The sequence below is a fragment of the Panthera tigris genome, chromosome X (genome assembly GCF_018350195.1).
Source record: "Panthera tigris isolate Pti1 chromosome X, P.tigris_Pti1_mat1.1, whole genome shotgun sequence".
NCBI classification, from domain to species: domain Eukaryota; kingdom Metazoa; phylum Chordata; class Mammalia; order Carnivora; family Felidae; genus Panthera; species Panthera tigris.
Genome location: NC_056677.1, coordinates 23,180,120 through 23,241,067, shown reverse-complemented (window position 1 = coordinate 23,241,067; position 60,948 = coordinate 23,180,120). Strand labels below are relative to the sequence as shown.

Below are 60,948 nucleotides of genomic sequence, written 5' to 3'. Positions count from 1 at the left end.
GAGACTGAAGCTATGCATTCACAAGCCAAGGAACACCAAAGAACACCATTAAGCGAGCATAAATTTGGATCTCTCACACAGTGATGTTGAAAAGGAAAAATGGTGCAGCCATTTTGGAAACAATGGCAGTTTTTTTATAAACATTGTCTTGTTATATGATCCAGAAATTGTGCTCCTAGATATTTTTCCAACTGACTTGAAAACATCTCAACACAAATAACTGCACATAAATGCTTATAGTGGCATTATTCATAATCACCAAAAACCAAGATGTCTTTTTTAAAATTTTTTAAACGTTTATTATTGAGAGACAGAGAGAGACAGAGCACAAGAATGGAAGGGACAGAGAGAGAGGGAAACACAGAATCTGAAGCAGGCTCCAGGCTCTGAGCTGTCAGCACAGAGCCTGACGCAGGGCTTGAACTCACAAACCACGAGATCATGACCTGAGTCGAAGTTGGACGCTTAACCGACTGAGTCACCCAGGCGCCCCTACCAAGACGTCTTTAATAGGTGAGTGAACAATCTGTGGTACATACAAACAATGGAATACTATTCAACAATAAAAAGTAATAAATTATCGATTTATGATATAACCTGGATGACTCTTTTTTTAATTTGTTTAAAAAATTGTATTTATTTTTGAGAGGGAGAGAGAGAGTGTGTGAGTGGGGGAGACACACACACACACACACACACACACACACACACACACGGAATCTGAAGCAGGCTCCAGGCTCTGAGCCATCAGCACAGAACCTGATGTGGGGCTCAAACCAGCAAACTGTGAGATCGTGACCTGAGCTGAAGTCAGAAGCTTAACCAACTGAGCGACTCGGGTGTCCCTAACATGGATGACTCTTAAATGCATGTTGCTAAGCAAAAGAAGCCAGTCCACAAATGTTACATACTGTTTGGTTCCATTTATATGGCATGATAGAAAAGACACAACTAAAGAGACGACAGCTTTGTTCGTTGGTTTTTCTTTTTGTTTTTGTTTTGCAGGGGGGGAGGGAGTGGTTGAATAATTGGAGCACAGGGGATTTTTTAGGATGGTGAAACTATCCTCTGTAATACTCTAATAACACTATGCATTTTTCAAACCTCATAGAACATGAGATCACAAAGAGTGAACCTTAATGTATGCAAATGAAAATCAGTTCAGAGACCTGGGTGTCCCAGGATGATATGCAGACTGTGACCAAATAATTCTAGCGGTATTACAAATGTGTGAAATAATATCAGTGAAGAGGATGAAGGAAAAGAGGTGCTGACCTAAGTGACTTTGAAAATGAGTGGATAATTTATGACTAAAGAAAAAGGAACTGTATTCCAGTTAGTAAAGTTTCTCAGAAAGGTATGGGCTAATAATCTGAAATCAATATACATGTTTACTGGGATTGAATAAATAAGTATATGAATGGTGGATAGTTGGAGCCAATTTTCTCATGGAGATAAGCAAAGGGGGAAGGCTGGAATGAATAATGTGATGCAAGGTTAGAGTTAGAGAAATCAGTATGACTCATGTTTAGTTTGGTATAGATACAGATGGAGAAATATAGAAATTATAGATACATGTGCATACATGGGGTAGTATACAGACATTTTCCTAGCTTTGTCTTCTAAGGGGGCTTATTAGATTCTACTAAGATTCTAGTAGTAATGGAATAATTTAAGCAGGAAAATAAATAACCTAATACTGGGTTATGACCTAAGTATAAAATAAATATCCATGAACCCATACTGCTGTACATAACTGACTGAATCAATAAATAAGTCAGGGATAATAGAGTACTGTATTGAAAGAAGGGGGGAAGAGTAACTTTACAGGAGAGAAACTTGACAAATACTACCTTAGGTAGCTGATCAAGGTGATATCATCAGTTACATCATGTTTATAATATGTGCCCTTGATGGAATGCAATGAAAATAGCCCCTTAAGTCCTGAGAATTTACTCCCAAGAGGAAATTTCCCCCAAGAACCCATAGTGCCAGTCTAATCATGAAAAAAACACCAAACACATCCCAGTTGAGGGACACTATTAAATACCTTCCCCAAACTGTCAAGGTCATAAAAAATAAGGAAAGTGAGAATCTGTCACGACCTAGAAGGGCCTAGGAGAAATGATGCTCAAATGCAATGTGATATCATGGATAGGATCTTCGGCCAGAGAAAGGATGTTAGGGAAAAAATAAAGGAAATCTGAAAGAAGTATAGACTTTAATTAATCATAATGTGTAGATGGTGGTTCATTATCTGTGCCAAATGTATCATGTTAATATATGATATTTACAATAGGGGAGAGTGAGTGCTAGGTGTAAGGGAACTCTCTATACCATCTTAGCAACTTTTCTGTAAATATAGAACTATTTTAATTCGTAAGCTTATTTTATTTTATTTTTTGCAAGCTTACTTTAAAATAAATGATTTTAAATAAACATGAACACTGTAATTTTGATGTACTTACCTAGGGTCTATCAGTGTCCAATTCTCCCATTCAGCCACCCTGTCTGGGGCCTACCAGTACTGACCACAGGGATGGGGCTCTGTGGAGATCCCTCTGTTCTGCTGTGGGTGGTTCCCTTAGACTTCACTTGAAGTTCTTGCCTTCACTTTTGTTAGGGCCTGAGCACCTTCCCTCTGCTGGCCTGAGGTCAGTACCCTGGTCTGATACTCTCAGCAGCCAGAACCCACAGGGAAAATTTAGCAGGGTGAAATCAGATAGTCCCTGCCTGGGTCTACTGGGGCTGAAAGCCCTTGGTACTCTGTGGGATACCCTTTAATCTGGGGTGGGTGGTCCCCTCAAGCATCACTCAGGGTCTTTACCTTACCTCCTGGCAGGGCCTGGGCTCCTCTTCCATCTGCTGACTGGACTTCTCCGCACTCATAACAAAATCTTCACTACTCTGAGACACCAGAGGCACAGGTGCAGGGAAGTCAATTACTGAGATCCCTGCATAGGGCCTGCCGGGCTGACAGCAGGGTTGGGGTTCTAAGCTGGTCCCTCTGGTTTGCAGGAAGAAATATCCTCAGTCCTCAGTCAGATTTCTAAACTTGACTTGTAGATGGACCGGGGACTCACCCTTCTGCTGAGTTGGCCAGCCTTAGATCAAAGCCAAATCCCCACCCCCTCCTATATTTCCACCCCAAATCCCAATCTCAAGAGGATGCAGTGAAATAGTGCCTGCACTTAACAACCATGCCCGGTGCTCCCAAGGCAGACAGCCAGCAGAGGCAAGGCTCTACGTGAGGCAATCTGTTCTCTGGTAGACAATTCCTCTAGGCTTTCCTCCTGCTTCTCACCGTCACTTCTGTTCAGGTCTGAGACGCTTCTGCTGGCCTGAGATTGACACTCTGGTCCAATGACATCACCTTTCATTCAAAAAGTAATAGTATTTGCTGCAGACCATGTGAAAATGTTGAGTATAGCTGATAGAATTTTATTTTTTTTAATTCAATCAAGCCAGAGTTACTACAATTATAAAGAGCTTTGAACACCACATCATCGTCACCTCCAGTCAATTTAACAAGGAACTGCACTATCTAAAATGATTCTCTCCTTCCATTCTGTAAAAGGTTTACACGCCTGGGGTCAGTCTTCTACCCCAGCAGGTATATGGTGGCAACCTACACCAGCAAATAGAGCCATAGGACATTTATGCTATGGCTGCGAAGAACTCAGGAAACAGAGGAGGTGGTCTAAGTTGAGTTAGCATCTAGATCATTTTTTAATGATCTAGCCCCAACTTTAGTGCTGGAAGGGCACTATACACAGAAGAAATAGCCTTCCCCAACAGGCATCAAGACAGCTCTTAGCCCTGGTACACTGGCAAGGTGCACAGAACCATGAAAGTAGTGAAGAGATATAGGCTTCCCAAAATTCATTAATATTATCACTGGGTGATGCATGGGAGCTCGCTATATTCTGCCTGAATATAGGCAAGGGGATATATGCACTGGGGGGGGGATTCTAAAGTAGGGAGGGGTATCAGGCATGCTTCTGGTCCTTTATCCAATACATCTGCCCACTCAGATTGCTGTGCAACTTTAGACTGATAATAATGATTCATAGATATTCCAAGCCTTTTCCTAGAAGTTGTCTAGGACCCTCCAAGATTCCACATGCTCTCTCCTTCTGGTCCCTTTTCCCTTATATGCTGAGCTGTAAATTCACAACCCAGACTGCCCTCCTGGCCTGGGCTATCTGGGCTTCATTTAGTATGTGGTCTCTCTCACGGACTCTAGAAATTTCTTCGCTCTCCAGACCTCCTGATACTCCTCACTAGCTGACAGCATCCTATCTAGAATATTTCCTGAGACTCAGTCATTCTGATCAAATCCTTGCTTCTTACAGTAAATGGAAAAAAATCTTATTGACACAGAATTTTAAAACACTCCCCCATAGATATCCTGGTACTCAAGATACCTTGCAAATATCATGCTTGCTACCGATGAGGAATTAATTAATGAAGAATTCATTTCTGAACAGCATAATTCGAAAACATGGAAATACCAAATAAAATAACAGTGAGAATAAGTTTGACACAAAAGATTGATCAGCATTTAAAATTGATCAATTTAAAATGCTTGTGAGAGTTCAGGATATTTACATACATTACTATGTGAGAACATAAATTGGTACAGCTTTGTTGAAACAGAATATAGCAATACTCATACAAATTTGCAGTCACCACACTACTTCCACTTTAACCCAATGTTCACTTCTATGTCTTTCCTGTAAGAAAACATCCATGTTTACCTAATAATTTATATTTAATAATGTTGGTATCAGTTCTATTAGTTATAGCAACAAATGGGAAAAAAAACACGTGTCCATCAGGATGAGAATGGTTAAATTACTTATGGTACATCTGCACTTTTTAGAATTCTTGGCAGTAGTTAAGAGTGAGGTGGACCTATATTGCTCTCACAGAAAGATCCTGCATTCATTTTGTTAGGGATAAGGGCAAGAGGCAAGACAATATGTGTATCATTATCCAAGTACATTAAAAAAAAAAACAAATTATATTTTTCTAGGACATCTATGTAAGAAAAAGCCCAGACTATATTTTAATATAATATATATATTTTAAAATTGTGGTTACTTCTGAGGAGGGCTGAATTTTGGGGTATGGAGTAAGGAATGAGATTTTTGATTTATCCATGTTTTTAGAATTTCTTTAGCATCAAGGATATGTGCCCTATTTCTTTTATAATTAGTATATTTAAGAAAGGCTCCCAACAGAAAAAGTGGCTGTGTATTATCCAGATGAAGTAACTGCTATCTGATGTAATGGAAGAAGCCTGAAATATGAATGAGTTAACACTGTGAAAGTTTCTTCCTCATGCACATAAAATCTGACAAAGGTAGGCAATACCTCTGCTGTCCGGTGACCCCAGGATCCAGGCTGCTCCCATCATGTGTCCCCACATCTCAGCAGAAGCTCTGCGTGTTTGCTGTTCATTTAATAGAAAGCATGGAGGTAGCTTACTGACTCAAATGTGTTGGTCTGCAGATGACAAACACTGCTTCTGTTCAGGGGCAAGGATAGTCACAAAACCTGTTCTAATACAAGTGCATTTGATGATATAGTATAGCTTATGAGCCCAGGAAAGAGGGCAAGACAGCTGTGAAAGAGCACTTACAGTCTCTCTATAAATAGTTACAGAGCAGGTTATCAGTAATGTACAACACTTAGAATTTGTATGACAAAAGCCCTCTTCCTTCTTGGAGAAGTTTCGGAGAAGGCCGGAATTGCCTTGCAACACTCCAAATTTTTCTAAGTGTTACTGTGTGACAGGTGTTCAAATATAGTAGCACACCCGTTTTCTAAAGAACACTGGAAATCTCAGCAGGGAGGCGTCACCTTTCCTCATGCTATAAGGACCTTCCTGTACTGACCTTTTCAATAACCTCTGTAATCTCAATACACTGACACTTTGCTTCTTCCTTTTGCTACATGGTCAAAAATCACAACTTTTGAGTTTCTGCTATGCACCACGTGATAAACACAACTGAAAACTTGCACACGTATCTTAGGGCACACTGAAAACCAGGATTTTTCCCTGCAGCAGATACAGACAAGAGTCAGGAAAATGGTGGTCAGTTAGCTTTTCTTTTCTTATCAAAGCTGGCACATCTTCTGGGAAGACCTTTTCTACTGAATAGTTGTTGACTGAATAATTGTTCCACTAAGATATCCATATCTTATCCCTGGAACCTGTGAATATGGTATGTTACACTTTGCAGATGTAATAAGGTTATGAAAATGACTTTAAAAATAAAGCTGTTACACTGGATTATCAGAGTGGGCCCAATCTAATGACATGAGGCCTTATAAGCAGAGAACTGTTTCTGGGTGGATACGAAAGAGATACGGCACAGTTGGGGGAGGGGCAGTTAGATTCCAAGCGTAGAAGAACGCAAGGTTTTATTGCTGATTCAGAATATATGGGCTCAGGGGTACCTGGGTGGTTCAGTTGGTTGAGCATCCGACTCGTGATTTCAGCTCAGGTCATGATCCCAGAGTCCTAACATCGAGACCTGTGTCAGGCTCCATGCTGAGTTTGGAGCCTACTTAAGATTCTCTGTTCCTCTTCCCCTCTCTACCCTGCTCCCATGCTCTTCCTCTCTAAAATAAAAATAAATAAAGTTTTAAAAATAAAGTTTAAAAAATATATATGGGCTCAGATGCAAGGATTGGAGACAGGCCTGGAGAAACTATGTCAGCTCCAGCTGACAGTCAGCAGGAACACAGGGCCTCAGTCTTATTACCACAAAGAACTGGATTGTGCCAACTGCCTGAATGATCTTGGAAAGATACTCTTCCCAGAACTCATGATGAGAGACCTGCCAGCTGAAAGTTTGACTTGGGCCTTGTGAAACCCGGAGGAGAGAATTCAACAGAAGCAACTTGGATTTCTCACCCACAGACATGTGAGATAATAACCGTGTGCTGTTGTAATCTGCTAAATTTGTGGTAATTTGTTATGGCAGTTGTGGAATACTAGTCCAGCCTCTTGGAAGGAGTACAGGGTCTGTTAGAATTCAGCCTTTGCTGATGGTTGCTACACAGTGACTTCCCCCAATCCTTCCTCATCTACTGCTTAGGGAGGGAGGCTTTGGTTCTCATGACTTAGTTAAGCTCACTCATCAGTGTATGGATTCAGTGGCCAGTCTCCGATAAGTCACCAGATTTCTCATCTGCTTTATAAAATCTCCTCTCTTATTTCAGGGCTATCTTTCAAGAATCTGTAGATTCTGTGCCAAATCAGATTCTACCTCAGGAGCTGATTTGGAAAACACTTTTAAGAGTGTGCTGGCAGCTCCCAGATCAGATGAGCAAACATGAAACATCACTGCCAAAGTAAACGACCACATATACTGGGCTGTTGTTAGCAGAGGGGTTCCATGGTCAGGGATGACACAGACAGGAGTTGTCTGCAGTGAATCGGAATGCTCTAAGGCAGGGAAAAGAAAGGTGATTCTGGGTTGTTGTACCCTCTCCCCCCCCCCCCCGCCCCAGAGCGGAGTGCAGTCTTATGAAAGGATTCAGGGGAGAACTGGACAGCAGGTCAGGATCCAGATTTGGACACCAGGGCACATTGGGGAAAGCCCAGGGCAAGAGTCATAACTGGGAGCGCGCTGGTTCTCATCCTGTGTACTAGCGCTGGGCAGAGTCAGCTTTAAAAGAACCCTGGGGCTAGGGGCAGGTGCACCTTATGCAAATGCAGCCCAGAGATACTCCCCACGTAATGTTTAATTCTCATTTCACCTTATTAATCCATCTGAATTTAATACATTGGCTGCATCTTGCTTCCTTTTACTTTCTGGGACACACTGAAAAGTAGGGAGCAGAGAAATGAAGTAAGAGACACAGGTCCACCTCAGGCAGGGAGAAGCCAAACAGTGTATGTTCTAGAAGAAATCAGATCAGGGCCCTTAGTCCCAGCCTTGTCACTTACAAGCCAGGTGAACTCAGGAAAATTTCAGTTACGTAAGCTTTCATCTGTGAACTGAGTTGTATAAGCAGTCCTCTTGTTTTTGGCTTACATATATCTTGTAAGTAGGAATGGTAGGATATATCTAACTTAAGGAAGACTCGGGCATAGTGTCTGGCATGTATTATATTTTGATAAATTTTAGTTATTACTGCTACTATCATTTTCACCCTAAAACCTACCACCTTCCCTTCTGAGATTTTTTTTTAGTCCAGGAAATTTCAGTGAATTCATAGCCCTCTAGGACATGGCACAAGAAAACAGCCAATATGATGCTAAGCAAGTTAAACTAAGTTGCTTGCTGTATAACTTTTTTGAAGCTATGTTATTTATTGTTGTTGTGGGAAAATCTTGCTCAGTTTTATGCATATCAAACCTCCTGGAATTTGTATTAAAATCTGTTTCCATCTCTCCCTTCCCTCTGGACTTCCATCTGAAACACTTTTATTTGCAATTATTTCACCCCGATCACAAATATAATTCTAGCTTAGAGTTTACCAAATTACATTTCAGATAACTTAATTAAAATGCCCATTTAGGGCACCTGGGTGGATCAGTAGTTAAGCATCTGACTTCGACTCAGGTCATGATCTCACAGTTCGTGAGTTTGAGTCCCTCATAGGGTGAGCTCGTGCCCTGCTTTGTGAGCACAAACCCCGCTTCAGGTGAGCACGAGCCCCAAATCTGGTGAGCATGAGCCCTGCTGCTCTCTCTCTCTCTCTCTCTGTCTGTCTCTCTCTGTCTCTGTCTCTGTCTCTGTCTCTCTCTCCCTCCCTCCCTCTCTCTCTCTGCCCCTTGCTCACTTGTGTCCTCTCTCTCTCTCCCAAAAAAAAAAAAAAAAATGCTCATTTAGTGGATGGGCTTTGCCTCTTCCATCCCAGGGCAAAGATCGCCAGCACAGCAACTTCTGAGCATTCTACCTCCTGTGAGTATCACAGCCACTCTTTTAATATGACATACACAAATTGCCTATTCTGTGCACTGTGTTCTTCTGCACAGGGACAAGACCATAGCACCTCTTCTATTCCTGGCCCAGGTGAAGATTTCTCTCTGCTTTATCTATGATCTTTAAGTATTAAAAACGCTTTTCTATTCCAGGCTTCGGTCTCATTGTGAGACACATCATTTGAGGTTTTGGACCCTGCTCAGCACTCAGACAAACTCGTCTGACCCACCACGCAGCTTAGTTCAAAGTACCTCACCCTGAAGGACTTTCAGTTTCCCAAGGTCTCAAACCCCCTTGCCACAGGGCTTTTACACCTGACTGCTCACACCTAAAACCTCCGTGTCCTCACACCATCTTTTGATTTGTGTTTTTTGTCATAGGGAGTATCTTACAATATTCCTTGTATCATAGCTGCTCTGAGACTACAGAATTCTGTGGGCAGGGATAGTTTTTGTTCATGTTAGCATTTCCAGTACTAACATGGAGCTTTGCAAAGAGTAGATGCTCAATTATTGTTGGAGAAAAGAAAATGGGCCACTGAGAAACAGGTACCATTTATTACAACATAGGGCACCTAGATGGCTCAGTAGGTTAAGCGTCTGACTTTGACTCAGGTCATGATCTTGCAGTTCATGGATTTGAGCCCCACGTCAGGCTCTATGCTGACAGCTCAGGGCCTGGAGCCTGCTTCGGATTCCGTCTCCCTCTCTCTGCCCCTCCCCCCTCACATTCTGTCTCTCTCTCTCAAAAGTAAATACATATTTAAAAAATTTAAAGAATTTATTGCAATATAATTATTTATCCTTCATTCTTGAATAAACTAAATATATCCAGTTGTGTGTATATGTGTGGGTGTGTGTATATATATGTATGTATATAGTTACAAAACAAGACTAAAAGTGATAAATGAAACTAAGAATTTATCATTTTTTATCTATCTCTCCATTTCTGGACCTCAAGTATTACACTACTGAGTTTTTCACACTTCCAAGGAAATGCCTCATCTACTGCCACGTTATCTTGTTCCAGATTACTAAATAAGATGGAAGTTTTCCAATTTTACAAAATAATAAAACTCTTACTCTTGAGTCTCATCCACACCAATAAATATTTGAGCAATATCATTCATAAATTTGGATTATGAAGCTACTTAAGCCTTCTATTAAAAGGAACAATATTTTAAAAAATTATCCAGGTTACCACATAGAACAGAAACACAAATACATTGTACACTGTGTTTTCTCCAGCCCCACCCTGATCCTCTACTCCTTAAATATAGACTTCTCTTTTTAACAACAAAGTAAAGAATCTGCCTCAGACTTTATTAGGGGTGGGAGGAGCTGCTGGCATGGCCTTGGTGCACACACTGGTTTTGGCCCTGGAGCGGGCACTGGTCGTGGCCTTGGAATGTGCACTGGTCACGGCCCTGGCACGTGCACTGGCCATGGCAGCGGTATGAGCCCTGGCTGCGGCTCGGGCTCGGGCTCGCTCTTCCTCATCTCTCAAAGCCTCTTCATACCAGGCTGGGAAAGCACTGGGGACGGTATCGTGAACTTTGGCTAGAAACTCCAGGACTCTCATCTTGCTGGTCTCGGCGTGGGCTCTGGGGCCCCACAGGAACTCATAGCGCGGAGGGTCGCTGTTGGGCACCTGCCGGTACTCCAGGTACTTTTCTTTCACAAAATCCTTGGTGATGAGCTTCCTGGGCTCCCCAAAGATGAAGTGCTGCCTCCCCTCGTATAACCCCATCACGTTCAATGTTTGCCAGACTTGTTCCTCCATGGCACGGTTGCGATTTGTGAAGATCACACCCAGAATAGTCATCAGCAAGCCTGTCTTGGGCACACCACCGTAATCACTCAGTACTGCATCGTAACTTGGTTCCAGTTTGTTCACAAGGACATAGATGTGCCGGTTGGGATCTGCTTCCTTCAAGTCAAGACCAAAAACCAGCTCCAAGTGGTCAGAGGCTCTCTTAAGGATCTTATGGAACTGGTTCCTATACATTTGGATTACATTTCTCAGCATTCCCGCCTTGGTAATGAGCTCTTTCTTTTGATATTTGCACAGCAGATAGTGCACCAGCAAAACCACCTTCTCATCTAGCAGGTCTCTCTGAAAGGGCACAGCGGTGGGCTGGGCCTGAGAGGATCTTGGCCTTTCCTCCCCTCGGTTGTTGGCAGCTTCATTCAATTTTGTGTATGAAACAGGCACAGGAGTAGTGGTGGTGGCTGTGGCTCTCTGACGCTCCTGGGGAGCACGATATGACCCAGCAGTAGGTGAGCTGTTGAAATGAGGACAGCAAAGGGAGGGGAAAACTTCTCCCACTGCTGTAGTGGCCTGAGCACTCACCAAATCCTGGGGCTTTTCTGGAGCCTGGCGGCGTTTCTCACGGGCACGGAGCTTACTCTTCTGACCCCGGGGCATGATGACTTTTGATAAGAGCAGGAGACAAATGGGCAGATGACTCAGTGATCTGAAAGGGAAAGAATGACATTGTTGGGCCACTTCAACAAAGAAATACAGCCTTGGCTTTATTGAAGGCTAACTCTGCAGGTTTCCTTAAGGGTGCTGCTCGAGGAACCCACAAGGCTCCTATTCTTTGATGGCCTCTGCCCTGAGGACCCTGTGGACCTTAGCTCCTACCTACAGATCTATCTGGAGCTCACTGGGGCTTAGAGCAGTTGCTCTGAGTTAGGGAGCATTTCAGTTCACATTAAGGGTCATCACTTCACTTTGGGCAGGACCTGGGGTCCCCATGCTCTGCTTTTCAGAGGCTGACCCCTCGTCTCAAAGCCCTCAATCACTCTGAGACCTCAGAGGAGGAACTGAGGGGAACTTCATCTTACTATGTCTGCCTGGGAATGAACAGGGAAGAAAGCACAGGCAGAGCTCTGAGGAATCCTTTCCATTCTAGAGTAATTAGGGCTCTCCTCACTCAAGCTGGAAAAGCGTTGATCCTTCCAGTAATGACAGTGATGCTGCCCGCTCAACCAGATTTCATCTTCCTGACTGCCCAAGGGTGTGAGGGGGTGCCTCAGCCTCACATCGTTGCCAAGGCCTCCCAGGGCTGACCTCATTGGTGGGGCTTTGTGAGGTACCCTTTGTTGACAGTGGGTTTATCCTTTATACCTCATTCAGTGTCTTCACTACACTGTGGCAGGGCCTGGGGGCTCCTCCCTCCCCTAACCTAACACCTACCTCCTCCTAGTCTGAAGTATTCACTGACGCTGAAACACCAAATACAGATGTCAGGATGCCTTACGTCAATCCAACCTAGCCTGCAGCCTCTGGAATAGAAAGTATGGGCAAGACTCCACAAAGCCCCTATGTTCTGGAGTGGGTGGTTCCCTCAGATGTCATTCAGAGTTCTTGCCTTTACTCCCTTTAGAGCCTCAGACTGTTCCCTCTGCTGATTTGAAGGTGACAGACTTTTCTGATTACCTCACCTACCTCATTCCCCTCCGGGGAACTTTAGAAGGTAGTCGGATGTCCATATGTCAAATGCTTCCTGGCTAGGTTCTATCAAGGCAAATAGCAGGGACAGAACTGACTGGGAACCCCTCTAATCTAGAGTGGCTGATCCCCTCACACCTAACTAACGGTTTTCCCTTAATTCCAGGCAGGGCCTGGATCTCCTCCCTTGACTGTTCTGATGCTGCCCAATAACACCAAAGCTAGTGCTGCCCTCAGATACCAGAGGCAGAAGTTAGGGTGCATCACATTCTTAAATCCTCGTGGGACCTCCCAGGTCTGATAGCAGAGGCCTCTGTGAAGCCTCCTTTCTTCTGTTGAGGGGAGTGGCTCCCTCAGATGTCCGAGTCCTTACCTTTACTCCTGTTAGGGCCTGGGACCATTCTTCTGCTGCTCTGAAGCTGACACCCTCACCCCCATCAGTCCCCTTGGGAAATTTAGAAGGTTCTCAGAGTTTGCTACATCAGACCATTGATTCCTGCTTGGGTTCTGTCAGGGCTGATAGTAGGGTCGGGACTCTCTGGGAGGAGCTTCCCCAGTCTGGGATGGGCAGTACCATCACACTTAACTCAGGATCTTTACCTTACTTAATTCCAGGCAGAGCCCACAGCTCCTCCCTCAGTGGACGTGTCACACCACTGCCCTCAGACCAATGCCTTCACTTCCCTGAGACCCCAAGGCGGCTATCAGAGTATACCATTTCTGGCCAACTTTGCCTGGGGTGTCGCAGTGGTGGTGTTCTCTGTCACATAGGGTTTCAAGAAATTTTTAATTAATTAGTTTTACTTCTGACTGATCCTAGGTATCCTCCCCTCCATGTTAGCCCTAAACCGAGGCCCTCCCACGTCACTCTCCAGTTTCTAGAGGATAAAGTGAAAGGGCTTCTGACCTTCATCACAAGCATATCAGGGCCTCCCAGAGCTGACAGCAGAAGCTGGCCACTGTGCTGCCCATCTGTTGAGGTGGGCAATTCTCACAGAAATCAGACTGAGTCCTCACCTTTACTTCTGTTACTACCTGGGACCTCCCTCTCTGTAGCCTTGAGGCCACACCCACCTCCAAATGCCCTCAAGTCCCTGAGTCCCCAGTGGGGAAATTTGGAGGTCACTCCTTAGGCAATCCCTGCACAGAGCTTGCTAGGACTGTAAGCAGGGGTGAGTCTCTGTGGGGTCGACACTCTCCTGGAGTGAGGATTCTGTTAAACTCAATCCAGGACCTTGTCTCAACTCCAGGCAGAGACTGGACTCTTCCTTTTGCTAACCTGACACTGCCCACCACAGATCAAGGTGTTCATTTCCCTGAGACACCAGAGACAGAATTCAGGGGAAGCCATTTCCATCCACCCCTTTCTGGAATTTCCCAAGGCTGACAACAGGGATGGGGCTGTGTGGTGGCATCTTCCATTCTGGGATGGGTTGTTCCCTCTGATCTCATTCAGAGTCCTCACCTTTCCTGCTGTTAGGGTCTGGGATTCCTCTGTCTGCTGGCCTGAGTTTGACAGGCCGATCGACTGTCCTCACTTCAAAATTTTAGATTTTCTATATTTACTACAGATCATGTGATGATTTTGAGAGTGGCTAGCACAGACTTTTTTTTTTTAATTCAATCAAATTTGAGTTATTACACAAAAAATATAGCTTTGGACTCCACAATATATCTGTCACTACCAGTCAATTTAATAAGGAACTACACCAACTACAGTCATTCTCCATCTACCTGTAGGTATTTCCATTGTGGGCCCACCCCACCCCACCCCCCTCCAGTCAGCATCTGGTAGCAACAAAGACCACAAGACACAGCCAGAGTACATCTGCCCTCTGGTGTGCAAAGAAGTCAGGAAGCACGGGAGGTAATCTAAGCTGAGGATAACACCTGGGTTATTTATCAAGACAGGTCTATACACAGCCCTTTCTTCCCAGAGTCACTGGGGTAATGAGCCTCAGCGAACTCCCCCTCCCATTCCCCTCCTTGCAGCTACACACCTCCTTCCAGCACTCACTGGTAATACTTGCCTTTTTTGAAACATTCTGAATCACCAACCAAGCCCAGCCACTTGCAGAGCCTCAATCTCAGTGTCAGGAGGGCCACAGCATAGGGGAAGAATTAGCCTTGTCCATCAGGCTAGTGGTCCGTCAAGACCACTCATGGCTCCGGTACACTGGCAAGGATGCATGGAATGATTAGAGTAGTGAAGAGATGTAGCTCTTCCAGGTTCCATCAGTAACATTACTTGGTGGGTGACACAGGGGCAGCCAGCTATATGCTGCCCGACGGTGGGCAGGGGGCACTCTGGGGTGAGGGGGCTATCGGGCATGCCTCTAGGGTCCCTTCATCCAGCAGATCTACTCACTCACATCACTCTAAAACGTTGGGCTGGCAGTGAAGATACAGATTCCCTAGCCTATCCAGCTATCTGGTACCCTCTACCAGATTCCCCACGTTCTCTCCTTCTGGCACCTCGTCTATTTTTGCTGAAGCCTACGTTCAGGTCCCTGACTACCAGCTGCCCTGGGCTGTCTCATGGATTCTGGAAGTTGCTCTACTTCCTTCACCCCTGGTCCTCTTGATAGTCCTCACTTATTGATGTTTTCCTGTCCAGGCCCATTTCCTGGTACCTGGTCATTCTGACAAATCCTATGTTCTCAAAGGAAAGGGGAAAATCTTTTGGACATAGAATTTTAAACTATGCACCCAGAAGAATCCTAGTACTTAATCTACACTGCAGAAATCCTGCTTTATATGGGTGAGTGATTAAATTAATTTTCTGCTTAATCTGTTTAGGAAATAGGGAAATACAAATTAAAGTAGCAGTGAGATAATATACTTTTGATCAAAAGTTGACCAAAATTTAAAAAGTTGATAAAGTAAAGTGCCAATGAGAGCCTAATTTATTCACATACATAAATATATGAAAAATAATTTGATATAGCATTATTAGAACAGAATATCAATTGGGGCGCCTGGGTGGCTCAGTCGGTTAAGCGTCCCACTTCAGCTCAGGTCAGGATCTCGTGGTTTGTGAGTTCGAGCCCCGCATCGGGCTCTTTGCTGACAGCTCAGAGCCTGGAGCCTGTTTCAGATTCTGTGTCTCGCTCTCTCTCTGCACCTTCCCCACTCATGCTCTGTCTCTCTCTGTCTCTCAGAAATGAATAAACGTTAAAAAAATTTAAAAAAACAGAATATCAAGAAGATTTGTAAAAATTTACTGTCATCAGATTCTTTCCACTTTAATTGCACTGTTCTACATCTCTCCATAACAAAACATCCACATTTTCCCAAGAATTGATGTTCAATGATGTTGATGTCAGTTCTCTTAATCATAGCGACACATGAGAAGCAACTTGTGTATCCTTCAAGAGGCGAATGGTTAAATTAATTTTGGTACATACACACTTTAGAATTCTAGAGAGTGGTTAACAGGGTGAGGTGGATCTGTTTGTGCTCTCTCGGAAAGATCCTGCATTTATTTTATTCAGTGACAAGGGCAAGAAGCAAAATGATATGTACACTGTTATACATGTATTTTTAAAATCCACGGTGTATTTTTCCAATACATGTATGTAAGAATAGTCCTGGAAAAAAATCTTAAAATACTACACACAAGATTTTTTAATGCAGTTACCTCCGGGATGGGATAAAATTTGGAGGAACATAGTAAGGAAGCAGAATTATAATCTGTCCCTATTATTAGAATTTTTTGGCAACATGAATATATGCCCTATTTTCTTTGTAATTAAAATACATAAGAGAACAGAAATAGTATCTGTGTATTATTCAGATAAAGTATTTATGAGATATAATGGGAAAACGTGGTTTAGAATTGCTTCACATGACAACGTTTTATTTCTTAGGTACATAACATCTGATGAGCATTGGCAAGGTGTTTCAATTGTCAGGTGATCCCAGGATCCAGGGTGCTTCCGTCATGAACTTCCCCAGCCCAACACAGGCTCTGTATGTGTGCTGCTCGATAAAACAAAAAGCGTGCAAGTGGCATACTAGTTCTCAGATACCTTTGTCTGGAGGTGAGAGGCATGCTTCTGCTCATATTTCAGTGCCAAGGATAGTCACTTGACCCTTCCTAACTACTAGCAGAGTGTCAAGTAGCCTCCAAGGATAGAGAACAAGACATGAAGTAACTGAGCATCTGCAGACCTTCCCATTAACTGTTACATAATAGGCACTCAGAAAACAGCAACTATTACAATTTGCTATGACATTAGCCCTCTTTATTCCTGGAGGATTTTCTGAGAAGATCAAATGTAGCTGCCGTTCAACAACTTTTTCTAGTGCCCATGTGTGACCAGTGTTTTCAAATACAAGATCACACCAGTTTTCTAAAGGGCACTGGAAATAATCTCAGCAGGAAGATGTCACCCCTTTTCACTGTATAGCCCCTTTCTGCTCTGACCACGGATTATAATAATGTTATAATCTCAATACACTCAGAATTTTCTGATTCCTTTTGCTGCATGGAAAACCTATAATTTGTGAGTCTCTGCTATCCACTACCTGAAGAATGTGGCTGAACACTTGTTCAGGTGTCTTTAAGCACACTGAAAAATTAGGATTTCCCTCTGAGGCAGATAGAGACAAGAGTCAGGATTATGCTGGTGAAGTTTTTTTCTTTTCTTATGAAAACTGGTGTGTCTGCCAGGGAGATATTTGCTGTCTTGGTGGTGGACTGAATGATTGTTCCACAAAGATGCCCATACCCTTATCCCTGCAACTTGTGAATATGTTATGTCACATGGTCAAAGGCACTTTGCATATGCCATTAAAATTAAGGAATGGACCTTCAGAGAGGGAGATTATAATGTATTACCTGAGCAGACTCAATCTAATGACATGAGCCCTTATAAGCAGAGGACTTTTGTTTGGCCAGAGGCAGAACAGAGATGCAGCACAGTGGGAGTAGGAGAGTTTCCACATGAGACAAAGTCAACATGCTGTTTCTGAAGTAGGGGCCCATTTGCAAGGACTGGAGGGAGGCCTTGAGGAGCTATGGCAGCTGCAGCTGACAGTCAGCAAGGAAACGTGGCCTAGGTCTTATCATTACAGAGAACTGAATTCTTCACAGAACTGGATTCCTAAAGCAACCTGTGCAAGTGTGGAATGAGATTCTTCTCAGTATCTCCCCATAAGAACCCTGACTGACAGCTTGATTTGGGCTTTGTGTAACCCTGAAAAAAGAAAACAGCACAGCCAACTCATATGTATTACCTACAGAAAGGTGAGATAATAAATGTGTGTTGTTTTAAGTGCCTTGATTTATGACAATTTGTCGGCAATAGAAAGTTACTACATTCTCCTGGAAGGACACCTGAGTTTTTAGGAATCCAGCTTCTGCTGCTTGTTGCTATATAGTGATTTCTTCACACCTTCATCATCTACCACTTAGGAGGGAGGCTTTGGTTCCTGACCACTTAGTTAAGCTCACTCATCAGTTTATGGATTCAGTGGCCAGTCTCAAATATTTTATCAGATTAAGTTCTTTTGTCTTACTAATCCCATCTGCTTTCTAAAAACTCTTTAGGGGCACCTGGGTGGTTCTGTCGATCAAGCATCTGACTATTGGTTTTGGCTCGGTCTTGCAAGGTCACGGTCTTGCAAGCCCAGCATCGGGTTCTGTCCTGACACCCGGAGCTTGCTTAAGATTCTCTCTGACCCTCCCTTGGTCACGCTGTCCCTGCCTCTCTCAAAAATAAAAATAAATAAATAAATAAACTTAAAAAAATAAATTAAAAAAAAATATTCCCTAACTTCAGGGTTATCTTTCAAGAATCAGTAGATCCTGTGCCAAATCAGACTGCTCAACTGCTCACAAGCTAATTTGGAAAAAAAAACTTTGAGTGAGAGAGAAGCACCAAGAGCAGATGAGCAGTCTAAACTTCACTGCCAAAGTAAACAACCACATGGATGGGATTACTGTTATCACAGAGGGATTCCGTGGTCAGGCATGGGACAGACAGGGGACACCTTCAGGAGTTTGGAATGCACTAAGTTAGGGGAAAGGCACGTGATTCTGGGGCTTCTGTTTCACTGTGAACAGAGTGCAGCCTTATGAAAGGAAGTTGGACAGCTGGTCAGGATAGAGATTTTGACATGAGGGCATACTGGGAAGACCCAGGGAAAGAGTGACATAATTCAGGAAGCGCTGGAACTGGTCCCAAATTCTGGGACCTGGGTGGAGTCAGCTCTCAAGGAACACTGCGGGTAGAAGCAGGAGGAGCCTAGGTAAATTAAGCCCACCAACTCTCCTGAAATTGTTTTTAATTCACATTTTCTTCTTTATTTATTTCAGCTGGGCTTAATACATTGGCCACAGGGTCCTTCATTTCAATTTCCTGAGATATTGTGGAGTAGTGAGAGTAGAAATGAATTAAGAGACAAAACATTTGCTTTATTCAAGGAGTGGAATAGTGAGGGACCCTAAATGAAGTCAGACCAGATGTCTAGTCCCACTTCTGACATTTATGAGCCAGATGAAGTCAGGAAAATTGCAAAGCTCTGTAAGACTTTTCTGTGAAATGAGCTAGAGAGGTCCTATTCTGTAGGACTCCTGGGATGTATATAATGTATGAAAGCACTCGGCACATGTCTAGCATGTATTCTGTTTTTAATAATTTGCAGTTATGACTATTACTTTTTTGACCCAGACTTTACTAAAATCTGCTCTGTGATTTTTTTTAATCCAAGAGGTATCAGAGAATATGCAGCACCCTATGAGACAGCACAACAAATCAGCCAACATGATGCATAGCAAGTAAAGCTAAATTACTTACTATGCGTGCTTTTCAGGATATGTTATTTATTGCATGTTGGGGAGAGTCTTCCCAGTTAGGTGGAACTTAAGAGTTGTTGGGGTCAAGAACCAACTCCCTCCAACTGTCCTTCCATCCAAACCACTTCTCTTTTCATTTATTTCAGTTCCATTCAAAATCTATCCCTCACTTGGAGTTTGCCAAATTACACATAACTTAATAAGATGAACTTGAATGTAGTGGGAGGTTTCTCGAGGCCAGAGCAAAGATTGCTAGCACAGTGGCTTCTAAGCATACCCATGTCATGTGAGTATCACCTCTATTTCTCAGAAACTCCCTGGGGATGATATGCCTAAAACATATCATTTTTGTGTGCTGTGTTGAACCGCACTGGGAAAAGAACCATGGGGAAGGATGCAGGACACCTTACATTCCCCAGGAGATTTCTCTCTGGTTAATTCATGATTTTAAAGTAGCTGCTAAATAGTTTTCCATTCCAGGCTTTACGTCTCTTAACTCTGGACACATCTTCTGGGGGTCTGGCCCCTACCCACCGCCCCCACAGCCTCATCTGACCCACCACCCAGCTTCTTGTAAAACTGACTCACACCAAAGGACTTGCAGTTGCCCAAAGCCCCAGACCCGCTGGCCTCAGGGCACCTTACACTTGACTTCTCACATCTGGATCCTCCCCATGGGAGGATGTGAGAAGTGAAGTGATAAGTGCCCTGAGGCCAGTGGGTGTATCCCATCCTCTGTCCTACAAGACAGCTACTTCTACACTCTCAAATTCTATGGGCACAGTGGGTCTTGATTATCCTGACACTCCCAGTACTAGCACGAAGACTCCCAAAGAGCAGATGCTCACGGAATGTTTGAGAAATAAACGAGACAGTGTGCAAGACGTCTAATTTATTATGCTATAATTAATTCTACATTATTGAATAAACTAAGCACATCTAAGTGTGTATATATATGTGTGTGTGTGTGTGTCTATATTAACTTGAGAGAACAGACCAAACGGTGATAAAGGAATGTAAAAAATTCATCATCTTTTACACTCTCTATTTCTTGATCCCAGCATTTTACTGCTGAGTTCTTTCATGGAAATGCTACGATGTTATGTTCCAAGTAACTAAATAAAATGGAAAATTTCCCAATTTTTTCTATAAAATTGTAAAACTCTTACTCTTAAAACTCATGAACATCAATAAATGAGTGACTTATTCATAAACTCATACTCTGAAGCTACTTAAACTTTCTGTTAAAAGGAGCAACATTTAAACAAATATCCAGGTTCCTACATAGAACACAAACATGTTATATATTCTCTGGTCCCCAGCCCCACCCTGACTTTTCACTAATGAGAACATTAGCTGTTCTCTTCAAACAGATAGTAAATAACCTTCTTCAGCCTTCACTTGGGGTAGGAAAAGCTGCTGGCTATGGCCTTGGCACGTGCACTGGCCATGGCAGCGGTACCAGCCTTGGCTAGAACTCTGGCTCGGGCTCGCTCTTCCTCATCTCTCAAAGCCTCTTCATACCAGCCTGGGAAGGCAGTGGGGACGGTATCATGGGTCTTGGCCACAAACTCAAGGACTTTCATCTTGCTGGTCTCAGCGTAGGCTCTGGGGCCCCACAGGAACTCATAGTGTGGAGGATCGCTGTTGGGCACCTGGCGGTACTCCAGGTACTTTTCTTTCACCCAATCTTTGGTGATGAGCTTCTTGGGATCCCCATAGATGAAATTCTTTATTCCATCATATAACCCCATCATATTCAGCACTTCCCAGACTTCCTCCTCGGTGGCACGGTTGCCCTTTGTGAAGATCACACCCAGGACAGTCATCAACAGGCCTGTCTTGGGCACAGCTCCATTATCATTCACTCTTGCATCACAGCTCTGTTCCAGTTTGTTGATAAGGACGTAGGTGTTCCTGTTGGGATCCATTTCCTTTACATCAAGGCCAAAGACCAGCTCCAAGTGCTCAGAGGCTTTCCTTAGGATCTCATGGAAGTGATTCTTATAAATCTGGATTACATTTCTCAGCATATCTGCCTTAGTAATTGGCTCTTTCACTTGATACTTGTACAGCAGGTAGTATACCAACAGAGCAACTTTCTCTTCTATAGGGCCTCTGCGACATTGCTCAGTGGTATCCCTGGCCTTTGAGGTATTTTGCTTTTCCTCCACTTGATTGCTGGCATCTTCATTAAATTTTGTGTTTGAAGCAGCTGCAGCAGTAGTGCTGGTGGAGCAGACCCCTCCAGGAACTTTAGGACTCCCGGGTGTTCCCGTGGCAGGGGAGCTCCGGGGAGCATCTTTGAAATGAGGAGATGGGGAAGAGGGAGACTCTTCTTCCTCTGGGGCAGTGGTCTGAGCAGGCACCAGACGCTCCGGCCCTTCTCGAGCCTGGCGGCGTTTTTCACGGGCACGAAGCTTACTCTTCTGGCCCCGAGGCATGATTCTGGTCAGGGACAGCAGGCACGAATGTGGAAAAGAGAATAGATGATTCAGTGACCTGGAGAAAAGAGGATGAAATAGTGTGATATCCTTTGGCAGAGAGATACCACCTTGGGCTTTATCAAACAGCCATTTCTTCAGGTTCCTTGAGGGTACTGCTCTAGGATCCCACAAGGCTCCTCTTTTTGGATTAGCCTTTCCTCTGAGGACTCTGGAAGTAGCCAGAGTTCACCTTGGGCTGAAGCTTTCCACCCCTACCTGAGTCTACGGGAGCTGATACAGGGTTTGGCAGGTCCAGGCTCTATGGAGCCTCCCTTGTTGTGGAGTAAGGGACACTTCCATTCACATTCAGCACCATTTCCTTGACTTCTGATAGGACCTGTGGTCCTCTGATTAACCGATTTGATGCTGCCTCTTCATTCCAAAGCCCTCACCTCAACTGACGTCCTGGAGGAGGAACTGAAGGGGCACTATATCTGAGCACATCTGCCCAGGGCCGCCCTAAGACGACAGCAATGGCAAAGCTATGTGGGACCTTCTTTATCCTAGGATAATTAGGGTTCTCACTTTGCATTTAGAGTCCACAACTTGGCTTCTTGCAGGGCCTAGGACTGCTCTCTTGGCTGACCTTAGACCTATCCCCTCAGAGCAAGAATTATACATTTTTGAAAAATTTGAGGAGTTTGGGGAGGACTCAGTCTAACGTATCTTCCCCAGGGACCCCTTTGAGGGATGATATCACATGGAGGGCTCTTTGAAAAGCCTCTGTTCTGTGATGAGTGGTCTGCCCAATGCTCAGGTTCCTTATTATGGCTCCTCTCCTTGACTGCCAGTTATCCTCCCTTCTGCAGACTTTGAGGGCTATAATAATCAGACCAAGGCAGTCATCCACTAGATATCCTAGAATATGCAGTGGGGGGGGGGGTAGGAGTGGGAGGAGACCCAAAATGATAGATATCCCTAGGGTTTTCCAGAGCTGATCACAGAGGAAGGTCCTGACTCTGTGCATCCCCCTCTGTTCTCACTTTGACCCCTAGAAGTAACTAAGTTATCTCCTCTTGTCTCCCTGAGACCACTGAGGATAAAGTGAGAGGCATCTTAGCCTCACAGCCCTGCTAAGGATCCACCAGGGCTTATAGACGGGAAGTATTCTTTGGGGCCCCTTTTGTCTTGAGGGAGGAATTCCCCTCAGTCCTTTTTCAAGGTTATGAACGTCACTCAAAACCACCCCTAGGCCTCCATCTGCTAACCTGAGTCAAATAGCCTTAGACCAAGGCTCTTATGCACACCTCTTCCCGAAACTAACCAAAAGATGAAGCAAGGGGGCACCAGAGCCTTATGGCGGCCACACTAGGAGCCTCCAAGGGCACACAGCAGGGGTGGGGCTCTTTAGAGCTCTGGTTTCTCCTAGAACACAAATAGGGGCGTTCATCAACTCCAGGCAGAGCCTGAGACTCAGTCCTCTGATCGCTTGAGGCACACACTGGAGTCGAATATCCTCACCCCTTGGGGTCTACTAAGGCTGACAGCAGGGGCACGGCTCAGAGGGGGCTCCTCTCTTATGGAGGAGGGGAAGTTCCACTGAGTTCACTCTACGTCCTCCGCTTACTCCTCTGATACTAACACCCTGGTTCGGTGCTATTATTTATCTGAGTTCTCCGAAGGAGAATTCACCCAGCAGTACATCGGGTAATCCCTGCCTGGAACCATCTAGGGCTAACTGCAGTGGCAGGACTGCGGAGTCTTATGTCTGTAGGGACGGAGTGGAGGCGGGGGTTCCTCAAACCTTACTCAATATTCTTATCTTACTGGAGATGAACATGGATTCCCCCCTCCACCGATCCACCGCGACCCTCTCAGAACAGGGGCGCACCTCCCACGGACCCCGGAAACGGAAGTCAGTGTGGGCACATCCGGCTCCTCCTGCCTGGGGCCTCACAAGGGGGGATTGCAGAAGTCGGGCGATAAAGAGTGACTCTGTGGTGCCCTCCCTGTTAAAGTGTCAGTAGTACTCAAAGTCATATCTATGTAGGTTTTCATTTTGGCTCCTGGTGCATTGACTAAAGGCTCCCTGGGAAATATCCCCCTCTCTACCACCCCATCCTTCCCCCCACTCCAACCCCACCCCACCCCACCCCACTCCTCCTCCACCTCCCCCATCCCGCCCCTCCCCCCCTCCACCACCCCACCCCTCCTCCACCCGCCCCTCCTCCTACATCCCTCCCCACCACCTCCCCTCCACTCTGCCCCTCCTCCCACCCCCCTCCCCCACACCCCACCCCTCCCCCCACCCCCACCCCCAAACTCTGGACAGTTTCTCAACTTAAACCCTTGCAGATGGCGGATCAGTGTCCTAAGCAGGGTGTGAGATTGAGAAACTGCAGCACTAGGTAGGAGGGGCCAGAACAGGTTCTGAGATGTCAGAGAAAATGCATAGTGACCATAGGCTCTCTTCACTATTCAAACAGACTTTTGGGAACTTTCTGTTAGAAAAGATCTACTTCCTATAGGAAAGAGGCATATCTGCATAATTTTGTGAGACCCAGGTATTTTTATCTTATCTAATATTGAACAGTGTAGTGAAATTAATTTTACTTTTGGTTCTCATTTATAATACATATATACATGTCCTAATAATTATTGTATTGTATGGCAAGGCTCTTGATTTTACTGTAGTTATCTATACACCAGTTTTTTTTATAGTCATTTATTTACTTAAATAATCAATAGCCTTTTCCTTTGGATTTTGTAAATGATACTCATATTTAAAGCAAATAATTTCTATTCCTTTTTACTATTCCTAACGTTTATTTCTGTATGCTTATTCTCGGGTTATGCATTCTGATCCAGTTTTGAACAGTTAGAGTTGGTAGCATACTGCTATGTGCTGTTCCTTACATTTATGGGAATGCTACAGACATTTCACATTTAAGTTTGTTTCCTATAGACATGAGGAAATGGAAGTTCTCTTCTAACGTTAGTCTGCCAAATGGTAGTATCATGCATTCACGTTGAATTTTTTCAGAAGTTTTTTCTGTACTTCAGTACATGATCAAATGCCCTTTTAAATCTTATCTGTTAATGTAATATTTTAGGCAGTTTTTTCTAACGTTATAGCATCGTTACATTTCTTGGAGTCAGCCTCTTTTTTTTTTTTTTTTTTTCCTTCTCATTCACTGCTATATTGAAACTTAGATGAATTTATTTAGGATCTTTGCTTGTAGGTGAGTGAGCTTGGCTCAAGTGTTCTGTTTTCAAAGTGTCCTCAGCTGGTTTTCTTATCAAGGAGAGCTAGCCTAGGAAAATAAGTTGGAAAATTCCCCATTGTGGGATGCTTTGGATGTGCTTACATGAGATGGCAATTAATTATTTGCTTGTTACTTGGTAGAACTGGTCCCTGACTGCCCTTGTCCTGAAACATTTGAAGGTGACTGAAGCTTTGAGGATGGTTTACGTTTGTATTTCTCAGTAACAGTTTTCTATTCTGTTTGAACCTCTTGAGTAATTAATACTTTTTCTGAATAATATTCTATTATCATTTGGAGTTTGAAATTTAGTGGCTACATACATATTCTATTTGTTGTAGAAATTTTCATCCATACACCGCAGTAAAGAGAATAGCGTGGTAAAACCGATAGACCTGACGTCAGAATCAACAATCATCAATACATGACCTACCTGTTTACATTTATACCCATATCTACCCCCATTTCTGCCACTGAAATAACGAGAAACAAATCCTAGATATCATGCCATTTCATCTTTAAATATTTAAGTATCTATTTCTAAAACACAAGTTTCCTTTGTGAAACAAATGTTCAATACTTAAAAAATTAATATACTCAAATATCCAGTTATTTTTCAAATTTACCTGACTGACATCCTTTTAATGTTTTTCTTTAATTTGGGTCAAAAAAGTCTATTCATTGTCCTTGCTTTTTATGCCCATTAATTTATAGATCCTACACCCTCCCACATATATACATTACCTGTTTTCCGTGTCATTTCTTGTTGAAAAAAATAACCTCATGTTTTTTCCAGTTTCACATGACATGGATTTTTTCTGATTGCAACACTGGTGTCCTTCTCCTTCTGTATTTCTTTAAATCACTAGAAGATTCACCAGATTAAGTGTAACTTTTTACTGTCTCCTTTTTGTTGTTTGGAAAGACATTCATGGTGATATTGTGAATTTTTATTGCAAGGAACCTAATGTTTGTCTCCCTTTGTGTTGATGTTTGCAATCTTTTAAGATTAACATATTTATCCATTAATTAATTAAGGGTTACACGATGTTAATTTTGTATTTCTATCATTTTTTCTGAGTTTATTAGTTGAAATAAATTTTTATGCAAAAACCTATCCTTGCGCACCATTTAGTAATGATATTTATAATGTTCTCTTATAATATTTAAATTCCTTTTGCACCCACATTTTGTACATTATTTAACTAATATCGCTTACTTCTGTTTCTTTTGTTAAGTGATGATACTTATAAAACTGTCAGTTATATCAGTCTTTTCAAAGAACAGTCTTTTGTTTGTTGGCTGTATTGTCTTCTAATTCATCATTTTCTGCACTTTATTATTTCCTACATTCTATTTCTTTAGTATTTCTCTAGTTTCTTGAAATTTTTGCATGTTATAAATATTTTCATTTTTTGTCTACTGAGATTTTAATTTCAATAACTGTATTTTTATTTCTAGGTATTATTTTAGTTCTTTTTCAAATTAGCCTCTTCTTTTTTTTCCAATTTGTTGTTCTTATGATCTCTGTAATTCTTCTTTCTCTTTAATGGACTTTATTTTTTACTGAGATATAATTGACATACAACATTATATTAGTTTTAGGTGTACAACATAATGGTTCCATAGTTGTGTATATTGTGAAATGATCACCACAGTAAGTCTAGTTAACATCCATCACTACCCATAGTTACAGGTTTTTTTCTTGTGATGAGAACTCTTAAGATCTATCCTCTTAGGGGGTGCCTGGGTGGCTCAGCTGGTTAAGGTCTGACTCTTGATTTCGGCTCAGGTCATTATCTGATGCTGGTGAGATTGAGCCCTACATCAGGCTCAGCACCGATGGTGTGGTGCCTGCTTGGGATTCTCTCTCTCCTCTCTCTCTGCCCCTCCTCTCTCTCTCTCTCAAAATAAATAAATAAAGTTTTTAAAAAATAAAAAAAATCTATCCTCTTAGCAACTTTCAAATATACAGTACAATATTATTAACTATAGTCACCATGCTATATGTTACATCCTCAAGACTTACTTATTTTTTAACTAGAGATTTGTACCTTTTGACCACCTTCACCCATTTCACTCACCCTCCACCCTTGCTTCTGGCAACCACTAGTCAGTTCTCTGTATCTATGAGCTCTTTTTTTTTTTTTTTTTTTTAGATTCCACATATAAATGAGAGCATACAGTATTTGTCTTTCTCTGACTTATTTCACTTAGTGTAATGTCCTCAAGGTCCATCTATGTTGTTGCAAATAACAAGATTTTATTCATTTTTTTGGCTGAATAATATTCTACTGTGAATGTGTATATGCATATTTGTGTGTGAGATATGTGTGTGTGTATATCACATCCTTGTCCCTTCATCCACGGAAGGACACTTAGGTTGTTTCCATATGTTGGCTATTGTAAATGATGTTGCAGTGAACATAGGACATATATTTGTTTGAGTTATTGTTTTCATTTTCTTCCAATAAATACCCCGAAGTGGAATTGCTGGACCATATGGTAGTTCTATTTTGAATTTTTCCAGTAACCTCCATACTGTTTTCCATAGTGGCTGCACTATTTTCTTAATAAATCTACTTAAGACTATAAATATTCTTGTGAGTACCCTTGGGCTGTTTCCCACAAGTAATTCTATAGAGTTTTATGTGTAGTGCTGGAATTTTTTACAAGCTGAATGAATAGCTTCTATATTCCTTATCTTAGAATTTTTTGAATACACACACACACAAAAATATTAGTAAGTGCAGAAAATTATTTTTGATAAGGATGTGAAGAAGAGGAGAGAAACAGAATTATTTAGAGGAAGTATCAGAGTCCCAGGGGTGTTTTTGTTTTTGTTTTTTGTTTGTTTGTTTGTTTTGGTTATATGTGACATAAGGGACTTGAATGCATTTCATTGCTTGTGACTGAGTTGAGTTTTTTCTAGGAATGAAAAGAGGGATCCACAGCTAGAAAATCAAAACAATATAATTAGCTAAGTGCAACTGTCAGAGATTATTCAGGAAAACAGAAATTACCCTAATTCTATAACTCAGACAGAATTTAATGGAAATTACTGGTTATTCACATGATGGAGAACCAAACCAAGTAGAGTCAGGCAAACCAATACTTAGCAACTTGAGGAAGTCACTCTCATCTCTAGTGTAGAGGGACAAAGAGAAGAAAGAGAGAATGTTACTAGAGATTGGTAATTGGAGTCAACAGAATCTAAAACCACAGTTAACCAATATGATGGGAGCTAGAGCCATGGGGAAGAAATAGCCATTGAAGGAGAAGCCACCCGATGCAGAGGCAGAAGGAGAAAAACCATGGCTGTTCCTGCCCTCCTGGGTGATAATCTGCTGGTGTCCTTATTGCCTGAACTATGAGAGCATGAATCTCTAAGTAATTACCCTGAATGAAAGAAGCCAGGCTAAAGAGCACATACTGTATGATTCCATTTATATAAGATTCTAGGAAATGAAAATGAAAATATACTGATAAAAAGAATGTCATTCATTCCCTTCCTCTATGTTCATCTGTTCTGTTACTCAAATTCCACGTTTGAGTGAAATCATATGATATGTATTTCTCTGACTTATTTCATTTAGCATAATACCCTCTAGTTCCATCCATGTTGTTGCAAATGGCAAGATTTTGTTCTTTTTCATTGCTGAGTAATATTCCAGTGTACATAAGGAAAGGAAAAAATAAGAGAAAAAAGAGAGGGAGGCAAACCATAAGAAACTCTTAAATGTAGAGAACAAACTGAGGGTTGCTGGAGGGGAGATGGGTGGGGGCAGGGATTAAATGTATGATGGGGTTTAAGAAGGGCACTTTTTGGGATGAGCACTGGGTGTCATATGTAAGAGATGAATCACTGGGTTCTAGTCCTGAAGCCAAGACTACACAATATGTTAACTGACTTGAATTAAAAAAAAAACTCACAAACTACGAGATCATGACCTGAGCTGAAGTCGGACACTTAACTGACTTAGCCACCCAGATGCCCCAATATAGAATTAGTTTTAAACAACAAATAAATACTTCCATTGTCATCTAACTTAGATATAACAGCCATCAACATTTTTGTTTTAATTTTTTACTTATCTGTATTTTTGAGCATACTGCTTAGCAATTTGGGACAAATGGTAACATTGACTCTTCGGAATTTCCAAGTCTAAAAACAGGAATAATGAAAGAGGAAGCATAGACTTCAAGCGTCTTCAAACTAATAGTAATGTGGCAAATGTCCAGAAGTCTCTTTTTCATGTCTACTTCTGTCTGGGTTTTTAGGGCCTAATCCTAAGCATGGAGTCATGCTGGTACTATATCTGAAGGACATTTAACAGCATTCATAGTCTACTGAGCTAGAAAAGTTTCTTAAAAGTTCAAAAATGTATTTTAATTCTAGTCTCCAAGTTTTCCATAATGACATTTGCAGCTGTATTAAAAATGATTGACTAAAGCTGTACCTATTCCTCAGGCTAGTCCTTGTTCTTGGTGAGAGAAATAACTTGGTGAACGTTGTTCAGAGCTGTAGCCCCACCAGCACCAGTATTCTGGTCAACACTGGGGCCAACAAATTAATCATGCTGATGAAATCTAGGGAGAATGTGTTCCCTGCTCTAGCAAGCACACTATTAGTATAGCTAACTATGACATGGAGTTGGTAATAGTGCTGCCACGTGTCTGCAGAACTCATTGGTGCTATCTGCAGCATCACACCTGGATGTAAAATTGCATGTCTTCCCTCCACCACGGGAGTACTTCTTTGAAATGTTTGTGCAATAGTTAAAATTAAAAAGAAAAAAGGGGTGCCTGGATGGCTCAGTCGGTTAAGCAACCAACTCTTGATTTCAGGTCAGGTCATGATCTCAAGGTTCAAGATTTCAAGCCCCACGTCGGGCTCTGCACTGACAGTGTGGAGCCTGTTTGTGATTCTCTCTCTACCTCTCTCTCTGCCCCTCCCCTGCTCGCATGCACTTTCTTTCTCAAAATAAATAAATACACATTAAAAAAAATAAAATAAAAAAGACATGATTTGCAAATGGCAAGATAGAATTGTTGAATCATTATATTATACATCTGTTAGTATATAATATTGTTTGGTAATTACGCTTCCATGAAAACAAATAAAAAAAGAAGACATGAGGAAGGAGATCAGACATGAGCCTATGACAGAAAGCCATGAAAATTTTCAGTAAATACTTCTGTTTCCCCTATATTCTTGTATACACTCCCGTACAAACATTGTATGCAACTATTTTAAATAATTATATAAGATAAATATGCAAATTATGTGTAGAATGAATTTGTTTCTTAGCTTTTTTATTGTTCATGCTGCTTAAATACAGAAGACATTCAGTTGAGTATTTAACAAAGGAGATTATAGTGATGTGGCTTAAATATTCACGTGTTCCTCCATATGTGAGTGAAATATATCCGTGTGTAAAATATATATAAATTTATATCTAACATAAATATATAAATAATATTGAAATATAAATACATCTAAATTTATATTGATATATATATTATGTAAGTATATAACATATACATGTATATATTATTCTTACAGCTCTGACAAAATTTAAAGTAAAAAAATATGAACATAAACAAGTAAAAATAATGTGTATGTGACAATATGTACTTTATTTTTATTATCATTACTTAAACTCAGTGAGTTTGATATTCTGTTAAAAAATGAATGCAGTGCTCCAAGTAGATAAGTGGCTGTAGATTCACTTTGATAAATAACTAATATCAAAAGCATATTCCTTGATGTACTTCCACTCCTTGTCATATTACATATCTCACTTTTTAATGATATATGTGAAGCTATTTAAATGATCTGAATAAGTTCAAACTGGTGATACATATTAAAATTTATCATAGAACAAAATCGGGGCAAAATGAAAACTTTAAATGCTATCCATTTTTATACCTTTTAAATGCTATTTTATAGACTGATTTTATTTGCTTTTTGTTTTGCAAATAGGACAAATGGAGATATGTGGTAGCTGTCAAGAACTGTGAAGAGGCTAAGGTTTTTATCCTTCTTGGAAGCTAACAAGTTAGCCTGTCGCACTTTCATGGATACTGGCAAAAAAACATGAGGCTCTTGGGTAAGAGACAAAGAACTTTATTCTCATAGCAGTAGTAGTTGCCATAGTACCTGCATTTGCAGTTTGCATCGCAAACCCCAGTAATCACAGACTGGTATAAAGAGGACCAGGTGATATCAAAACTTGCTGTGAGTTGCAGTGCAGAAGAGGAGCTCTGTGCTTAGGTAACCTGAATCTTGTATAGTGGGCAGTGAGCATGCCCTCCCCCTTGCTCTGAAGATGTTGTATATCTATGTATATCTATATCTATATCTATATCTATATCTATATCTATATCTATATCTATATCTTTATATCTATATCTATATATCTGTTTCTATATGTATATGTATGTATATATATATGTACATCTATATATGTGTATGTGTATATATGTATATCTATATGTTATGTACATCTATATGTATATCTATATTTAAATCTATATCTATATCTGTATCTATAGATAGATATCTTCTGAGGCCGTTTGCAACAAGACTTTCTTGACAAGATCGTCTCGAACAAAGGGCAACCAGTGCCTCACATGATAAACAGAAATGCAAGTGATCCATAGAGAATTGTCCCCTAGCCATTACATATTCTAATTAGTAGTTAAAGTCATTTGTACGGTTGATTTACTCCTTCTTAGACCTAAACCTTTGGTGAAGTAATATGAATGGATTTACTTGCAGAAGAGAAACACCTTTACAAAAACGTATTGTCTCAATCCATTTTCTCAACATCCATCTGGTGCATATTTTATTGGGAGAAAAATAAACAGCAGGACATAAATTAAAGTCCACATAAACAAATTGGGTTCATGTATTATATGTTTAAGTGACAATTTACTCACAAAATACACTTACTATTGTAAAGCTTATTCCAGGTGAGTTTCTCCAATGGAAAGTTAAGGCTTAAGCAAAATGAAAAAAGATCTTCTGTTTTTCCATTTTGTTTGTCAAAATAAAAGTCTGTGAAAACATCTATGTGCCCCCAAATGGAATTAATCAAAGATAGAAAAGATACATAAATGAACATAATAAACCTGGAGGGTTGGGAAAAATCTTCCTTCCTCTTATATTTTACACACACTTACCATTAGTATGTTACTGTTTTGACCCCAAGGTCCTAAGCTTTTCAATGGCACAATAATAAGCATTCATTTCCTTCTCTAATGAAACATATTTTATAGTCTCTAATATCCTGTGAATAAGGAATCAGTGAGATATAATAATACACGAATCCTTACCAGTGTTCTAATGGAAGTAACTTCTGGTTATAGGGACATTTTTGAAGCATTAAATATAAAATTATATTTAAAGATTTAACATTTAACATTCTAAGCACCGGGATAATCTCCTTACAAAACCCTGCAGAATGGTCATCATTACCTTAGAATTCAAAAGAAAATGTTTCTACTTGCATTTTTGAAACCACTAGTGTTTTAATAAATGAAGTTTCTTGTCAAGGAGGATGGGGGTTGCTTCTGGATTAGATAGTCTTTAAATCAACTCAAATCACAGATACATACAAAACTGCTAAAAATCTCCTGGTTATTATATCACTTATCAGAATGTGTTGACGCTATGTTTCAAAACCAAATATAGTCATATTAAAACTGCCTATAAAATAGTCCAAAACATATCAGCTCTGCCTCTAAAAATTCATGAGGGTGTAAAAATAAAAATACTGAATATGCCATCTAAGTTGAGATCCCTTATGATTAATTTCTGTTTCTTGCTGCAAGTTTATAAACATGCCAATAATTCCTGCACTACATTAAAAAATTCTTTCTTGTGAACTGACCATGGTGACAAGAATACAAAAGTCCGCATTTTTAAAAATATGAATTTGAATTTCTCCTTAATGTGGACATAAAAGCAGGCAGTGTCGAGAGTTGCATCAATCCTTCCCAACTGTCTCAAAAAATATGTGCACTGTTACAATAAAAACAGTTCACCAGCTGTTTATGTAAAAATTATTTGACGAAAAACAAGCATAGCCATATGGCACTCTAGCTCTGCTGTGGGAGCATGAAGAATAATTTTGCAGGCTGTAGTACATAATGGTCATGCTAAGTAGGGTGTCAACTATTGCAGGCACATTACATTAATAGTTAATCTGTCCTTTTATCCTCTAAGTACTTACATTTCTTAACAGCTTGTAGTTTGGAAACAAGTTAACAACTCACTGATTAAGAATTAAAATTTTGGAAATGACAAAATATTTGATGTAATATGGACATAATATTCATTTGCTAATTAAAGGTATTATTTAAATAATACATTAATTGGATGACAGGAATGTGTTAGGGGAGCTGGTTCTCATTTCGATCTCAAGTTCCAAAAATATAAATATGTTGAAGGTACTACACTATTGATTTGAAAGAAAAATAATTAGAAGAGGTATTTCATGTAAGAACCAAATTGGCATATCCACTCGCATTCTTAGACTGTAAGAATTATACCTTACTCACCTTTATATTCTCTACAATATCTATAGCTGTGTCTTGCACATATTAAGCAGGTAATAAATATTTGTCGAATAGAACATTGTTAGAACAAAAAGAATTATAAATACCACCAGCAGACCGTCGAGTCTTTAAGTTCATTTAGCACTTCTGGAATACACTAGGGAATAACCCTCATCCATTACATAGAATGCATACTTGGATGTTTATTAGCTTATGAAACTCCAATATTTTACTCTCACACTAATTTTCCTTTTTGAGTTGTTTACATATTGGGAGCTAGAGTCAACTGAAAGACAACACTGAATGACCTAGCTTTAATTCAGCAAGTTAGAGTACTTAATCTAAGATCTTAGAAAAGAGGGTAGAACAAAATGGAGAAGAAAAAAAGCCAGGTTAGAATCCAATTATTCACATTCTTAGTTTTGGTCGATACCCTGACAAAAAGATGTCCATTGGCATGTGGCTCTGTTATTAATAACTTAAAAATGTCAACTGAGTATCATGGTGACATTAATAACAGAGAAAGAAACCACAGCAGATATAGTTCTGTAAGAAAAATGTTGCAGACATAACATCTATTTCTAAAATGCTTATCCTTTGTGGTTTTCATAGTTCATTTGATACATGAATGTCTGGTTTAAACTCATGATCTATGTAATCCCCCCCATATCAATTCCCAAAGAAAGATGCTAATCTTTAATTTCAGAGATTTAGAACTCCACATTAAAGAATTTCATATTGGTAATGATTTCCTTGTTTACAAATGGTAAACACAGTTCGTGTGTAGGTGATTATGTCTCAAGAGACATTGGAAGAAGGATTTGCTATGGGTACATAGCTCGTATTGGTTCATGGAATGTAACAATCATAATAAGAAAGTATTATGAAAATAACTTGAAAAATATTTGAGAAAACAAAGTCTTTAATTTGGTATAGAAACAAATAGTAAGAGTTCATGGCTTAATATTTGAATGATGGGACAATTAAATACTGCAATCACAGAGGTGTCAATATTTCAGTTGATGACAGTCACAATGAAGCAAAACTCACAAGACTATAAGAGACTCTAAGATATAAGATTATTATCCCTCTATGATATTAACATTTAAGAAAGATTAGACTTTTTTAGTTGAATTTGTTTCACATGTTACATAAAATTGATCAAAAAGGCAGTTTTCAGGGGCACCTGGGTGGCTCAGTCAGTTAAGCATCCGATACTTGATTTTGGCTCAGGTCATGATATCACAGTTAGTGAGTTCGAGCCCCACGCCAGGCTGTGTACTGACATTGTGGAGCCTGCTTGGAATTCTCTCTCTCTCTCTCTCTCTCTCTCTCTCTGACCCTCCCTCATTTACTCTCTCAAAAATAAATAAATAAATAAACAAAGAAACTTACAAGATTTTTTTTAAAAAGGCAGTTTGCCAGGCGTGCACATCTTTTTATTGATTTTTACTATGGCATGTGATTAAAATAACTGCTTTTTATCACTTTAAAAGACGTTTTTTTACAAGAAAGTCTGCTGCTCATTTGTTGACTATAAGAAGTAATATTTTTAGGGGCACCTTGGTGGCTCAATCAGTTAAGTATCCGACTTCAGCTCAGGTCATGATCTCACGGTTCATGGGTTTGAGCCCCATATCGGGATCTGTGCTGACAGCTCAGAGCCTGGAGCCTGCTTCAGATTCTGTGTCTCCCTCTCTCTCTGTCCTCCCCCATTCACTCTCTCTCTCGCCCTCAAAAATAAACATTCAAAAAGTAGTATTTTTAGTAAGATGTTAGTAATGTATATATTTAAGATTTCAAGGATTCACAAAGTACTTGAGAAGGCAATAATAAGAGTATCGAGAGATATGCTTATCCAGAATAAGCATGATAGTGTGAAGTAATGGGATATGATAATTGGTGAACAGAAATGATATTTTGTGAAATAAAAATCAGCTGGTGTTCAGAAATAAGAATACTTTTGAGGGGGAGTAGAGATTTCTTGATTTCTTGATTTCTAGATTAATTTATATATATATATATATATATATATGTGAACATATTTTTAAAATATTCATTGTATGCTATTCAGACATTAACACAAGGCACACTTATTTTTAAAAGTAAGGAGCTGTCCCAAGAAGAAATAAAAATCACCCATAATTTCCTCTCAAGAGATAGCTTATCTCTGACTGACTTATTTCACTTAGCATAATACTCTCTAGCTTCATCCACGTCGTTGCAAATGGCAAGATTTCATTCTTTTTGATGGCTGAGTAATATTCCATTGTGTATATGTACCACATCATCTTTATTTTTTATGTGTGCAATCATCTGATTTATAAAAAGATGCAACAAAATTCAAATGATACAAAATATCAATTTCAAAACAACATCAAAAGTGAGTGTATTTAACCATACTCAGCTTATAACAGAGCAAATGGGTAAGAAGGAGAATAATTAATGTTATAGCATATTGCTACATGAACTGGCAACAGAAAAAGTTGGTAAAGGAAGGCAGAGGAGCTCTATCTTTAGAGTGTTAGAATTAGAACCGAGGGGTTCCATAATCATCTGGCATCTGCTCAATGTTGTACCTATAGTTAGAAATGTATATGATGGGAACTCCAGGGATCTTCTGGATTCTGATCCTTCGTTTAAGGTCCCGGTCAACTGTGGCCACAATGTAACACTTATGCTGAGTTACTCTCTTTACTAGGCAGTCATCTGCATAGGTTCCTTTGTGTGTGCATGGCAATAGTTCAGATCTTGGATCCTTGGCGATCCTTAGAGCCACTCGATACTTTTGCCCCAATTTCTCAATTTCAGCCATTACACAGTCAGTTATACAAGGGATACACTTGGAATACAGACAGTCCATCATTGATTGTACTAAGTCAAGTTTGGCTTTAATGGAAAAGTTGATAAAGTTGGTATCAACCAGGATGTGGTAAGGTGGGCCCAGCTGTGTGTTATATTGGAAGAATAAGCAGGAAGGATGTTGGGGGACTTCTCTTCCCTTGCGTGCACTTGGATCTTTCTTTTCTTTCTTTTTAGGTTTCAATCTATCCTTCTTTTTCAGCCTCTGATCTCGGAGACTAAGCATTCGCTTCATGGTTGCATACTTTCTTGGTTTCTTTTGCTTCCCCATGTTCACGCCGCACTCTTGTTTCTTCCGGAATCCCACATCGTCTTTATCCATTCATCTGTTGATGGACATTTGGGCTCTTTCCATAATTTGGCTATTGTTGATAATGCTGCTATAAACATTGGGGTGCATGTATCCCTTTGAATACCATATAATTTCACTCATATGTAGAATTTAAGAAACAAGACAGATAATCATGGGGGGTAAAAAAGAGAGAGGCAAACCAGGAAATAGATTCTTAACTGTAGAGAACAAATTGAGGGTTGCTGCAGGGGAAGTGAGCAGGCAGATGGGTTAAATAGGTGATGGGGATTAAGGAGGGCCCTTGTTGGGATGAGCACTGGGTGTTACATGTAAGTGATGAATCACTAAATTCTACACCTGAAACTAATATTACACTGTATGTTAACTAACTAGAATTTAAATAAAAATTTGGAGAAAGAAAGAAAGTAATTATATTCTCATAAGTGGAACATGTTGAATAGAAAACAGTATTAAAGTATTAACTATAAGGGATGCCTGGGTGGCTCAGTCAGTTGAGTGTTCAGCTCTTGATTTCAGCTCAGGTCATGATCTCATGGTTTGTGAGTTTGAGCCCAGTGTTGGGCTCTGCACTGACAGCAAGAAGGCTGCTTGGGGATTCTCTCTCTCTCTCTCTCTCTGCCCTTTCTCTCCTTGCTCTCTCTCTCTCTCTCTCTCTCTCAAAATAAATAAACTTAAAAAGTAAAGAAAAATAAAGCATTAACTATAAGACAGAGTCTATTAGATATATTTTTTAAAGTTTATTTACAGTGTTTTAAATGTTATTTTTAGTATTTGTTGCACTTTCCCAGTCTACATTCTTACTTTGTTCATTTATTTTACATACAGAATTTTATTTTTTTGTAGTTAAATCTGTCATATTTATCATTTATTTATGTTTTCTGAATTTGGGGTCATATTATAAAGGTCGTTCTTTCTCCCAAATGACCTTAATATTCTTCCACTGTTTTTTTAACTCTTAACGTCCGATATATTTACTAGGCAAAATCATAAACGGTTGGTCTATAGTTTGGATTTTGCCTGGAATTGTTTTTATTCACACAGTGAAGTTTTTGTTGTTGTTGCTTCAGTTCATCAGCGTGTGTGTTTATAAACTTATTTTTGAAGTATAATGTACATAAAAACAAAAAAAATGAACTAATCATAGTTACAGCTCTGTGTATTTTCACAAAGTGAACACATCCATGTATCCGTCATCCAGATCAAGAAAAAGAACTACAGCAGAGACAGTACTGTGAAAAAAAACGTTGCAGACATGCCATCTGGTTTTAAAACTCCGAAGCCCCCAAAGTACCTCCTTCCAATTGCTATTCTTTCTAAAACATAACCACTCTCGTAAATTTTAAAAGTTCCAAAAGATAAGTTTGCCAGTTTTTGAACTTTATATAAATTGAAGCAATAAAATCACTGCTTTTCATATGATTATTGACCATTTAAATATCTTCTTGTCAAAGTGCTTATTTGGGTCTTTTGTCTATTTTTCTACTGGGTTGTCTCCCTTTTTTTAATGTTCTATAGAAGTTCTGTATGTTTTTTAGACATAAGAACTTTGTTGGAAGTCTGTGCTGAATTTATCTTTTCCTGCTTCTTGGCTTGCTTTTTCATTCTCCTAATAGTGTATTTCAATACCAAAAGTATGTCAGTCTATTTTGTCAGTTTTCTCATTTTTGATTATTATTTTTTTGGGGTCCTGTTTGAGAAATCGTTGCCTATTCCATGGTTATAAAGATGTTCTACCACATTTTCTTCTAAACACTACATTGTTTTAACTTTCACAGTTGGTATGCAATGCATGTAGAACTGATTTTTCTATTATATGTGTTAGAAATGATGAGTTATTTTTTTTCTCGTAAATGTTCATTTCATCCAGGACCTTTTACAAACAGACACTTCTTTCTCTACTGGATTCAGTTGTCATAAATCAAGTGGTCATATATATGTGGGTCATCTTAGAACTTTTCAGTCTTTTCTGTTGGCCTATTTTACTATTCTTTTGCAAATACCATATTGTCTGCGTTACTGTGGTTTTGTAATCATTTTTGGTAGCTGGTGGTATAAGTTACTGAGTTTTGCTCTTGTTCAAGATTGCCTTGGCTGTACTTGGCCCTTCAGGTTTCTATACACATTTAGAGTCAGTTTGTCAATTTCCATTTTTAAAAAAACTGCAGAAATTTTGATTGGGAGTGCGTTTAATCTCATATTTAGTTGGAGGAGACTTGACATCTTTAAATCATTCAGTTCTCCAATCAATGAATAATTATTTAGTTCATCTTTTTTTTGTATTTAGCTCTTCTTTAATTTCTCTCAGCTATATTTTGTAAGGACATATTGTACATATTTATTAAACTTATTTCTGGGTATTTTATGTTTTTAGGTAACTTTGTAAATGTTTTTATTAATCTCATTTTTGTTTATAAAGATACAGCCAATTTGTTTGTATCAATTTGTATCCCACAACCTTGATGTTTTTACTTATTAATTTTAAATATTTTGTCTATAGATAACTTTTAAAATTGTATGTAGAACCCTAGATGGTTATTAACCATTTAATTGTTTTTTTTAGATCCTTACATATTAATGTATGTATTTATGTATGTGTTCTTGCTTCCTTACAGTAGCTAGGGTGGCCTTCAAAAGGTTAAATATAAGTGATGACAGTGTTATTAATAGGCCTATTTTGTCTTGTTTCTGATCTCAAGGGGAAAACTTTCAATATTTCACTATAACTAGAATGTTTGCTCTAGGAATTTAGATCCTTTTTATTCAATTCAGGAATTTCCTTTTCTAGATTAATGGTTTTTATCAATAATGACTATTAACTTTTGTCAAATACATTTTCTTCATTGATATATGTGATTTTCTCCTTTTGGTCCTGTCATTTTTTGAGTAAAATATTTGATATTTTTAATGTGAAAGAAATCTTACTTTCCTGGAATAAACCTCAACTGATCATGATGTATTATCTTTTTTTACCTAGATTTATTTATTATTTATTATTTAATTTACCTTTTTATTTATCACTGTATTTAATTTTCTGATGATTTAAGATTGTTGCATCTGTGCTTATGAAAGCTAATTACCTATAATATTATTTTTCATAATGTCCTTGTCAAGTTTTGGTGTTACAGTTAGGCTACTCTCATAAAATGAATTGAGATGTCCCCTGTTTTTCTATTCTTTGGAAGTGTTTTTATGTAATATTGGGTTTTTTCTTCCTTAATGAAGCCATTTGGTCCTGGAATTTGCTTTGAGGGAAATTAAATTATTGATTCTGTTTAATTTCATTACTATTCAGATTTTCTATTTATTTTTATGTAAATTTTAGGAAGATGCACTTTTCTGGGAATCCATCTAGTTTAATAAGTTTTCTGTAGTACAGTATTTTGAATGTGTGTTGGAGCTGTAGTGATATTCCTTTTTCATTCTAACAGTGGCTTTCTTATGCTTTCACTTTATTTTTCTTGATCCCTCTTGCCAAGAATTTATCCACTGAATTAGTCTTTTTAGGGTATTAACTTTTAGTTTGTTGATACTGTATTATGTATTTGAACTCCATTTCATTGATTTTTCTCTTCTTGTTTATTTTGTTTTTTATTCTTTGGGTTTATTTTGCTTTTCTCTTGCTATTTTCTTGAGATGGATGCTATCTTTTGTTAACTTATCCATTTTTACCCTCTCCTCTTCTCTAAAATATGGCTTTTAAACTGTAACATTCCCTATAAATATATGTTGAGTATTTTCAAAATGTTATGCTGTATTTTTATTTTCATTCACTTCAAAATACATTCTAATCTCTGTTTTGTTTTTTTCCTTTTCTCCGTGGTTTATTTAAAAATGTATTTTTCGGGGCGCCTGGGTGGCTCAGTCGGTTAAGCGGCCGACATCGGCTCAGGTCACGATCTGGCGGTCCGTGAGTTCGAGCCCCGCGTCGGGCTCTGTGCTGACAGCTTGGAGCCTGGAGCCTGTTTCGGATTCTGTGTCTCCCTCTCTCTGACCCTCCCCCGTTCATGCTCTGTCTCTCTCTGTCTCAAAAATAAATAAACCTTAAAAATTTAAAAAAAAAATGTATTTTTCAATTTCTTTTTTTAAAATGTTTTTATTTATTTTTGAGAAAGAGAAAGCACGCGCGGGGCGGGGGGGGGGGGCGTTAGAGGGGGAGGGGCAGAAAGAGGGGGGACAATTTCTGAAGCAGACTGCACTGACAGCAGAGAGCCTGATGCAAGGCTCAAACTCAGGCACTGTGAGCTCATGACCTGAGCTGAAGTCAGATGCTTAACTGACTGAGCCATCCAGGTGTGCTGTATTTATCTATTTCTAAAGTTAAGGGAGATTTTGATGTATTTTTTATTGATATTTTCACCTAATTACATTATGATTAGTGACTATGATTTTCGTTAATTCTCTGAAAAATTTTTAAAGTTATTTTGTGGCCTGGTATATATGGTTAGTGATTTTAAATGTTCCTTGTGTGCCTGAAAAAATGTGTGTGTTGAATTCACTGGGTAAAATGTTCTCTGTATACCCTAAACATCAAATTTAAAAATCGTAAAATATTCTGTATTTTATAAATGTTTTACCTGCTTGATCTATCAGTTCAGAGAAGTATACTAAAATCTTTCACTATTTTTATAGATTTTTCTATGCCTTCTTATATTTTTGTCAATTTTTGCCTGTGTACACAGAATACATATTATTTGAGGTATAATGATTAAAATACTTGCATCTTCCCAGGAAATCAAGCTTTTGATCATTCAGAAATAATCTTTATATCTAAAATTGCTTTTTTGCTTTTAAAATATATTTTATCTAATATTAATATAGCTATGCTTGACTTATTTTCATTGGCATTCACATGGTAAAACTTTTTCTAAGCTTTTTCAACATTATTGTATCCTTTTGTTTCACAAAACTCCCTTGTAAATAGCATATGGTTGATTATTTAAATCAGGTCCGAATCTATTTTCCTTTAATTAGCACTTTCATTACATTTCTTTAATAAACTAGTATATTTAGGTTTACAAATACTGGCTTATTATTTGCATTCATATTGTCCCAGATGTTTGATGAATCTCTTTTTCTCATTCTTTACATTTTTTTGAGTTGAACATTTTGTTATTTCTTTTTCCCCTTCTATGATATTTATAGTATAATATTCTTTATTTCTTCAATTCCTCTGTCTCTAGAAATTACAACATGCACCACTGAATTACCAAAGACTAATATTTGTTGGTTTTTACCCTCTTCTTAGTAAATGTGGGAAATGTAGTCTACTTTAACTACAATTAATTCTGTTTTTGATTTATGTATATATTATTTCTGTGGGGTTTCATTCTTTAATTTTTAGCTCTGGCAGCTATTGTTATTTTTATTTCATGTACTCTATGTTGATTCAGATTTAATCATATTTACAGTTTTGCTTCCTTCCTGCATCTCAAGACCTTACATTTAGGATTCTTTTTTTCAGCTTAGACACACTGTATTTTTTCCTTTATTGTGATATGGTTGCTGAAGGATTATCGTGATTTCTCTTTGTCAGTCTATGTCTTTATTTCCTGTTCATTTTTGAAAGGTATTTTTATAGAACATTTAATACTATGTTGGTAGTCATTTTATTTTAATACTTTGAAGCTATAATTCTATTGGCTTCTGGATTTCATTGTTGTCACAAAGACAGCTACCCTTTAAACTGTTGATCCTTTAAATGTGATACTCCCATGAATTTTATAAAGATGTTATTATTTTTTGCTTTGATTTTCCACAGATATATTGTACATATTCTTGAATATCTTTTATCTTTTGTGGGTTGCATTGGGATTCTTGAATGTATGGGTTGATATGTTCTATTAGTTTTAGAAAATTTATAGCCCTTTTTTAGTTACATTTTCTTTTTCTCTTTTTCTGAACTCCCTTTAAATGAATTTAAAACCTTTCATTGTATTCTCTGTCTCTTAGCCTTTCTTCTGTATTTCATTTACTTTTTCTCTTCCTGATTCATTCTGTGTAGTTTCTTCTGACCCATCTTACAAATCACGATAGTTTTGTTTTGTTTTGTTTTTCAACTGAATTAAATATGCCGTAAAATCTACCCTTTACCTTTTTAATTTTGGTCATTGTATCTTTTAGTTCTAGAATTTCTGATTGGTTCTTTTTGAAATTGTCTTGTTACTTTTTACACTTTGCTGTTTCTTGCTGAATAGTTTAAGTTCAGCACTTACCTCCGTGATCATGGATGGCATAGCTGATTTATAGTCTCTGTGTGTCGGTTATATATGGTATCTGTTCTTATTGTGGGACTGTCAATCATCGTGTCTCCCCACGTACTGGGTTATTTTTTATTGTGTACAGATGATTTGTTTGGATACCTATTTAGACATTTTATTGTGTTCTGGACATGGATATGATGATTGTATGTATTTGTGCCTACAGCTTCCAGGGAACTTTTTCCCCTCTACTGCCAAGTGTTTGGAGGCATTGGTAATCTAAAATCACCATAATCCAATTTTAGAGTTTGAGATTTTCTAGGGACTAGACGACCTAAAACTGCTTTGGTCCATGCAAGGGCAGGTTTCTTTCTGGTTCATGGTTAGTCCTAGTTTACAGGATCCCAGGAACTAACCTAAATGAAGGACAGGTTACAAAACTGTTGTACATCTTGGCAGGATCTGAAATTAAATTCATCTTTTGATCACTTAACCTTTCAGACTACGTCAGCCATTGTTGGCCTCTTAGCCACCTGCAAAGGGTCACATACAACATTGCAAGTATTGCTTTCAACTCTGAATTTCTGTCTTCTCCAAGATATTGGCTTTCTATTTCCTCATCATATTTTTAGCTTTCTGATTATATGTTTTCCTTCTTCTCCAGATTATTAGGTATGTTTTTTGGGATGCAGGTTCTGGATTATGCAATTTACCAATTCAGTAAACTTTATACGGCTTTCTTAGTCATTATCTTATAATATTGACACGTTAAATTAAGTGTTGACAAACAGTGTGTGTTCTGTTTCTACTTAGGTTTCCCTTGCCTGTAAATTCTCCAGGGCAACGACGAAATGCTGTGTAGAAAATGCAGAAATTGTGAGTTTAGCAAGGATTATATATTCAATGATATCTAACAAAGTTCTTTGCAAGTTACTTTTTTTAAATTTTTTAAATGTTTTTGTATTTATTTTTGAAGGAGAGAGAGAGACAGAGCATGAGTGGAGGAGGAGCAGAGAAGGAGAGGGAGACACAGAATTCGAAGCAGGCTCCAGGCTCTGAGCTGTCAGCACAAAGCCCAACGCGGGGCTCGAACTCATGAACCGCGAGATCATGACCTGAGTCGAAGTCGGACGCTCAACCGACTGAGCCACCCAGGTTCCCTTATTTGTAAGTTTCTGATAGCCATTAAGTTGTTTGCTTTGGTTTTCGCTGTGAAAAGATTATTTCGAGGTTAATCCTTTTAAATGTAAATATTAAAATGTATAACTTAATATAAAGATTAAGCAAAAAGTTTAAACACACTTGGCTGTTGGCGAAGTGGATGGTTATCCATGTCTGTCCCTAGAAAATCATACTAGACACCATTCTAAAAGCAACTCAAACAAACAAACAAAATACTGACATACCGGCAATCCTGCACCATGTTACACTTATTAGCTAAGCATTTAATCTCTTTACTTAACAACTTTTATTAAATATATGTCACGTGGCAGGCACCATCTTATCTACTAAGGAGATAGAACATGCTGTCCCTGTTCTCAGAGACACCGAAGTCCCATGATAATAGCTGTTCAATAGATACTTGTGTAACAGTATGGTGAGTTATCTGGTAGAGACAATGACATAAGTCTTCAGAGTGCTGAGGGTAAAACGATTGGTGAACAACAGCATAGCTTTGAGAAATTGGCATGTCTTTCCCTTCATCCCAACTAAGGATGTGCCTATAAGCCAATTCCATGTCCAATTCCACCTTTCCTCTCCATTCTGTTTCCCAGGGGACAATGCATCATTCCTAGGTTTTCTCCATTACCGCATGCCTCATTTGTAAATAGAATCCCTAAATGATTCAAATAAAAGTCTTGGGCAGAAATGGCATGTACATATGTGGAAAAAAGAGGTATTTGAAAAATCACCTAAGAAAGAATAATGCATAATAATGCATTTTATGCTTCAAGGAGATGCAGCGATTGTTTCTTTTTTGTGGCAATCTTACAATTGTCAAAGTAACTTTCAAATACACTTCTGAAATATTTCAGATTTTATTTCCTTCCACATATTATGAGAAGTTACATGCTGACCCCACTTAAAAAATTACTGATTAAAAAACTGTAATTCGTGATATTTAGTTTATTATTATAATACATAATATCATAAATCCAAATTCTCTCAAAATTGAACCTTCAAATAAAAGTAAGTTTTCCGAGGTAAACTAACTTACGGTATTACCTCTGTTCAAAGGTTTATGAAGTATGAGATGATTGGGCAAAAAATCATCCAAAGTCATAATTACAAGAAAAGACTAAAATATGAGTTGAAAGCAGAGACATCAACATTTCCTTCTGCTCCTCTTTATATCTAATAATTGCATCATCCAACTTAAAAAGCACCTTAATATCTAGTAAATGAAATAACATTATAAAAAGGGAGATTCACCAGTTTGTATATAATGATTTGTGTACCTTAATTCTCAACCTGAAAGTTTAAAGTGAATTGTCTCACACATACCAGAAAAATCATTTAGCTTAATTCTGTTTATGTCTAGTAAACAATATATAATCAGTAGTAACAAAAGAACACTTTATGAGGCCATGAGTGTTAGAAAACCTTTCCTACTTTAAAAGTATGTATTTTCATCAAAAGCCCTCAGGATATATGAGTAAACACAGAAGTATCATATAATAAAAAAAGTAATTCTCTACCACATTCTTTTTTTACTTTTAATATGTGATCCTATATTTTTAATATGCTTTTCTTAGATTAGTCATGTTAACTTTTTAAAAGGCCCATTTTCATATTTTATGGGGAAGGCAGACTGAAATTAACAAATGGAAGTGTATTTTAAAATCAGATTCATTTGCTAATAATTTTTGATGAAGAATCAAAAGAAAGTATCATGTAAGAATACATGGATAGCTGGATTATCAGCATTGTTTAAGTGAATTAATTTTGTTTCTTTATTTTTCAGCACAGGATTACAAATAATTTAGTTTCATATCCCTTTATTTATTGAGCTAGATTCGTTTTGCATCTGTACTTTCTTTCAAACATTCGCCTTTCATCTTTATTTAAATAATCAAAGACTTTTGCTAATATATCCAACTTATCTAGGACTTAAAGTCATGTCTCTGCTTTCAACTTATACTTTCAACTATACTATAAAACACTGAATTTGCATCTCTGATTCTGAAACCATACAAAGGTGATATTCCTACTATATTTTTTAGCATTGCTCTGCTAGTCCTAGCCTATGGAATAATGTGGACAAACAAAATGAAATATAGCTATTGGGAAGTAGTAAAGAAAATTATATTGCTTGCAAAAGGTATTATTGTCTAGACAAAAACTCAGAAAATTATCTGAAAAAAATTATCACGACTTAAAATGCATTTTATTACTGAGAGCAAAAAATGAGTAAATATTATGAAAAATTCTATATATCATCAAAAATACTATAGAAATATAATGAAAAAAAACCACTCCATCCATAACAATAACAAAAAATTGGTAATATTTGGGTATGACTATAAAAAATGAATGTGAACTTCATGAAAAACTCTATACAACTTTATGTTGAGACCTAAGGACTTGAGTAATAGAGACTCATATCAGGCTTGTGATGGGTAAATTTAAGTGTCAAGTTATCTGATCAGGTTAATTATAATTTCTGAGTATGTCAGTGAGAGTGTTTCTGAATGAGATTTGCTTTTAAATTGGTGGACTCAGTGAAGTAGTTGTCCTGTCCAGTGTGGGTGGGCATCATCCAATCAGTTGAAGACCTGATTAGAACAAAATGCAAAGCAAGTAGGAATTCAGCTTTTTAACCACTTGCCCTCCCAAACTTGCCTCACTGCATGAGCTGGAACATCTCATCTCGTATTCTCTGGCCCTTAAACTGGGATTTATACCATCTGCTCCCTTGGTTTTCGGGCCTCAAGACTAACTAAATTATACCACCATTTTCCAGGGTCTCTGCTATTATATATTATATATACTGTATATAAATCATAACAAAATTGTCAGTTAAGACGACTTTATATTTTTAGATAAGGTGATTATTGGTAGGTAGAAAGCCAATGAGCTCAGACTGATAGCAAATTCAGAAGTGCCAGAAGTGAAAGCTAACACCACAAATAAGCAGATCTTCTCAAGGAAACCCTGGGAAGACTAAGCTAAGAGTCAACAACAGTCTAAGCCAGGCTGAGCTGTGGGTCAATCCTCAAGATAATTATTTTAGGAAACTTTATTGATAACACCCGGGATGTTTGTGCTCCTCTGTCTACGGCTCATAAACACAACAGCTGGCTTTATTGAATTTTGCCCTCAGAATGAAGCCTACGAAAAATTCTAGATAAAATAGTCTGTTCTGGGACGAGGTTACTAGTAAGTATTTTGTGACTTGGGAAGGAAGCTAAACTGAAGTTGAGACAGTCCTCGAGGGGTTATGAAAAGGAAGGTGTTGGACAAAAACTAGAAATATTATTCGTGACTTTCGTTCTCATAGTAAAGCTCTTTGGTTTACCAATTAGAAAGGAAGACTTTGGGTCTGTTTGCCTGCTCACCATCCATATAGATGTCAATAAGTGCCACAGAGTAAAACATGTTTACTTCTACAGAATCAGTGGTCAGACTTAATTATGGAAAAGTTCTATTGGAGAAATATGGCCACCACCATTGTGGAACCCAGCATGCTGTGTACCGATGCCAATTAATGCATTACTTCATTTACAAATATTAATAGATCAACATTTATGACAGTACACTTGAGGAAAACACAAAACGTGAAGAGACGGACAAAAAAAGAACAAACAGAATAACAGAATTAAAGGATCAAAAAATTCAGAGGAAAAATAATTCAAAGACAATAAATTAAATCTATTTCACATCCTGGGAGACAACTGAGATTGCTTCTGTGACACAAGAATAGTTGGCCATGAAAACAAGGAGATCTGAGATGTAAACTACATTTTTGGAAATTTAAAATTCAATGGACTGAGTAAATTATAAATGTACATAACTTATGTTTGAATTGTAGATCTAGAAAACTCTCAGGATAATTGAGACAAAGTGAAGGAAAAGTATGAAATGGTAACTCCAGAGAAAGGAAGAACTAATCAACTGAAAAAAGAATTATGGAAGGATATAAATGTTTAGATATAAAGGGTCCATTTGCTTCCCAGTAGGATAAATAAAATAAGACATCACTTAGAAAATTTCATCATCAACATTAAAAATAAAAATCCTACAGGGGTGCCTCTGTAGCTCAGTCGGTTAAGCGTCCGACTTCGGCTCAGGTCATCATCTCGCGGTTTGTGAGTTTGAGCTCCGCATTGAACTCTTTGACAGCTCAGAGCCTGGAGCCTGCTTAGGATTCTGCGTCTCCCTCTTTCTGCCCCTCCCCAGCTCGTGATCTGTCTCTCTAAAATATAAACATTTAAGAAATAAATCGAAATTAAAAAACATAAAAATCCTACAGATTTTAATAGAGGAAAAGAAGTTTTATTTGCAAAGAAAGAAGTGTAGGGAGGTAACTTTTCATCAAAACTACAAGATGTTTTCACTCTTATGTGGATCCTGAGAAACTTAACAGAAGTCCATGGGGGAGGGGAAGGAAAAAAAAGGAGGTTAGAGAGGGAGAGAGCCAAAGTATAAGAGATTCTTAAAAACTGAGAACAAACTGAGGGTTGATGGGGGGTGGGGGGGGGGGAGGGTGGGTGATGAGTACTGAGGAGGGCACCCTTTGGGATGAGCACTGGGTGTTGTATGGAAACCAATTTGACAATAAATTTCATATTAAAAAAAAGCACAAGATGTTCAAAAAAATGAAGCAGTATCTTTAAATTTTTATGAAAAATATTTGAAACTAGAATTCTATACCCAGTTATATCATTCACCAAGGCATGAAGGTAAAATAAATATATATTCAGACACTTAAGAACAGAGAAATGTAATACCTATGAAAAAGTTGCCCAAAAGACATTTCAGCAAAACAAGATATCCAAGAAAAATGGCAACACGTAATATAAAAAACACTGACATCAGAGTATGACCTAGAAAATTAAAGAAAATTAAAAATAAATTTAAAGGAAACCCATTAAATGTGCATTGTATTTTCTTTTCCTTTCACAGAAAATAATAATAGATTCAAAGACTGGTCAGTTGTACTACTTAATCTATGATATACATTTGGATATTTGAATGGAAAGTACTGTTTATTGCTTTTTTATGCTTTAATGTCAACACATAGAGAAAGTCTTTTAAAATTATAGAGAAACGAGTGTAAATGTTATAAATGTCACATCAAAAATACATGATGAACAAAAATTATGAAGTATGGAAAAGAGGGGTACAAAGGAGGAAACATATTAATTATAATTCTCTCTTTTAAAAACAGGGTGTTATTGGGGCACCTGGGTAGCTCAGTGAGTTAAGAATTCAACTTGTGACTTCAACTCATGTCATGATCTTACGGTTTGTGGGTTCAAGCCCACAATGGGCTCTGTGCTAACAGCACGGAGCCTGTTTGGGATTCTCTCTCTCCCCCTCTATCTCTGCCCCTCCCCCATTGTTCTCCCTCTCTCTCTCTGTCTCTCAAATGAATAAATTAAAAAAAAATAATAAAAATAATAAAAATTAAAACAGGGAGTTATTTTCTAGAGGTGAGATATTAAGAAATGCAAATTCAGGCAGATTTAAATTAAAAAACAAACAAAAAAAAAAACCAAGACCACCAGAAGAACTAAAAATAGTCTGAAGACAGGTGGGAAGTAATGTAAATGTCATACATCCTCTACTTCCATGGAGAAGAGACAATAGAAACTGTATATATTTTATATTTGGTAAATAAAACTATTTTTGAAGTTAGAATGATAATTACCATGAGAACTAAACTCAGAAACCATTGACTGTGGATGACTCTAAATTGTGTGTGAGTGAAAGGAAGACAGTTTTACTGTTTTTATTTTAGTCTTTTCTGTAATAATTTCTTTAACATGTACATTTATTATCCTCATAATAAAACATAATTTGATAAGGTTAGAACCTAGATGTATCTAAAACTATCTTAATTAAAGTGTATACCAGTCCAATGATGAACAAATGTACTATGACAAAGAAAGAGAAGTTCCTGACACAGACTAGAAGAGTTGTAGGGAAAGGAATTATTATTAAGTAAAAATTGCCAGGATACTTAGAAAAGTAATAAATAGAGACCTATTTTTCATGAAAAATATACAAATATTCATATTTAGCATGTGAGGAAAAATTTTCTATACGTGAGCACAGTGGGAGGTGACAGAATGGTGTATATTGTTAAATGTAATTATTTTTAAATACCATAAAAAGGGCAAATGTAAACATATGGAATATATTTTTGTCCAAATCAGTAAAGGATGCTGTCATTATCAAAGAATATTTATAAAGCAACAGAAACTAACTTTCATGTAAATAATTGGAATGTGAACTCACAGTTTATGAAATAGGGATGACCAGGAAATATATGAAAAAATATTCAGTGTCAGTAATAAATGCCACTTAGGAACATTGGATTAGCAAATTTTAAAGTTAAAAACACATTTTCAGCAATGAACATTCTTTTGACTTTTTGTGGGTATGTATATGTAAAAGCATAACCTTTTTGAAATATCCATTTACAATGAATATTTTAAGAGCCTTAACAAGGGCATTTCCCATCAGTCCTGTGAAATACAAAGAAATGCAGTCAATGACATGCACAACATAACCATTATGTTATTATGCTAAAAATTTATAACAGCAAAACAACAGAAATAGCGTTTCCAAGAAATGAAAATGTTTAAATAAATTAAGAAAAATTAATTTTCTTAAGAAAATTGAATGTGAAGAAAGGATTAATTTGCTTAAATTTCACTTGGGAGGTGTCAGCCCAGTGCAGTGGGGGTAAGGAAAAAAAAGGAAATGAGTTAAGATATAAAGCAATGTCAAACAGTACATTCCTGCTTTTGCTGCTGGTTCAGCTAAGCCACAAAGAGATCAAATAGCTCTGGAGGCATGTTCACTTAGCATATGAGACCTCTCTTGAAGGGTAACCAATCCTGAGAATAGCCCACTGAAGACAGAAAAAAGGGGTACTTATATGCCCTGCTCTCTTCTGTTTCTTATTTCCTATTGGCCAAAGTTGACCTAAGGGTAGCTAATCCCCTGCTAATTTGGTGCACACTCTGGAAACTGGATACTGCTCTTCACAATGTACTGTTTCATGCAAATTCAAAAAAGGGAGGAAGGAATAGCTTGTCCACCACCCAAGAAAGTGAAAGAAGGAGATAGTCCAAGAAATATGAAAAAGCACACAAGGTTGGAGTCTCAAATTATCATGGAACCCATATAATCTAGTTTTCTGAGAATAAAGAATAGCATAGAAATAGTCATGGAATAACATTTAATTTTAGAAAAGCAGGGGGAAATGACTATATGTTGTTAGGAACCCAAGATGAGATAGCAATATGAATATTCAGAGAAATTAATGGATATATCAATAATCTAGAAATAAATTTACTGCCAATAAGTTGCTTTCTGTGTAAGGTGATTTTTAGGTTAGGGTTATTTTTTTCGAAATAGTGGCTGCAATGTTCAAAAAATTTTACTGTGATTTTCTATTAGTTTTAAATTAGAGTGAACAAATACATATATAAAAAATGTAAAGTTGTTACAATGAGATTTAATTTTACTCAATTTTAACAAATTATTTTTTAGTATACATATCAAATTTCAGGAAACTTTGGACACCAGAATAAAAACTCCATGAGGATGCATACAATATATGGTTTAAAAAACCAGTTGATGTGACATATTCCCTTTCCATCATGTCAGATGAAAGTAACATTATACCTTATTTAGGCAGTATGTTTTGAATAAAGCTCACCACATAAATTATCTTTGTTGGTTTGGCATATTAATTGATAAAATGAGAAATTACTTTATATTTGGGGTCCCAAGAACTTTTAAAAACACAAAATAAGATCATGTGTCAGTTATAGCTATGCCTGTATTAAAATAATCCCCAGTCAAGGGGCGCCTGGGTGGCTCAGTTGATTAAGCATCCAACTTTGGCTCAGGTCATGATCTCATGGTTTGTGAGTTCGAGCCCCATGTTGGGCTCTGTGCTGACAGCTCAGAGCCTGGAGCCTGCTTCAGATTCTGTGTCTCCCTCTATCTCTGCCCCTCCCCCACGTGCACACTGTCTCTCTCTCTCTCTCTCTCTCTCTCTCTCAAAAATAAATAAAAGATTAAAATTTAAAAAAAATAATCCCTGATATTTAAATTTAGATTATATAAAAAGACTGGAGAAAATTCAAGAGCATTGAATAAAGGCATATCATGACATAATTTACTTCTAGATGATGAATGGGAAAGGAGACCAAACATTTTAGTGTTTTTGTAGTTTAACCAAATCTATATTCTTTCATCTTTATTCTGACTAGATTTACATTAAACTGAGCTTTTAAAACAAAACAAAAGCTAGCCTTTTTGCTTAGATGTTTTTGGAATTGGATATAAGAATAATTCTCTACTGTCAGTAAAATCTTCTAATGTCTGGTTATAGCAGTATATTTTGTTGTGTTTCTGTTTGATTTGTTTTCTGAAATTTTCTCCAGCACACCATGAGGTAATAGTCCTGAAATATGAGAAAAATGAATGGGTGACAAAAAGAGGGGTCATAATAATAATAGCCCATATTTAAAGAACACTATCATTGTCAGCCATAGTTCCCAGTGCTCATACACATTAGTAACACATTTAACATTGAGAAAACTCTATGAAATGCATAATGTTACTGTCATTCCAGGGGCGCCTGGGTGGCTCAGTTGGTTAAGCATCCTAACTTTGGCTCAGGTCATGATCTTGCGGCTCATGGGTGCAAGCCCGACATCGAGCTCTGTGCTGTCAGCACAGAGCCTTCTTTGGACCCTCTGTCCCCCTTTGTCTCTGCCCCTCTCCTGCTCATCCTCTGTCTCCCTCTCTCTCAAAAACAAAGAAACATTTAAAAGTATATTATTGCCTTTCCCATTTTACAGATGAGAAGCTGAGGCAGAGAGGTCAAACAGCTAGTGAATGACAGATCCTGGATTTGAACTAAGGAAGGCTGGTTCCAAAGGCTGTTCTGTTAACCATTATAACACATACTACCTTTCATTGTCACTTAAGCAGTTACTGGAAAATTAAAATTATACATTGCATAGGAAATATTCTGCCGTGAAGAATCTCTCTGACTTTTCTCTGGTGCAGATGCCTAATTATAGCTGACTCTTCATGGTACAGATATCTATAGAGCTGAGATCTTACATCTACTTTATAGTCCTTCTTTTTGTGAAATACTGCCCAAAGCAGAAAAAGAAGTAATTACGTCGATTTTCCTCATTGTTGTTTCATTTCCTAGTGCATTTCTCGTAGGTAATGCTACTAAATATTATAACCTTTAGTCTTTTGATTTTATCACTCCAAGATTTAATGCCAGAACATATGGCACAGATGCAGGCAAATTTAGCAATAACATATTTACAGTTCACACAGATATTGAATGGTCAATTTACTATTCATTTCAGAGAAAGAAAACTTAAAATTTATCTTTTGTTTTTCTTAGAGTCATACATTCTACTACCAATAACATACAAACATCTAAGAAAATATGTAACTTTCATTTATGCTATAAATAAAATTATAAGTTTATAATTATAAACTATCATTAAATTATAAATTTATCAATGGTTAAATATAGTGGTAATTTCAGAAATGGATGTTTGGCAATTTTACTTCTAAAAATTTTTTTTAACGTTTTTATTTATTTTTGAGACAGAGAGAGACAGAGCATGAATGGGGGAGGGGCAGAGAGAGAGGGAGACACAGAATCGGAAGCAGGCTCCAGGCTCTGAGCCATCAGCCCAGAGCCGGACGCGGGGCTCGAACTCACAGACCGCGAGATCGTGACCTGAGCCGAAGTCGGACGCCTAACCAACTGAGCCACCCAGGCGCCCCGGCAATTTTACTTCTAATACAGAGAGGGAGATAAAATAAGATTGGAATGAAGTGATAAGGTAGAACAATACTTCCAGAGACTGGCATGGCACTCATATCTTCAATATAATATGACTTGACAACTGGAAAAAAAAGGAAAAATCGAGTAAGAGCAAATAAAACTGATAACAAGTGAGATCTTCTCCCTTCAAAACTGAGCTATTGAAAGAATATTCTGTTGTTTAATCAGAAGTGAGTAAACTCAGAAATATGTGGCCTTGACATGCTTTTTGGATACATATATCCACAAATGTTGAGGGAAAGACAGGACTAATAGTACATTTTGCTTTAACGGGGACAGGAAGTCCTTGTGACTGCTTACTCAGCTCTCCAAGTTATAAAATAAAATGAAGTACATGTAGACAAAAGTAATCTAGGAAGTATCCAAGAGACCTCAAATGAATCAATGACTAGTGTTGGTATTTCTGAATTTAAGATCAATAACAGTAACATTGGAAAAAGCAAATGTTGGATTTGTCAAGTTAAAAGATGAATTTTTTGAAGAATCAAACTTGACAGCTTGGTTAATCTGAAAGGGAAAACAAAAAACAGAGATTTCATTCCTTTATTTTAAACTTCTAATGTTGAATATTGAACATTCACTGTCACAGTAATACTTCATGTTACAAAATAGCACAATATATTGATTATTGCCTTATTGCTGAGCATTTACATTTTGTCAAATTTTCTTTTATCATACTAGGACAAAGATCTTTGAACCTAAATCTTTCTTCAGCACCAACTACACTGACTCTAAAATTTCTTTTTTAAGAAAAATATGTTTTCTAAAGGTTTTTTATTACATTTTTTACAGAACATGTCTGTCACCTGTCAGGCAATGTGATTAAAGGCTGGAGAAATTGCCTATTTGCTTGATATAGAGTGCGGCATATTCTAAGTGAAATACATGTTTGTGACCAAATTCATGTGCTATAAACTGCTAGTCTTAAAATTATACACTTTATTTATATTTCATCCTATTTTTATTAAATTCAGAATGCAAATGAGACCTGGTTATACTTCAGTATGTATGCCTTGAGATTAAGTTGTCAGTCCTAAATATAATGACGCTGTGCACTGTTTATGAAAAATACGACATTCTGGTTAAGAAACAAAGCTAAGCAACAAAAGCAAAAAAGAAAAACTCTCAAAAGCCCATCACACTTATTCCAAGCCTACAATACCGGAGCTGATCGCGTGATCTGACTCTGACACCTCTCTCCATCTCCCATCCCTGCAGCCCGCCCTCGCTCTTCCCAGAGACTGCCTTTCTCACAGTACCTCCATCACCTGCTCCTCCCTCAAGGAACTTATTCCAGATGGTCACGGGGCTCACTCTTAATTTTTCAGAGCTCCTGAAAAACACTTTCCCTGACTACCCTCTTCATTCTCTAATCCTTCACAAGGCTTGTTTTTCTTCATAGCCTTTACCTGCACTGCCTGACATTATAAATGTGTATACTTCTTTATTATCCTTCTTCCCAGTGAAATCAAAGATTCATTAGGACAGAGACTTTTTTGCAAACCCCTGCACTTGCATCGCCTGGAACATTGTTTGTCATATAATAGGTTCTCAATGTATATCAAAGGAGTAATATAGGGGCACCTGGGTGGTTCAGTCAGTTAAGCAACTGACTCTTGATTTCAGTTTAGGTCATGATCTCACAGTTTGTGAGATCGAGGCCCGCATGGGGCTCTGTGCTGACAGCTCAGAGCCTGCTTGGGACTCTCTCTCTCCCTCTCTCTCTGCCCCTCCCCTGCCTGAGCTCTCTCTCTCAAAATAAATAAATGAACATTTTTTAAAAAATTATAAAAGGGGTAATATTATGCCTTCACTGTTGGGGTCCTAAAGTGATGCAACAGAATCTTTATATTCTCCACGTGATATCAGCTAATCCTCAAACTTTGACTGTGATACGGAAAAAGAAATCAGTAAGATACTGCATAGATTAATGTATGTAATCAAGTGGTAAAAATTTTAAAACGAAATTGTGTATATTTAATGTAATGGTATAATTGATGATATCTTTTATATGCTGGAAAACATACAGTTAGATTACTTATTAAATTTTAACTAATTATTTCCCTGGTAATTATCCATTACCTTTCATGCCATCCCATTCTGTCCCCCTACCCCACTCAAATTCCTAAGTTCATAGCTCCAGGGGAAGAATGAGAAAGAAAAGAGTCTTCATGTTTCTTCTGGATATAGACACCTAAAATCTAAAGTCCTTAGATAGAGAACATGTTCAGCATTGATGAAAATGGGGGAAAATCCATAGGAATGAGCAGAATTTCTTCAGTTTTAAAATTGTCTCTACACAAGCTATCTTATAAGTTTGAGGGTAAGGAGAAAACAATAGAGTGGTATTCAAAATAGAGAATGACCAGTACTGGTCTGCTGTTGACCTATCAGGCACACATGTGTGTTATAAACAAGTTGTATGAGCTATTCTGGAGATAACCTGCTACATAAGAGTCCAAGTACTGGAGTGTGCCAGAGAGAGGGAACAAGCCCTGGGAAAGAAAGAACCAAGGGAGAAAAACTGGCTATATGATGGGCCTAGACACTCAGATCTTCAAAGGCGTTACCAAGCATTATCTGTTCTCATTCCTTTGCACCTTTAAGTCTCCATGAATTTTGACCGAATCTCTAAGAAAAGGATAAAGCCCCCACTGACTAGAACAAGTTTCCACTACTCCAATAGAATGGAGATCTTCAATAAAAATAAAGTAGATATGAGAAAAATAAAATAATTGTATTTTTTTGCACAACTAAGCTCTATACACTGGCTACCCACACTGCATATACCCAGTGGCAGATTTTCTGAGAGTGATGAAGCTTAAGCTTTAGGGTCTCTCTCTTGCGCGAGTCCCTAGGTTTGTAGGAGTGCTTGGAGTTGCAGCACATTCTCGGAACCAGTTTGCACAGAAAGTATTTCTCTGTAAGCACTTCTAGAAAATTATCTAAAGAGACCTCAAAAGAAATGAATCTGAATTGTTAAGGCTCTAGAAATTCCTTGTGATTTCTCTTTTCATTAAAAACTATATACCCTGGGGCGCCTGGGTGGCTCAGTCGGTTGGGCGTCCGACTTCAGCTCAGGTCACGATCTCGCGGTCCCTGAGTTCGAGCCCCACGTCGGGCTCTGGGCTGATGGCTCGGAGCCTGGAGCCTGCTTCCGATTCTGTGTCTCCCTCTCTCTCTGCCCCTCCCCCGTTCATGCTCTGTCTCTCTCTGTCCCAAAAATAAATAAACGTTAAAAAAATTTAAATATATATATATACCCTTAAAATACACACACACACACAAACACACACTTTTGGGGTGCCTGGGTGGCTCAGTCAATTAAGCGTACAACTCTTGATTTTGCCTCAGGTCATGATCTCATGGTTCATGAGTTGGAGTCCTGCATCAGTTTCTGTGCTATCAGCATAGAGCCTGCTTCAGATTCTTTTTCTCCCTGTCTCTCTGCCCGTCCCCTGCTCATGCTCTCTCTTTCAAAATGAATAAGCATAAATATAAATATAAAAATAAGTATAAATACGCACACACATATACACTTTTGCCTTGCTCTTTTTTTCCCTTTGTTCATTTGTTTTGTTTCTTAACTTCTACATATGAGTGAAATCACATGGTATTTGTCTTTCTCTGGCTGACTTCTTTTGCTTAGCATAATATTTTGTAGCTCCATTCACGTCATTGCAAATGGCAAGATTTCATTCTTTTTTTATGTCTGAATAATACAGACTCTTAGCTATAGGGAACAAATTGATGGTTACTGGAGGGAAAGTTGTGGGGGTTTGAGTGTATACATACACACACACACCTTTGAACCGACTTATAAATATATAATTTTGTATTCTTTTTGTTAATAAAGCCATAATATTTATAGACTTTAGGCTCCACTTAATTTGGACCCACCTTTGCATATGCTTGTATATACGTATAACTTTAAAAAGATAGAACACCAAGCTGATAAATGCATGACCTTTGGGAAGAAGTGAGGACAGGCCAAGTAGGGAAAGGCTTTTCAAATCTTACTTCACATACCTTTACAAGTTGTTGCTGTATCATAATCTACCTTTCTTTTTTTAATTCCCTGACAAAGAGAAACAAAATTCTCATTTTCAAAATAACTTAGATTCTGATAAAAACTACCCCCCCAAATTAAATAAATAAAATAAAAATGAAACCAAGAGTTTGGATTTACCAACAAAGGAAAAAAATGCCACATCTTTCTTGTTTCCTTCACAGATGAATTTCTGTAAAAATTATTATCACTAGTTTTATTTTAGGTTTTATTGAAGTATAATTTACATATCATAAAATTCACAGGTGGTGTCAAATCAGTGATGTTTTAAATGAATTTATGAATGTGTGCAACCAGCACCACAATCCAGAAATATTCTCATCACCCTCCAAAACTCCCTTGAGCACATGTGCAGTCTATAAAATTATTCTTTTATAAAACCTGTTTTTATTTAAGAAGCTTTGTCTTCACTTGTTCACCTCTTAGTACTATCCTTACCTTACTCCTTTTGACTTCTGCTGCAACAATCATTGAACCTTTCCTTGCCATGGTCACTAATAATCTTATTGTTCTTAAAATTGATCGATGTTTCTCCACTTTTAACTGGCTTGATTTTTCATCTCTCCTTGGCACTGTCGGCAATTCCTTGCTTTATGAGCCATTCGTGGCACTCTTATAGCAGTAAGTCTACTCAGTATCTGATCTCCCATTTCCTTTCTCCTTACTAATAGGAACTATGGAGGTTACATGTGACCATATGATCAGCTAAAATATACAAATTGTCAAGGTCACTTGCATTTGGGGAGGTGATGGGATGTAAGAAGTTGGCTAGGCACTTCTGGGAAAGATTTTGATTCTTGATATAGGTGTTACTTCTTCTTACTTCCCCCACTTTGCCCTTCCTGCCGGTAACACAATTGCTTATTACAGTTTCATAGATCATCTCCCAAGTAGAACAGAGCAATGAAACTAAGAGCAGGTTCTTTGAAAGAATTAACAAAATTGGTACATCCTTAGCCAGACTTATCCAAAAGAAAAGAGAAAGGACTCAAATAGATAAAATCATGAATGAAAGAAGAGAGATCACTACCAAAACCACAGAAATACAACTAAAAGAGAATACTATGAAAAATTTATGCCATATTGGCAATATATGTCAATATGAGTGAAATCATATGATGTGTCTTTGTCTGACTGACTTATTTTGCTTAACATAATACACTCTAGTTCCATCCATGTTGTTGCAAATAGTAAGATTTCATTCTTTTTGATCACTGAATAATATCCCATTGCATATGTATGACACATCTTCTTTATCCGTTCATCAGTCGATGGACGTTTGGACTCCTTTCATAATTTGGCTATTGCTGATAGCACTGCTATAAACATTGGGTGCATGTGCCCCTTCAAATCAGCATTTTTGTATCTTTTGGATATTTACCTAGTAGTGCAATTGCTGGGTCATAGGGTAGTTCTATTTTTAATTTTTTGAGGAACCTCTGTACTGTTTTCCAGAGTGGCTGCACCACTATGCATTCCCACCAAGAGTGCAAACAGTGTTTCCCTTTCTCCACATCCTCCAAAACCTGTTGTTTCCTGACTTATTAATTTTAGCTACTCCGACAGGTGTGAGATGGTATCTCATTGTGGTTTTGATTAGTATTTCCCTGATGATGAGTGATGTTGAGCATCTTTTCATGTGTCTATTAGCCATCTGTATGTCTTCTTTGGAAAGTGCCTATTCATATCTTCTGCCCATTTCTTCACTAGATTATTTGTTTTTGGGGGTGTTGAGTTTGGTAAGTTCTTTACAGATTTTGGATGCTAACCCTTTATCCACTATGTCATTTGCAAATATCTTCTCCCATTCCATCAGTTGCCTTTTAGTTTTCTTGATTGTTTCCTTCTCTGTGCAGAAGCTTTTTATCTTGATGAAGTCCTAATAATTCATGTTTGCTTTGTTTCCCTTGCCTTCAGAGACATGTATAGTAAGAAGTTGCTGCAGCCGAGGTCAGAGAGGTTGCTGCCTGTTTTTCCTCTAGGGTTTTGATGGTTTCCTGTCTCACATTTAGGTCTTTCACCCACTTTGAATTTATTTTTGTGTATGGTGTAAAAAAGTGGTCCAGGTTCATTCTTCTGCATGTCCCTGTCCAGTTTTCCCAACACCATCTGCTGAGGAGACCATCTTTTTTCCATTGGATATTCTTCCCTGCTTTGTTGAAGATTAATAGTTGGCAATGCATTTTGTGGGTCCGTTTCTGGGTTCTCTATTCTTTTCCATTGATCTATGTGTCTGTTATTTCTTATCTATTTTTCTCTGTGACCCTCGATTCCATCCTCAGGAAGATCTTGTAGTCCGTTACACTACTTGGCCAAATCTGAAATGAGTTTGCGACATTGAGGGGTATGCCAATAACTATAAACTTCTCACATATGCTGAGTAATCATACCTAAATATATTCACTACATTGAGTTCTCATTTATGTATTTGTTTCTTTACTTATGTATTTATTTTTTTGCTTGCTTGCTTGTTTACTGCTTTTTTTCCCCATCATGCTGGTGGTGACTGAAAAGCATTAGATAAATAACAGCATGAAAGGACATAAAAGATATTTTTGAGGGGATAAAGGCATAATATGATCCTGTGGTAAGCAGCCTCTAATACTGCTTTCACTGATTCCCTCTTCCTGGTATTATCGTTTGAAAGTGGGTTGTGTTTAGTGATTCACTTTAGTGAACATAATGTGGCAGAAGTGACAGGATGTTGCTTCAGAGATTAGGTTACAGGACTGTAGTATCTTTTTTGCACCCTCCTGTACTTCCCTATTTTCTGAGGGAAGTCACTTACCTTCTTGTAAGGTACCCTATGGAAAGGCCCACTTGACAAGGAACTGTTGTCTCTGACCAATAGCTAGCAAGGACTGAAAGCCAGCCAACAGCCACATGAGTGACTTCAGAAGCATTGCTCCTTTCTCAGGTGAGCTTTGAGATGACTGCAGTCCTGGATGACACCTTGATTGAAGCCTTGTGAGATACTCT

At 38.3% G+C, this 60,948-nt stretch overlaps 3 protein-coding genes and 1 long non-coding RNA gene across 6 annotated transcripts; 1 reads left to right on the top strand and 3 right to left on the bottom strand.

Moving 5' to 3' along the window:
• Positions 1–10,249: 10,249 nt before the first annotated feature.
• On the bottom strand, positions 10,250–11,985 carry LOC107178935 (melanoma-associated antigen B10-like). Of its 2 annotated transcripts, none has more exons than XM_015538733.2 (2): positions 11,887–11,985; positions 10,250–11,424 (listed from the first exon to the last, which is right to left on the bottom strand). In XM_015538733.2, the coding sequence occupies exon 2, from the start codon at positions 11,373–11,375 to the stop codon at positions 10,263–10,265; it is 1,113 nt and encodes a 370-aa protein (XP_015394219.1). In that variant the 5' UTR covers positions 11,376–11,424; positions 11,887–11,985; the 3' UTR covers positions 10,250–10,262. The 2 variants fall into 2 exon arrangements, with proteins under 2 accessions (XP_015394219.1, XP_042830333.1); XM_042974399.1 differs by having other exon boundaries at positions 11,798–11,888.
• Positions 11,986–12,146: 161 nt separating this feature from the next.
• On the top strand, positions 12,147–17,569 carry LOC122235468. The gene is made up of 4 exons (XR_006213553.1): positions 12,147–12,250; positions 15,022–15,165; positions 16,274–16,447; positions 17,503–17,569. It is a non-coding gene; the product is annotated as an uncharacterized LOC122235468 (long non-coding RNA).
• Positions 17,570–20,169: 2,600 nt separating this feature from the next.
• LOC102968576 (melanoma-associated antigen B10-like) lies at positions 20,170–23,529 on the bottom strand. 2 transcript variants are annotated; one of them, XM_015538740.2, is made up of 2 exons: positions 23,442–23,529; positions 20,170–21,708 (listed from the first exon to the last, which is right to left on the bottom strand). In XM_015538740.2, the coding sequence occupies exon 2, from the start codon at positions 21,648–21,650 to the stop codon at positions 20,604–20,606; it is 1,047 nt and encodes a 348-aa protein (XP_015394226.2). In that variant the 5' UTR covers positions 21,651–21,708; positions 23,442–23,529; the 3' UTR covers positions 20,170–20,603. The 2 variants fall into 2 exon arrangements, with proteins under 2 accessions (XP_015394226.2, XP_042830430.1); XM_042974496.1 differs by having other exon boundaries at positions 23,437–23,510.
• A 12,414-nt stretch (positions 23,530–35,943) lies between these two features.
• Positions 35,944–36,612, bottom strand: LOC102962060 (rRNA-processing protein FCF1 homolog). Its single transcript, XM_042975155.1, has one exon. It carries the CDS (start codon positions 36,591–36,593, stop codon positions 35,991–35,993), a length of 603 nt encoding a protein of 200 aa, XP_042831089.1. The 5' UTR covers positions 36,594–36,612; the 3' UTR covers positions 35,944–35,990.
• Between the last annotated feature and the right edge of the window lie 24,336 nt (positions 36,613–60,948).

Bases quoted from the DNA above. Each gene is read 5' to 3' on its own strand.
- LOC107178935 (XM_015538733.2), bottom strand. From the start codon at position 11,375: ATGCCCCGGGGTCAGAAGAGTAAGCTCCGTGCCCGTGAGAAACGCCGC.
- LOC102968576 (XM_015538740.2), bottom strand. From the start codon at position 21,650: ATGCCTCGGGGCCAGAAGAGTAAGCTTCGTGCCCGTGAAAAACGCCGC.
- LOC102962060 (XM_042975155.1), bottom strand. From the start codon at position 36,593: ATGGGGAAGCAAAAGAAACCAAGAAAGTATGCAACCATGAAGCGAATG.